General features: G+C 44.7%; 4 protein-coding genes across 8 annotated transcripts; 2 read left to right on the top strand and 2 right to left on the bottom strand.

Annotated features, from left to right (window-relative positions):
* The first annotated feature begins 20,718 nt into the window (after positions 1 to 20,718).
* On the top strand, positions 20,719 to 22,331 carry LOC120676058 (protodermal factor 1-like). The gene is made up of 3 exons (XM_039957276.1): positions 20,719 to 20,930; positions 21,049 to 21,553; positions 21,671 to 22,331. Exons 1-3 carry the CDS (start codon positions 20,819 to 20,821, stop codon positions 21,999 to 22,001), a joined length of 948 nt encoding a protein of 315 aa, XP_039813210.1. The 5' UTR covers positions 20,719 to 20,818; the 3' UTR covers positions 22,002 to 22,331.
* Positions 22,332 to 24,520: 2,189 nt separating this feature from the next.
* LOC120676797 (MADS-box transcription factor 3) lies at positions 24,521 to 33,203 on the bottom strand. 4 transcript variants are annotated; one of them, XM_039958123.1, is made up of 10 exons: positions 33,011 to 33,203; positions 32,353 to 32,600; positions 27,519 to 27,600; positions 26,282 to 26,343; positions 26,063 to 26,165; positions 25,731 to 25,772; positions 25,587 to 25,628; positions 25,291 to 25,463; positions 25,025 to 25,080; positions 24,527 to 24,862 (listed from the first exon to the last, which is right to left on the bottom strand). In XM_039958123.1, exons 1-9 carry the CDS (start codon positions 33,023 to 33,025, stop codon positions 25,062 to 25,064), a joined length of 786 nt encoding a protein of 261 aa, XP_039814057.1. In that variant the 5' UTR covers positions 33,026 to 33,203; the 3' UTR covers positions 24,527 to 24,862; positions 25,025 to 25,061. The 4 variants fall into 4 exon arrangements, with proteins under 4 accessions (XP_039814060.1, XP_039814057.1, XP_039814058.1 ...); XM_039958124.1 differs by having other exon boundaries at positions 26,063 to 26,162; positions 33,011 to 33,202; XM_039958126.1 differs by lacking the exon at positions 25,025 to 25,080 and having other exon boundaries at positions 24,521 to 24,862; positions 26,063 to 26,162; positions 33,011 to 33,201.
* A 6,267-nt stretch (positions 33,204 to 39,470) lies between these two features.
* LOC120674038 lies at positions 39,471 to 50,523 on the bottom strand. Of its 2 annotated transcripts, XR_005674951.1 has the most exons (4): positions 50,356 to 50,504; positions 49,836 to 50,250; positions 41,164 to 43,210; positions 39,471 to 39,890 (listed from the first exon to the last, which is right to left on the bottom strand). XR_005674951.1 is itself a non-coding variant. In XM_039955100.1 (3 exons), exons 1-3 carry the CDS (start codon positions 50,376 to 50,378, stop codon positions 41,219 to 41,221), a joined length of 2,430 nt encoding a protein of 809 aa, XP_039811034.1. In that variant the 5' UTR covers positions 50,379 to 50,523; the 3' UTR covers positions 40,870 to 41,218. The 2 variants fall into 2 exon arrangements, 1 of the variants encoding a protein (XP_039811034.1); XM_039955100.1 differs by lacking the exon at positions 39,471 to 39,890 and having other exon boundaries at positions 40,870 to 43,210; positions 50,356 to 50,523.
* A 13,470-nt stretch (positions 50,524 to 63,993) lies between these two features.
* Positions 63,994 to 65,046, top strand: LOC120672937. The gene has a single exon (XM_039953567.1). The coding sequence runs from the start codon at positions 63,994 to 63,996 to the stop codon at positions 65,044 to 65,046; it is 1,053 nt and encodes a 350-aa protein (XP_039809501.1).
* Positions 65,047 to 71,393: the final 6,347 nt, after the last annotated feature.

Raw genomic sequence — 71,393 nt, 5'->3', positions numbered from 1 at the left:
CGTCCGTGCAATTTTGCATGCCTTCTCGTGCTCCTCCTTCCTCTCCCTCTTCCTGGCGGCAGCCTCCTTCGCCACGTCCTTCTTCTTCTTCACCGCCTCTCCGTGAAGGCAGTTGGCTTTGCGAGCCTCCGGAGTCGAGGGCTTCGAGACATAGCCTTTGTGGCTCAGTCCCTGCAAACGCGACTGAATCAGGAGCAGGAGGCAAGGGAAGGAACAACACAAAATTGACAACAATCGGAAACCAAACTCACCAGAGTGATGTACCCCTTCTCGGGGCGCATCTTGATCTTCCAGAGATCCCCGGAGTTGGAGGGGAAGTGCGCCACCACGCTCCTCACCCTCTGGGCCGCGACATCGTGCGAGAGCAGCTCGTTTTATGTCCTCGAACCCTCGGCCGGGGCCTCGGGGGTAAGCTCAAAGATCGGCAGCCTCCTCTCCACGAGAGGAATCACCCTCTGCCAATGGAAATTCGCGATGACGGCAGCCGCCGTCAATCCTTTCTTTGCCAGGTACTGCAGCGCGTCGGTGAACACTTCGAGCCTGGCCTGCTGCTTTAGGGGCGACACCCCCCAATTCCACTTTTCTGGCCTCTCACGGAGCACCTTGTTGGTGAACGCCTAGAGCCGCTGGTCGTCGTTGCGCAGGTAGAACCACCCTCGGGTCCATCCGGCGTTGTTCGTGGTCATCTTGTAGGGGATGTACAGGTTCGCCTGCTGCGTGCGCACGTGGAGCATGAGACCAACAGCGTGGGCATATCTCTTTGGCTGGCTCTGGATGTTGTCGATGTAGAGCTCGCAGCGGAACAAGTGGATCCACAGATCCCAGTGCGCTTCTGTCCCCAGGTAACCCTCGCAGAGGGCGACGAAGACCGCCACCTGCGAGATGGAGTTGGGGCTGAAGTTGTGCAGCTCCACCCCGTAGTGGTCACAAAGCGCGCAGATGAACCTGCCGACGGGGACGCCGAACCCCCGCTCATGGAGCCGCACGAGGCTCACAACGTAGCCGCTTGGGGGATTCAACTCGATCTCCTCCGGCCGCAGAGGGATCCACACCGGCCGCGACGGGTAGGTGTTCAGCGGCAAGAGCCTTTCGGCGACTAGCCCCTCCAAGACCGCCTCGGTGGCGGAGGATCTCCCCCACGGCAGCGGCTCCTCGATCTACGCCATCGCTTCAAATCGGCGGGGAGCACGGGAAACAAGCTCAAACGATGGCTAAGGTGCACTCTCTCCTCTTCTCCTTCCTCCTCTCGCTCTTGGCTCTGGGCTCTGGATGCAGGGGAGGTGGAGAAGGCAGGGGAGGCAAGAGAAAAATGGCCAGGTGAGCCCAATCGATCCCCCCTTCCTCGCTTGTATCCACCACAACGGGCGGATTCGCCGCCGCGGCCCCAAATCTACCACATTTAATGCGTTAAGTTTTCGCTGCCGCCGACAACCGGGCCCCACAACCGTAGAGGCTCCCACGCGCGCGCTCGGCAATAATTACGGCACGCTAACTGACGGGGCACGGCAGGACTGTAGCGCCGTCCCATCCGCCAGCCACCGCCCACGCCTCTCCGCCTAAATGAGGCAACCGCCTGAAAAGGCTTGCCCGCACCGCACCACGCGTCCTGGGCCATGTCACCCACGATCGGCGGGAGACCCGTGCGCGACCGGCAACTCCGCGCCGATTAGCGAACCGTTACGGAATATTCCCTCCGGGGATTCCTTACCGTCGAAGGAATTCGATTCCGAGGCCTTACTGATCAGGGGTTCGAAGTCTGGCCCGTCGAGGGTTCGACATGCACTCCAGATCACCAGAGTCAGGGACTGCATGGGCGTGCCATACAAGCTACCCTTGAACATGGAGTTCGAGACGTCCCACACAGTGTTCAAGGCCGCCCGAGGGTGCCTAGCAGGGGGATCCCATCGAGGGAGAGCATTGAGCCCTCGAACCCTATCGAATGGGTCCGAGCCCCACCTAGCAAACCTTTGCGAGCACTTTATGTGATGTGTCCACGGACCACAAGCCGACCCTTATCGAATGGGGCACGGACGTCCACTTGAACCACCCGCTAACAGCTCCCCGAAGCAACCATGGCTCGCGGCCCGGGCATGGGTAGCATGGCACGCTTCACCCCTCCTCCCTTCGGAAGGGCGACGAGGGTCGTAACAAAAAGTCGAGGGTCCCCTGAATGCCTTCACATAGGCCAGGGCACGGGGGCTCCTTGCCCGCCGAGGTTTAGGCCGCACCCTCGAATGAATCGGCTACTGTCGATTGCGAAACCCCACGTGTCGAACAGACCTCCCGCACCTACACGCTCTTGCCAGATTGATCAACAGAGTTGCGGGCCGCCATACCAGCATGAAAACACCGAGACCGGCTGAAAGGAACGCCGAGGCCGGCTGAAAAAGAAGTTGTGCGATTGACGCACCCGATCGACCATGCAGAGCGACGTTTATAGCCCTTGGACGAGAGCAAGCGCTCCTCCAAGGCCTCGGGGGCTACACCCACGGGTGCGCTGATGCGCCCCCATGGAGGAAACTTCGCACATTCGAGGATCAAAACCCCAGCCTAGTGCCCGAGCCTTCTCCTCATTCCCGCTAGTGTTGGGTCCGGGGTCAGACCCGTCTCAACCCACAGCCCCCGGCTCCGAGTAAGGCCGCAAGCACCCGACTCTTCTCCTCACTTCTATCTGGCCCCGCAATCCAGCTCGAACCCTGCCGTCGGTGCGATGGCGACACCACCTACGGCAACGCCATGGTGCTCGAGACGACTATGATCTGCATAGACAACTCGGAGTGGCCTTACCACCGTTTCTCTATGGGCGAACTCCGATCTTGAACTAATCTCCTCCAGCAAACTAGACCCCCACGGTCAGCACCTGAGTCACGCCCTCGAGGGATCAAGCCTCTGCTGGCCTGATGCTCACCCCAACAAAGGCTCGGGGGCTACTGTCGGGTACCGTGATTAGGGGCACCATAACCAGGGGACTAAATCGCCCTTAAAACGCAAAACACATGTTAGGCAAATGGGTCCACGAAGGCCAACAGTCTCCTTCCAATCCGAAGGAAAGGAAAGGACTCAAAGAAGCCCAATCCACGGCGCAAGTACACAGTGCGGCCCATCCGAGCCCCCTCAAACCCGCGGGATAATCTCCGCCTCGCTCGAGGGCTCCCCGCCGATACCCTCGACAGCACCCCACGTCTCTGCCTCGCTCGAGGGTAGCGAGCCTACCCCCGAGAAAGCGGATCAACTCTGCCTCACTCGAGGCCACCCCGTGGCGGAAATTACGAACGACCATCTGCTCACCCACCCGCCGTACGGAGGCATTAAATGCTAACAACTCTGCCACAGCGCCCGGGTCAGACGGCGTCAGGCCACCATGCCGCACAGCGGGCTGTGACCGGAGTCCCATCCGCCAACTCTGGTCACTGCTCAGCCATCCCCGGCACTGTGGCGCCACTATGGGAACCTGTGGCGCCCTGTACAAGACGTGCTCGGCACTGCTCCCTCCACTATGCTGCCAACTCTGTGTACCTTCCCCACTGCGGAACCCTCGATCGGCATGGGCGTGATCCTCGAACACGGCCCGGGCCTTGACCGGAGCAAGATTCCCCCCTACCGGACCCTCGAGACGCCGCCACGTCAAGCACGGAGGACCGTACCCTCAACAGGAGATGCCATGACGACCATGAAAGCCCCGAGGATGCCAGCACTGTAACATCCCAAAAATCTAACAAAAATAAATCACGCGCTAATCCTTGTTTTGTCGTTGAGCTCGATCCCTTCTTGTCTCATCTTCCGCCTGACTTCCCGATACCCCGAGGAACTGAGCCGGCACCCAAATCCTCCGCTGTCCCATCCCTGTTTGGCCCTCGGCCTGCGCGTCGCACGCGGCCGACACACGCGTGGCCGACCGCGGCCGCGATCAGCGCCGACGCACTCGCCCCCTCTCTCTCTTTATTTTCTCTCCCCTTCTTTTCTTTTTCTTTTTTTTCCCATTTTCTTTTTATTTCTTTTTCTTCTCTCTCCTTCCCTCTTCTCTTCCCCCTTCCTTTCTTCTCTGCCGCGCGCGCCTGGCCCGCGCCCTCTCCTCCTGCCCCCTGCTCCACCCGGCCGCGCCCTCCACCGGGGCACGCCACCCTTGGGCCCCGCTCTCGGCCGCCGCTGCGCTCAGCCCGACCCCGCCCGCACGCCGCTCCAGCACCGCCCGTCTTCCTCACGCGCGCGCCCTGCTCCGCACGCCCGGCCCCGAGCGCCGCTCGCCACGCGTGCCCGCTCACCCCGCCTGCCCGAGCGCGCGCACGCGTGCACGAACACGCCACGCCACGCCAGCCGCGCAGCCGTACCACGCCGACCGTGCGCCCGCCTGCTCAGCCCGTGCGCGCGCCCACACCACGCACGCGGCCGCGCCGCGACCAGAGCGCCCGCACACGCCACGCCGCTGCTGCCCGCCGTTGACACCCGAACAGCGTCGCCTGCGCGCGGTCGCCGCCTCCTCGACGCGTCCCGTCCCGCCTCGCAGCGCACGCCGCCCTGTGCGCGCACGACGCCGGCGACCCTTCTACAGCGCCGCCGTTGACGCCGCCGCTGCCCTGCTCCCCGCTCCACCGCCTTAACCGCCTATAAAAGGGGCCGCGGAGCGTCCCCGAGTGCCCCATCCCCCACCAAGAGCCGCAGCCGCCGCCCTAGCTACCCCTTGCTCCGCTAGCACCGCTGCCCCGCTTCAGTAGCGCCGCCGCCGCCGGCCCGCGTCGCCCCGCCTCTGAGCGCCGCCCCGGCACAAGGTGAGGCCGGGAATCAACCCCGCAGGGCCCCCACCTCCTTTCCCCTCTACCCCGGGCCGCCGTCGAGGCCCAGGGCGGCCGAATCGGCCGCCGCCGGCGCGCCCCTACCCCTCCCCTGTTCTGCGTCGGGGGGGGAGGAGGAAGAAAGGGCATTTTTGCCCATAACCCCCTCCACTTTTCTTTAATCAGTAAAGAGAACCCCGCCCTTTTAAGCCCTTTTGCAAATAAGCCCTTACCCCTTTGTTATATTTCCAAAACAAACCCCCCACCTTATAAACTTAATTACAAATAAAACCCTAACCCTTTTTAATTAACCCAAGAAACTTCTAAACCAAGCCCTTGCTTACTTAATTTTAATTACAATTAGGTCCCTGAACCCCTGTTTAGGGCCTAAACGCTCCCCTGACCTATCATTTTATGTGCCTAACGACCCCGGATTAACCTAAAATTTTACCCCGCCTCTCCTAGCTCAGTTGTGGCCATACCATTCAGAAACCATCCAAAAATAATACTCTATGCTCTATATTTCATGTGTTCCCGTTTCGAGCTCGACGACAAATCTTTGTTTTCTGTGTTTTGATTGTGTGCCTGTTTGTGTGCGCTGTAGACCACGGAGTGAACGAAGGAGAACCCGTTGACGAGCAGTGCTGTGAGCAGGTGAACGAGGACCCGTTCCGTGACCCCGAGCCCGAAGGTCAAGACTTCCCCGAAGGCTTTGAAGACGGCAAGTTCAATCCCATCCTTTGATGCATGTTTCTGTCCTAGTTTTTATAAACACAACCCAATGGCCTGTTTTATAAATTGCATATGTTTTACTTGCATGAAAACACGGTTGGATAGCCACCCCTTGATTTGTGATGACCATTCCTTGACCACCTAGATTAATGTCTGATTTTGTTTGGACGTTAATCGATATTAGAATGCTTAGGACTTTACTCATAATACTATTTGAAAATGTGTGCGTGTGGGAAGGGGTAAAATGTGGATTTTCGAAAGATGAGTATGGGCGAGATGGACGGCATTTCTGTGTGATTTGCCGATTGGTGTGCTTATGCCTGTGTGGCTGGGCAAAGAAGGGAGGTATCCATCTTGTCGTGTCTAAGGACCGAGTTGGTGTGTCATCTCACCTAACTCCTTTATCGTGCAAACCACTCGACCATTGAATGGGCAACGGCGTAGCATAAATCCCACTAGTTGGTGTGATAGCCATCAGGAGAGCTGAGAGCAACGGGTGACTAAGGAAAAGGGATAAGCCCCGAGTGACTTATGCCCGGTTATACCTAAGTGAACGGTCAATGACCCCTTGGTGCATCCCGTGATGGCTAGTCAGGCTTAGCTATGGTGGGTAATGGCTATGTTGGGATCTACACCGACACGACGGTGTTCGAGTTGTGGTATCCTACTTGTGGGTAAAGTTGCACACCTCTGCAGAGTTAAGAATCTATTCGAATAGTCCGTGCCCACGGTATTGGGCGAGTTACGGTGTGGTCACATAACTAGTGTTTCATTGGGATGGGCTGGTGTGAGTGGTTTTGGAATTGTGTCCGGCAGTTGTGCCGTGTGCTACGACGGACGGGGAGTCCGGTAGCAGTTTTAAAACCTGAATTCTGTGTTACTGCAAAAACTGATTTCTAAAAGGTTTCCTGTAAAATAAACCCCTGCTTAAAATGTTGTTTTTCTGCAAATTAAACCGTAACCTTAACCTTGATTTACCTATGCATATTATTCTGTTATAACCCCCTCCGTGGGTGTGGTTGGACTTGCTGAGTACGTTTGTACTCACCCCACTCTTACTTTTTACAGAAGAAGACCCGGACTTCGTACCAGACGACGCCGAGTAGGGTTATCGTTCTACACCCAACCTTGCCCGTGGAACCGGCCCTGTTGAGATGCCTCCGCTGTCGCAGTACTCTGAGCCCGTAGTAGACCCTATGTGGTTCGCGGTCTGGTGTTATGTTGTAGCCTGGTTAATTATTATTATCATCTGTATCGAGTGTCCGCCAAGGTTTGTAAGGTTTTGAACCATCTGATGTAATAAATGTGGCATCAGCCTCCTGGGACTGATGTTTTGTATCACATTTAAGTCTTCTCTTATGAGGGGACGCTTCAAGCACGATCTCCGCAAGCCCAGGATGTCGCCCAGGATAACCGCCACGCCCGGCGCCTCACCATCTAGTACGACACAGTGTACTTTCTACAGTAGGCACCCACTGTGCGCCCCCGATTCGGGGAGAAAACGACGACTTCTCCCCCCTCTCATACATGTACACCGCCCCTCTTTGTGTCTATAAAATGGGGAGGCGGGCTCAGCTCATTGGATATCATCATTCACACATACGTAACTCGCAGAACACACACACCTGCTCTCTCGAGCTCCGATATTGGCACTTTCCTCAATCACCTAGCAGAGACTTGGGAGCTTCCCTCCCTCTCTCGTCTCGCTTGTACCCCCTACTATAGGCACTCCCGGTGCAAGATAGTACAGTGCATTCGCACATCCTTGCTGGACGTACGGCCCCACGGCCGGAACAAGGATAAACCCGTGCGTTCCTGTGTTATCTCTTGCATCAACCATCCAGGGTGAGGGATCACGCTGCATTTTACTAGTTGGTGCCGGACCGCCGGGTCAGGACACCGACAATACTCCGCTGCTTTAGGAACGGGTGATGCAGCTTTTTTTGGGACATCCTAAATAGTTCAAGATGGAACTAAGTTGGTTGTCTTACGAGGACTTTAATGAAAAAGTCAAAGAAATCTGGATTCAACCGGTTGTGGGGCAAAATTCGGTTCAATGTTGGAATAGAAAAATGGGGGCATTAAGAAAACACCTGCGGAAATGGGCACGCCATCACCATGGGGTGTATAAAGCCCAAAAGGAAAACCTACAAAAAGTTGTGACTAACCTAGACACTCAAGCTGAGATAAGAAATCTATCTCAAGGGGAGAGAGACCAGTTGGAGACTGCTCGTGATGACCTAATAAAACTTCTACGGGAAGAAGAACTTAGGTTTTATCAACGAGCCAAAAGCAACTGATGTTCTTCTGGGAGATAAAAATACTAGATATTTCAGATGATTGCTAATGGCAAACATCGAAAGAAGAGCATCTTCTCTCTGGAACATGAGGGGGGTAGAGGGTCAACAAAACCTCAAATAGGATATCACCAAGTTCTATAAAGACCTATTTGGACCCCCGGAGAACAACCACTTCAGTCTGAATAATAGGATGGATGATATCCCTCAAGTCAGTTAACTAGAAAACGAGTTTCTCACGGTTCCGTTCACTGAAAAGGAGATTCGGGAAGCAATTTTTGACATGAAACACAACAAGGCACCAGGCCCGGATGGCTTCCCTGCTGAATTCTACTAGCATTTTTGGGAAGTCATCAAAGGTGACCTGATGAACATGTTCCATGATCTGCACTCTGGTGACCTGCCTTTATTCAGTCTCAATTTTGGTGTCATAACCTTATTGCCCAAAACCTGAGAAGCAAATAAAATCCAATAATACAGACCCATCTGCCTGTTGAATGTCAGCTTTAAGATCTTCACAAAAGTGGCCACATGTCGTATTAATTCAGTGACAGACCACCTAATCAGCCCTACACAAACAACTTTTATGCGTGGCTGGAACATTTTAGATGGAGCCATGGTTCTACACAAAGCCATACATGAGTTACATCGGAAGAATCTGAGTGGGGTTATCTTCAAAATAGATTTCGAAAAGACTTACGATAAAGTAAAGTGGAACTTGTTATTGCAAACGCTTCGGCTGAAAGGCTTTTCACCCAAATGGATTGAGTGGATTAAGTCGTTCATCTCAGGCGGCAGCATGGCGATTAATGTCAATGATGAGATTGGTCCTTACTTTCAAACCGGGAGATCCACTTTCACTCATCCTATTCAATATAGTAGCAGATATGCTCACACTCCTCATCAACAGAGCCAAAGCCAATGATCAGGTACATGGAGTGGTGCCACACCTAATCGATGGTGGGTTTTCTATCTACAGTACGCTGATGACACAATAATTTTTATAGGCCATAATTTGGAACAAGCTCAAAATATGAAGAACATACTTTGCGCTTTAGAGTAGTTATCTGGTCTTAAAATCAATTTTCACAAAAGTGAAATTTTCTGCTTTGGCGAAGCTAAGAACTATGAAAACTAGGAACAGTTTGGTTGCAACACAGGCAATTTCCCAATCAAATACTTAGGCATTCCAATTCACTATAGGAAGCTGTCTAATAATAATTGGGTTAGGATCCAAGAAAGATTTGAGCAACGTCTCAGTAGTTGAAAAGGGAAAAACCTTTCAACTGGAGGCGGATTAACACTAATCAATTCGGTCCTTAGCAGCCTTCCCATGTACATGATGTCCTTCTTTGAAATCTCAAAAGGGGTTCGTAAAAAACTGGATTACTTTCGGTCTAGATTCTTCTGGCAAAGTGATGAGCACAAAAAAAATATCGTTTGGCAAAGTGGAGTATTCTGTGCCAACCTAAGGATCAGGGAGGATTAAGAATACATAACCTAGAGCTTAAAAATATTGCTCTGCTCAGTAAGTGGCTATACCATCTTCTAACGACATACGGTATATAGCAGCAAATCCTACGTAATAAGTACTTAGGGAATAAATTATTAGTACAAGTCCATTGGAAGAGTGGGGATTCACATTTCTGGGCAAGTCTAATGAAGGTCAAAGCAAACTTCTTAAAATTAGGCATCTTCATCATTAAGGATGGGACTTAGATAAGATTTTGGGAAGATGCATGGTTAGGTAATAGATCCCTTCGCGAACAATACCCACAACTTTATAACATAGTTCGCAAAAAATAGGATACAATGGCTGAGGTATTGAGTTTAGGTACCCCCAATCTATCTTGGCGAAGAGATCTAATTAGCAGCAAATTAGTAATGTGGAATAACCTTGCTACACGCCTAGCTAACATTACACTTAACCACGAATGGGATGATTTCAAATAGAATCTAGACCATGCAGATGTTTTTACAGTAAAATCACATTGCCTCGGACTAATACGACAGCGACTTGGGTGCAATCAACCCATCGATGCAATCGTGCAAGCAGCTATCGTGGTGCGTCAGATGGCCATCCAACGGTGTTGTGTCTTTTTACACATAAACCCTCCCACCACACCATCTAATTGGCAAAACAAATATACCAAAAACCCCTTAGGAAAATTAATCCCGACCAATCTCTCGTAATCCCTGCCTATCCCGCTGATCGCTGAATCATCGCGATATCTGGACGTCCTCGTTTTAGGTGGAGAAGCCGCCGTCCTCCGAACTCGTCGTAGAGGCCGGCGCGCGGCCACCGGCAACTACCATCTCGCCGGCGCACGGCCATCGGCCACTACCATCTCGCCGACGGCCACCAGGCACTGCCATCTTGCCGACGGAAATCGACGCCGCGACACATCGTACTCCATCCTAGGCCACCACCACGACGCTATAGGCCGGCACCCGCCCCCCATTTGCGTCGGAGTGCTGCCGCCGCAAGCCAGCAGGGCTTGGGTCGCCGCCACCGCGCTTGCTAAGGATACAGTCCGCGGCTTTGGCAAGGTCGTCGCCTAGCATCGCCTCCAGGTGCCTCAGGTCTTGGCATGATTATTCTTTCGCTGTGACACTACCGATGCCAAAGGGACTTCGTTATGCCCCTGGCTAACCAGTGCAGCAGTGACAGAGCTATCGTCTTTGATGCAGGTGCTAAGTCAGGTGGAGCTCTCTGGCGCCCCGGACGATCATAGCGCCCAGCAATCCTCCAGATGATAATGGGTACCTGGTTTGGAAAATGCGAGTGCCAAATAAAGCCACTTGCAGCTAGCTCGGAGGATTGGCTGCACGCTTTCATACAATGCAACTGCATCAGCAACGTCTGGCAACGAATTGGGTTGGACATGTCTGCGGTAGTCGTGCTCTCCAAAGCAGCACTCAATGTTTGGCACTGTAAAATTGGGTGAAAAAATCGAGTATGTACATCCACTTTGTGTCGCTAATAAAAATCAATTTGTGAGAATCTTCCCTGCTTTGAGAACGCACGATTGTTTTCTCTGTCATATGTTAGTTAGGTTCTGAGATTGAGCAGCATGCTTGATATATGAAAAAAAGTTGAACATGAGATTGAGTATGTACATTGATTCATTGCCGCAGGTAAAAGTGAGCATGTTTGAGCCGCTGCATCAGCTCCCTTTGTTTGGGCAATTGCGCCTATCATGCCCAACATTTTTGCATGTTGTGCATTTGCGTGGACCTGTATATTTACTCCTTTTATTTTTATCTGCATGTCCCAATATTCTCTTGCACTTCCCCTTCGACCGAATGTCGTTAGGTGGGTGGACTTGTACGTCGTCTGGGATGGTACAACCAATAAAATTTTCTTGTTCTTCTTGTCTGGTTCGAGTATTAGGCTGGAACAACAAGGATAAAGAATCCAATTTTTCTATCAAGGTATCCATGCCTTTTGGAGATGTCTTGGCCATTTGGAAAATATCTTCAAATTTATTGTGTGCATTTGACATCTTCCTTCTCATAGATGCATCCACAGAACTAGTGGCCTTCTCCACTAATAAATTGCCTTCGTTGTCATATGCATTATCCCTGAAAATTAGAAAAAATCAAGTTACTTTTGTATAAAAAATTACAATATTATATGCACCTGCAAGAATTTACCTTTTACAAGTTTTCATCCATCTTTTTGTGATGTAGTACACTGGAAGTTCATTTACTTTTGCACTTCTGAACATCCGTACTATATGATGGCATGGAATTCCTATGGACTCAAAAAGCATGCACGAGCACTTATATGCCTGGTCGGTTGTGAAGCAAATTACCTCTCTGACTCTCATATAGTTGTCGGTCATTGTAACAATTTTTCTGTCCTCTAATTCAGTTGTTGTCTGGATGTCACAGTGCTCTCTTGCAGCTAGCACCTCTTCTTGAAATTTTTTAAAAACCTCATGTGTGAAAACAAAACCACCATGTTTCTCTATTTCCCATGTTGTAAATAGAGTAGGGTTCGTATGCATGGTAGTGTTATCATGAATCAATTCTTCCTGCCGCTGACATTGTAGAGCTGTATCGAATCGTAGCCAAAACTCTACAAAGGCAAGCTTTCGACCAATGAAACGATTGAAAAAGGAATTTGCACTTTCTGATCGTGACGTTGTCCGAAGAATACCTGCAAGCCATATATTCTTAAAATATGCCGGGATCCATGACTCACGGATGCGATACCTTCCCTGCAACCATTCATTGTTCTCCAAATGGTAATCGGATATAATGGCAATCCATCGACTTTCAAACTCTTCTATTGTCTCTGAGCCCCATACACATGAGTTCACCCTTTTCAAGAACTCTTCATCCTCTAATAGATGAGGACCAATTTTCTCTAGTAACTTTTTCATGATGTGCCACATGCACAACCTATGAGCAGTATTAGGAAGAATACTAGCAATAGCAGCTCTCATACTAGCATCCCCATCTGTTATAATAAGTCCGGGAGCCTTCCTTCCCACAGCTCGTAGGAAGGTCTCAAATAACCAAACATAGCTTTCAATCTTTTCATCAGCTAGAAAACCAGCACCAAAGAAAATAGATTGCATATGATGATTGACACCGGTGAAATGTGTAAATTTCATGTCATATTGGTTGGTGCTATAGGTTGAATCAAAAGACACCACATCGCCAAAGTGGGCATAGTTCTTCCTGCTTGTTGTATCTGCCCAAAACACCCGAATCAACCGACCGTCATTATTCACTTATATTCAAAGAAAAAACCTGGGTCCAGCTCCCGCAGTCTACCAAATTGATCAATAAACATCTGAGCATCAGCATCTTTGATTTTGTTCCTAAAATAACTATAGTAGTTCTGTAGATCCTTTTTAGTGCAACCTACGTACTCAAAACCTCCTGCACCCACATGAAGTAATCTGTATACTTGTGACGTTCCTATACTTGCTTTGTGGCAATTGAACAATGTTGTTTTTGTCTTCTCACTCACAAAGCGGTTGGACTTAAGCAAATGAAGTTTGCTAGGAGTCACGAGGTCATGGTTATGGTCCTCATATAAAGCTGATATCTGGTACTTGCCTTCCCTATTGCGCTTAACATAAATATAGGCTTCACATCCACATCTAGTTTCTCTAGTGCGTTTTACCTTCTTCTTGGATGGGTCCACAGGTACATCATCCTTCTTTTGTTTGTATCCTTGCCTTGCACATAAGTAACGTTTCCATTGAACCAATCCATTATCATCAAGTTTTTGTTGACCAATACGAACATCAAACCCAATGGCACGTGCATAACTCTTGTAAAACTCCTCAGCTGATTCCACGTTATCGAAAGACATCCCTACCTGTAAATTCACATAATGCTGAATAAATAAACATATAATGTTGATAAATAAGTGCAAAAAAATAAAAAACGCACACCTTAGGCACACTTGCTTTTTTCGTTGGCGTCATAAATCCGTCCTCCTTATCGACATGTCTAGGATCATCCGGATTATCGTAAGGCAATTTGAATAAAAAAACAATTATAGAACCTTATGTTACCTATCTCAGCATAAATAATTACATATTAATACCTTTTATCCATGGCGACTTCGTCCATCTCAACTTCTGTAGGCGACTCGACGAATCCAGCTTCGTCCATTACTATACAACCACTTATCCTCCTCCTGCAATGAACAAGAGTTAGCATTAATGAGCTAGTATTGATGACACTCATGAAACTAATAAACTACCATGATACGTGATTTGCCATTGCAGAATGCGCTAGACAAATAAAATAGTTGGGATTGCCGGCTTGGAATGGCCACCATGTGCATGTGCCAGTTTGCCACCATGCCGAACAACAATTCTAAGAAGCTAATAAGATCTGGACCTGAACTTGCACGTACCTGGGATGGAGTACGATGTGTCGCGGCGTCGATTTCCGTCAGAAAGATGGCAGTGCCCGGTGGCCGTCGGCGAGATGGTAGTGGCCGGTGGCCGTGCGCCGGCGAGATGGTAGTTGCCGGTGGCCGCGCGCCGGCCTCTACGATGAGTTCGGAGGACGGCGGCTTCTCCACCTGAAACGAGGACGTCCAGATATCGCGATGATTCAGCGATCTGCGGGATAGGCAGGGATTACGAGAGATTGGCCGGGATTAATTTTCCTAGGGTTTTTTTTGGTATATTTGTTTTGCCAATTAGATGGTGTGGTGGGAGGATTTATGTGTAAAAAGACACAACATCGTTGGATGGCCATCTGACGCACCACGATAGCTGCTTGCACGATTGCATAGATGGGCTGATTGCACCCAAGTCGCTGCCGACTAATACATCAGAATATCCCAAATACAAACAAAAAGATATGAAAACTTAAAATCTCACTCAAAATCAAAATCTTTCTATGGTACCTAAAACAGGAAGTCATACTTACAAAAGACAACTTAGCAAGGTGTAATTGGCAAGAGAGCCAACAGTGCAGCTTTTGTCATGAAGATGAGACAATACGACATCTTTTCTTTGGTTGCCGCTTTACACGGTTGGTATGGACCTCGGTCTACACGGCTTGGGGTTTGCCTAAACCAAGTAGTGTATCTAACATGTTTGGAAACTGGTTGAAGATTACAAACCACTTGTCCTTATAGGTGCTGCAGCCCTCTGCTGGTTTGTTTGGCGCTGCAGAAATGTGGTGGTTTTTTTATAACAAAGTACATTCTTGGTTGCGAGTTATCTTCGCGACTACACATTAGCTACGAACATGAGCTATCCTACAACAGCCTTCTTCGCAGGACACCCTTGTGGTGGCGTCGCTTTTTTTTTGGCCCAGGTGGCCAAGGATTTTTTTGCCCGAGTGCATGGGTGGCAGTCTAGTTTTAAGATTGATAGCTATTAGTGTGTTTGGTTTCTATCCAAAACTTTTTGTAGGATTGTGTATCATTAGGGCAGAGGACGGAAATATTTTAAGGCATTCATCACCTCAATGTATCAAACTTGAAATTAATAAAATTCTCTTTTTCTAAAAAATGGCAAGTTAACAAGGCCATCAAGCAAGGGCGACAAGGCCTCCTTCGTCGCCAGCTACCTCCTGTCTCAATTCTGAAATCCCTTTAGGGTGTGTTTAGATCACTTTGCATTTTGTGTTTTTACATTTTTGTCAAGAAATCTTTAATATTTGAAGTATTAAATGTAGACTAATCATAAAACTAATTATATATCTCGTCTGTAAACTACGAGACGAATCTAATGAGCATAATTAATCCATCATTAGAGCATATTTACTGTAGCATTACTGTAGAAATTTAGTGTCTAATCACATCCTAATTAGGCTCATTAGATTTGAATGCGATTTATTTTTCGACTACATTTAATACACCATACAAGCGATTTACAAAAATTTTGTGTTTTGCCTTTACGGCATCTAAACACGGCCTCAATCCCGCAATCTTTAATATGAGCTTTGTCCATTTCTCAAGCAGAGTGAGGTCCTGTTTAGATCCCAAAATGTAAAATGCAATTTTTTTATAAATCACTTGCATAATGTACTAAATATATTCGAAAAATAAATCACATTACACAAATGGATTGTAAATCGCGAGACGAATCTAATGAGCATAATTAGGACGTGATTAGACACTAAATTGCTACAGTAAACATGATGTAATGATGAATTAATTAGACTTATTAGATTCGTCTCGTAGTTTACAAACGAGATCTGTAATTAGTTTTTTGATTAGTCTATATTTAATATTTCAAATATTGAAGATTTTCTTTCAAAAATATAAAATACAAAATGAACTAAACAAAACCTGATGGTGTGATCCAAGGAGATGGTGAGGTGACTGATCGGTGGATATGCATTTGTGTGCATGGATCATGGACGGGGGTATGCAGGATTGCAGCAGTGAATTGGGCTTGGGGGAGGTGATTGCGGATCGGAGCAAGGACTGAGAGGACTGTGCTCTGTCCCTCTGCGCAGTGCGCTGAAGCATGTGAAGGTCACATGGATAGGTTCGTGCTCCTGGCATGCCGCGGGCCACTGTAAATATGCCCCACGAGCCCAATTCAATTCGCTTCGCTTCTCAACGGTAAGGACACTGATGAGGATGACTTGTACTCCAGATCGCTGAGGGCGATCTGCCTCTAATTTGTATTAGAGCAAGTATTGTAGAGCCAGATCAGCAGATTGAACGCATGTACACATCATAAAAAAACTGGCTGGCGGAGAGAGAAACTAAGAGAGAAGGAATCGAGCGTTCTGTAAAACGCCCGGCTGAATGACTCGCTCGAGGGAAAAACGCCCGCTCCCAGCCTAGTACAGGCGGCAAAAGCCGGCTGCTGCACTGTGCTGCAGCTCCACCAGGGTTCACCTTTTCGTTTTTCTACCGAATCCCGCCAACTCCCGAAAACGAAATTTCGGCCGAAATTTCGCCGAATTTCGCTAATTCCGAACGGAAAGAGAATTCAAATTCAAAAAACGAAATTTCGGTGAATTCCGACCGAAATTTCGGTGATTTCGACCGAAATTTCGGTGATTTCGACCGGAAAATGATGTCCGTTGTGATTTTCGTACTGTTTCGGAGGTCAAATGAAAAACTTTTGAATACCAATTTTGTTCAGTTTTTCGAGATCTACAACTTTTGTTTCAGAAACTTTTTCATTTGAGCAATGGTTTGAAAGTTATTTAATTATTTTAAAAACTACCAATTAAAAGTCTTGTCATTTCATGTGACAACTTCCATTTTCTCTCTTAGGTCTCAACTAGACTTTTATTATTCTTGTTATTGCGGATATGCCTATTAAATTTCAGGGACATTAGTTGATCCAATTGAAATTTGTTTTAAATCCAGGACAAACATGATTTGAATTGGTTATCAATTCATGTGACAGTGTTTGAATTTTTTTTTATTCAATTTGTATAGAGAATTCCTAAAATGTAATTTGTATAGAGCGAGGAGGGGTCTGGAGAAATGCCAAGCTGCGTCGGATACTAAAAAACTATAAATTCTACCTCATTAGACTACAAATAATCTTGTTTTTCAACTAAAATGTAATTTTAGCCTAGCAAATGATTTTAGATTTGAGTGTGTTCTAGTCCTATTTGCTCAGAAGAACACCTAGTTTTTTATCATATTTTTTTCGAATTTTTTATAAATATTTTTGAATTTTTAAATTTGAAAACGAAAAATAGCGAAAAATACCGAAATTTCTCTTCCCGGTAACTAGCGAAAACGAAAAAAAACACCGAATTTCGGCGAAATTCGACCGAAAAATTTAACCCTGAGCTCCACCACCAATCTTAGATAAGAGGAGCATTAAATGCTGCATGGACCGAATAGAAAAAGATGATAAACAAATTTTTTACCATGCTAAGCTGACGCGGCATGCTGCCGGCTGTTCCATTAGCCTTGCTCTTAGGGGGTGTTTAGTTGTCCGAAAAGTTTAGATTTGAGCATTGTAGCATGTTTCGTTGTTATTTAATAATTAATGTCTAATTATGGATTAATTAATACCATTAGATTCATCTAGCATGAATTAGTTCGACTATGTAATTAGTTATTATTTTTAATTGCATTTAATGTTCCATGCATGTATTCGAAAACTTGATGTGACGGATAGTATGGAAAAAAATTTGGGAACCAAGGCCCCCTCCACTTCCCAAAAATTTTACTACAGTACCCGTCACATCGAATTTTTAGACACATGCATGAAGCATTAAATGAAATTGAAAAAAATTATTAATTATACAGTCTAACTGATTAACACGAGATGAATCTTTTAAGCCTAATTAGTCTATGATTGGATATTATTTGTCAAATAACAACGAAAATGCTACAGTAGTTTTTCACCTACTTTTCGCGAACTAAACGGGGCCTAAACGCTGCCTTAGGTGAAATGCACTTACCACAGAGATCTATGAACAGGCAAGCAGTACCAGGAGGCCCATCTGCCTCTAGGAGACGCATGCTTTAACATCACTTGCAAAATCTCCCTTCCAACCTTCATGGATGTAGGGTGCAGGCTGCACAAAATTAAGATGTGCTCTTTGAATGTTTTGGATCCAAATGCTAATGCTTCAAACTGCTAAAGTTTAACACTATTTTATCCAAAGGAAAGTGCTAATAGGATGAGCTAAACTATTAACTAAGATTCAAAAACTTCAGCAAAATTCTAACTGCTAATATGTACTAAGTGATCACACTGCACTCTGGTGATAACCAGTTGGAGTACCTACCTAAACAGTTGGAGTACCTACCTGAACTCTCACTCCAACGCAACTACATTTCCTGAGAGAGACCTGTAAGCCAGTAAGAAACTTCAGTTTTGTGGTTTCTGATGGCTATGTTCATATCAGATCAGACTGTTTCGAATAATTTAAGTTCTAACCACTGGATTTCTGTTGATAACCAAAGCAATGGCACATACATACGATCCTTCACAAAGATAAACCAAGCAGCCATTTTCTTCAGTAAAATTGCACATGTAAAAAGTTAAATCTTTTCACCGAAAATGCATGTGTTTCCTCATGGATCCACAGTCCAATGATCTATCAGGAAGGAGTTCAGATCAGAACCCCCAAGTCCAAGGAAGGAGCTTTTGCCTAGTATGAAGTATGAACCAGATCCCTCCATGGCTACACTACGCTGATACTATACTTGTAGCACCCACAATAACTGTACAAAACAGCTGGGCCGACCAGCTCGCGAGCGAGAACCAAGGCCCCGAGACAGCACTGCCCTGGACCCCTTCACCAGGACTGTTGCAGAGGGCAAGAACCCAACAGCCTTTTATTCATTGCGCCATCTATACAATGTGGAGTACAGATCGATGCGAGGCGACCCCGAGTCAAGAGCAGATCATGAGCCACGAGCCCATGACCAGCTTAAAGGCTTCAACAGATTTGCTCAAGATCAATGCATTTGTTATTAAAAAAATAGAACGAATTCTTTGGGCCTGTTTAGTTCTAAATTTTTTTCAAAATTCTCCGTCACATCAAATTTTTGATACATACATAAAGTATTAAATATTATTTTAAAAAATAACTAATTGTACAGTTTAGCCGAAAATGATCTGATGAATCTTTTGAATCTAATTAATACATAATTAGACACTAATAATAAAATAAAAACGAAAATGCTACAGTAGCTAAACTAAAAAATTCACGAGCTAAACACGCACTTGTAGCCACAGCCATTGCCAGCTTGTTGCTGCTCTTGCAGTCTCACTGTCACAGTACATGAACATGCTTTATCAGTAGCATGGAATCTGCACACCGCCATTTCTACAGTGATTCTAAAGAGTTTGAACGCAAGCATTCCGCATGAATTTTACAGGAACTAGTACAATTCCTTTAGAATTTCTTTGCAAATCCTCTATTTCAGAAAGGCCGTGGTTTACATCTCTTCTGAGGGTGTGTTTAAATCACTTTGTATTTTGTATTTTTGTGTTTTTTAAAGAGAATCTTCAATATTTGAAGTATTAAATGTAGATTAATCACAAAATTAATTACCTGTAAACTACGAGACAAATCTAATCAGCCTAATTAATCCATCATTAGAGCATGTTTACTGTAGCATTATTGTAGCAATTTAGTGCATAATCACGCCATAATTAGGCTCGTCTCGCGATTTACAGTATACTATTTGTGTAATGCGATTTATTTTTTGATTATATTTAGTATACTATGCAAATGATTTATAAAAATTTTGTATTTTGCATTTTGGAATCTAAACAAGACCCAAATAGGCAAAAGCATGACTAAGAACTCAACATACAAGATACAACTGCTTCATGATCACGATTTGTTCACAAGAACTTCGCACAAGCTCTTCAGATCACAACTTTGACAGTGATCGGTGCTAAAGGGGCACACAGTGCCATGATCGATCACCAACTGCAACTCGACAGATCACGCATGCAAGTACCTCTGTTTATGATGTATGGCTGGCAACAGGAGTACATCTGCAAGAGCAAGGCGGGGAAGAGGAAGAAGGGAGACAAGGTGATGGGCTTGAACAGCGCAGCAGTCTACTCCGGCCGTGGAGGCAAGCGCACGCCTCGCCTACTGCTCGAATGGGCCGTGTTTGGTTGCGGCGTGTAAAATTTTTAAAAAGACATCTTTTTATATTTGAAGTACTAAACATAGACTAATTATAAAAATAATTAAAGTACTCGTCTGTAAATCGCGAGACGAATCTAATGAGCCTAATTAATCTGTCATTAGAGATTATTTACTGTAGCATTACTGTAGCAATTTAGCATCTAATTACAGCCTAATTAGGTTTATTAGATTCGTCTCGCCATTTACAGATAGCAGTCACAATGCGTTTTTTATTTCGTCTAGATTTAAGTCTCCATGCAAGTGCCAGAAAAAAAAATTGGAATTTGGAATAATGTAACTGAACACCGCCTGAATCGATCCATGGATTGGTCGAGACCTTGATGCGCGCATTGAATTCCCTCGCCAACCACCCGTGCTGCGTCTTAGATCACACCCCATAAATCAAATCTGTAAACGTAAAAAAAATGTCATATTGAATGTTTCGATATATACATGGAGTACTAAATAAAATCTATTTATAAAATTTTTTTTATAGATGAAGTACTAAATGAAGTCTATTTATAAAACTTTTTGTATAGATGGGCTGTAAATCGCGAGACGAATCTAATGAGCCTACTTAATCTATGATTTATAATAGTAATGCTACAGTAATAATCCGCTAATTATGGATTAATTAGCATCATTAGATTCGTCTCGCGATTTACAACCCATTTGTAAAAAAAAATTATAAATAGACTTCATTTACTACTCAAATTAACAAAATTCCAACCCCGAACGACCCGCCACGTCACCACGTCCTCACGGCGCTCGCCTTCAACGCTCCATGGCGCCACTCTGCCAGTCTGGTAAGCTTCTGCTCCCGCTATTTATACCCACGCCGCTCGCCTCATCTCATCTCCACCAAGCACCACTGCTCCACAGTCCACTTCACTCCGCAACAGCAGCCGCAGCAGAGGAAGAGAGGAAGCCGGAGCAGCAGCTGCAATGGAGGCGCGGGCTCTCCTTGCGAGCTTCGTGCTCACCGCGCTGGTCGCGCAGGCCTTCGTCGGCGTGGTCGAGTCCAGGACCAGCCCCATGGAGGAGAAGGCGAGCCAAGGTACGCGTCTTCTTGAGCTGAGTTCTTCTGCTGCGAAGGTAGCTAGCTAGGTATGCATGCAGTCATGCAGAGGTGACAATGACGGCGAGCTTGATGCGTGGACATGCGGTTGCTGCAGGTGACGACGTGAAGAAGCCGGACTGCGTGCCGGGAGTGGACCCGCACATGTTCCCCGGGGTTGGCGGGCACGGCGGTGGCATCACGCCCGTTCCGTCGCACGGCGGTGGCATCACGCCGGTGCCTTCGCACGGCGGCTCCAGCGGCACGTCGCCGTCCCACGGGGGCTCCAGCGGGCCGGCGCTGCCTTCCCCGTCGCACGGCGGCGCCGGGTCGTCGCCGTCCACCGGCGGAGGGTACGGTGGTTCCCCGTCCCACGGCGGCTCCGGGTCGTCGCCGTCCACTGGCGGTGGCGGAGCGTACGGTAGTTCCCCGTCGACCCCAGGCGGCGCCTACGGGAGCGGCGGGTCCGCGTCGCCGTCCCAAGGAGGAGGCGCATACGGGGGCAGCTCACCAACCCCGGCGTACGGCGACTCCCCGTCGCACGGCGGCATCGGGACCTCCTCCCCGACGCCGTTCGTCGCCGTCGACCCCCACAGCCTCGGCTCCCTCCCCGGGTCATGCGAGTAAGGCCCTGACCCCGAACGACCCGCCACGTCACCACCATGCAGCCACGCATGCCCTCTTTCTCGACCACACGCAGTCACTGACACGCGGGGCTCTCGTTCTTGCTGTCTGGTCAGCTACTGGAGGTCCCACCCCATGGAGATCTGGTCGGCGATCGGCGGGCGGTTCCCGAGCTCGATGAGGCACCTGTTCGGCTCGGCGGCGGGCGGTGTGGGCGGCGCCGACGTGAGCATCCAGGACGCGCTGGCCAACACCCGGTCCGACGGCGCGGGCGCGCTGCTGCGCGAGGGCGCCGCGGCGCTGCTCAACTCCATGACCCGCGCGGGGTTCCTCTACACCACGGAGCAGGTCCGCGACGCGTTCGCGGCCGCGGCGGCCGGCGGGTCCGACGGCGCCGCCGCGGCGCAGGCGGCGGCCTTCAAGAAGGCCAACGAGGGCAAGGCGTAGAGGAGGCGACGGGGTCAGATGGTGATCGATTGTGTTCAGCCGTGGTGAAAGTACCAGCTCGTGGAGTGCATGTTTATTTGTTGGGTGCGTGTATGTTGGTTTGACGTGGTGACGTCCGTTGGTTTGTGTCCGGGGTGAGCACCGGCGGCCTGTGTGGTGTGCAAGTGCAATCGCTCGTGTTATTTTGCTGTTTTTTCGTGTGGATCTCTCGTCTCTCGGTGGATGGATGAGCGGAGCTAGCAATGCAAACTACTAGTGTTCTAGTTGGATTCCGAATTCTGATCTTGCTGTATTCCTGATGATGCAGTTTTCGGATCTTTTTTCGTGCCATGAATCTTTTGCATGTATTAGCCTGTTGATACTGTCTCATGATGTTGCATCCAAGATCGTGTTGATGAGATAGGGACATGGCGTCATTGAAGAGCATGGAGTCGGTTCACGAGATTTTCACCATGTCCGTACGCCAGTGCAACAGTGCGTGACGCATCTACCGTAGATCCGTCCTTGGGGCAGTAATGGATTCAGTACTATCTCCTGTAACACCGGCCAGCTTTTTTTATGGAGATTTTGTTTAGATGGATGTAAAATACGGTAGTATTTTTGTTTATATTTGATTATTATTATTATTTGATTATGGGTTAATTAGAATTAAAAAATTCATCTCGTAAATTACAGATAAATTATATAATTAGTTATTTTGTTTAGTTACATTTAATATTTTAATATTTCATGTATGCGTTCAAAAATTCGATGACGGGGAATTTTGAAAAATTTTGGAATTTTAAAAGCAACTAAAAAGAGGCGACTTCTTTTGTAAAACCGCAAAACCCAAACACAGGTGCCTAACCTTGACTCCTTTATTTTTTTCGTTGTTGAAACCCCTCAAATGCCTAACCTTGACCTGCCGGGCAAAGGGGCGCTGTTCGTCGGGTCACTCGCGTGACGCCGAGCGGAGCAGAACCATCAAAGGCGCCTGAGGAAGCTGGGCCGTGAATCCATCTTGGACCGTCGGTCTACAGCTTCTTCCATAATTGGAACAAAATTATTCCATTGAAAAAATATTTTGTTGGGAAAAAATTCCTATAAAAAAATAAAAAAAATTATTCAGTTGGATTCGATCTTACCCTTAGAAATGAAAAAATATTTCACTGGAGCAAATTGTTCCGTTGGAAAAATATTTCATTTGAACTTCAGAAGAAAAAAGAGAAAATTAGTCTTTAAATCGCGAAACCCATCAAGCGGCCTAGGAGCAAATGGGCCGCGTCCAGGGGCACTATGCGATAGGCCCGCACGTACCCGTGCGTGCGACCCTGAGTATTTGCGGGGCGAAGTGGAGGTCCAGGCCGGAATTGGAGGGAAATGCAAAGAATCTAGTATGTGAAACGTGTTTTTCTTTTTTCTTTGAAAAAAACTTGTTTTCTTTGAAAATTTGTGCAACTGAATTTGGGCTCGTCGCAATGTATGAACAATGAGGTAGGCCTGGTCTTCAAAATGAAAAAATTGCAATATTAGGACTGCAAACACTGACCACTCGTGAATTTGCCACTCACAGTGAACCACACGGTGGGACCATCTGTGCCTATAAAATGTGGGGGCCAATGGCAAAACTGCAAAAGCCAGTGTTTGCGGTCCCATTTTTGCAAATTTCTCCTACAAAATTGTTGAAAACGCTATAAACGGCCCGCCTTAGCGCCGCTGGGCTTCGTGGGCTCCACCGATGGCCCACGAGATCTGGGAGGAGATCCGCTGTCGGGCTTTCTCGCTCCCTGCCGCCCAGCCCCCGGGCCCGAGCCGCAACCCTCGCCCCGCCCGACCCACGCCGGCGCCGCCACCGCCGCCGATCGAGTCCAGGCCACTTCGCCGATACCGCCGCCGGCGTTGCCCTCCTCGACTCCGGCGTGGCGGCTTCGTTGCAGGGGCCAAGGAGTGGGTCGGAACTCCGACGACACATTTGACTCGACGGCAGGCGATTCGACAGGTAACAACACAACTGATTGCTCATATACTATCTTCAATAAAAATTACTGCCCGCAGTAGATAGTATACAGATATACTAATAGAATGTCACTGTAGTCTGTAGCAGTAGGCTAGTAGCATAAACTGCTAGCGAGGTTAACAAATGCGAATTCTTGGGCTGGCTTGTTCAACCTCGGAACTTCTGCAACGTCATGGCATACCTAATCATGGAAATCGTGTGTTGAGATTACTGTGAACCAAGAGCAGAAAAACGGTAACCCACCCTGTCTCTCCTTGTCTGTGCTGCAGATCAGCTGTAGTTTACCTTGTTCTTGCTAGCTCTCTTCTTTCTTTCCCCTCCGGTTTTGTTCGTGCCGGTGGCTCTGCATATTCTGATAATCCGTTTTTTTATAAACACTTAACACATGCAATGCATGTTCTCGAAAGAACGGGGCGCCCTCATTATTAAATCCGTATACAACCTACAGAAACACATCGAAGAAACTGATCTAAAGAAAAGAACAGAGGAAAAACAAGTAATACAATAATGTACACATGAGATCAGCAGAAAATTAAAAGCAGCAAATATTTAGTGGATTCAGATTTATTATTACACAACACAAACAGATTACATTGCGCTACACGACATTTTAATTAATTAACTCGCACAGATGCATAGTCTTTTGCGGTTGATCGACGACGAGCTCTGCTGCTGCAGACGCTGAAGGCGTAACCTCGCCGTATGGATACAAATTACATACAGTTATCACACACTCGTATTACTAGTTACGATATGATTATTAACTAGTTCCACAAACGTTTAGGGTCACGTGATCTCGATTGGACACATGATAACAGTTGCTTGCGTGCGTCGACGCCGGCGCCTTCGGATAATTTTTCTTCATCTGCAACACAACATGATGTATTTACTGAATTATTAAGATATATAGATAGGTGCACATATATACTGACGAGGGCTGACTATGCTAAAAACTTTGACGTTCCGTTGCTAATAAAATTATGCTAGCAGCGATGTATGTATCATGGGTGGGAATTGAATTACATACTGGGTGCATTAGTGTGTGCAGTGAGGCAAATGCAAGATTAACTGAAAGGTTGTTGCCTGCAGCAATGTAGGGAAAAAGAGAAGGGGCAGCAAGATTGAGTTAGCATTGGTGGCTGCTGGTTAATGCAGAAACAAAGGTATATATGAATTGAAGAACTCTTCTATAACCTCCAACTGTATGATTAAGCATGTTCTACAAGTATGGTACAATGATGCAGTAACATTACGTGCAAACTAAAATGAGAGCTGCTTAAATTTAATTTGTACCCGAGCTGAAGGGTTGTTGGTTGGAGCTGATGGGAGTAATGCTGAGGCTGCTGCATAATGTTCACTTGAAGGAAGTTTCTCGAGTCGTAGGGGGCCATGTGATCATATTCGCTTGTCGACGGCGCTCCCATCATGTTCATGGGCAGCTGTCCCCTTTCATTGTTCTCGGCGACCTGCAGCATAATGCAGCAGGAATCGCCCAAGTTTCAGTGGTTAATTAGTCAATGATCAGCTTAAAAAGATCAGGACCTAAGAACTTGTGCTCTGATGAAACAAGCAGCTACTGCTGTATTTACCTTGCTCCTCAAGTACATGTTGTCACTCTGTAGATCCATCTCCTGAAAACAAAATGAACGCCACATGTAGTTTGGAGCTAGCAAATTAAAAATAAAATAAAATTAAAGTACTACTGCAAGTAGAGGAACGCTGGATTCACTAACCCTTTTCTGCATGTACTCAACTTCAGCGTATAACAACTCGTTCTGCAAGAAATTCATTGATGATTACATCAGCACAAGTTCGTAAAACCTAATTACATAAAGCTATTTGTTCCCCATATGCATTGAACACCTCAGGCATTTCTATTACAAAATCCGCAGCACCTGTTTTCAGGGAGGCGAGAGATTACTCTTATTGGAATGTTTGTGATTTAGTTTCGGTTCTTAGAAGTCCCTGTATATGCATTATTCATTGTTTGAAACAGGGAGTAGTGTTTTATAATCTGTACGACTGCACCGCAGATATACTATCACAGATACCACTTTGTACGTACCTTTCTGGCTCTAATCTTGGCTATTCCTTTCTCCAGCCTGCCCTCCAGCTGCTTAAGATCCCTGAGGCTCATGGTTTGGATTGCATCTCCCACCAAGGTCCTACTAGATCATCAAAAAAGTTAGATAGCACATACTAGTAAAAAAATAAATTCATGCATATATTGCATATTACTCTGTCGCATTTACAGAGTCTGGTATTATAATTTGAAAGCTGTTACCTGTTTGAGTTTTGCAAGCTACTGATGGTCTGGCGCAACTTGGCAGACTCCTGCTGGTAATGCTGCATCATATAGTTTGAATGCATTCAGTAAACAAAGCTTATGCTAATTGCCATAGATAACTCACCTTATAAAGAATACAATAGTATAAAAATAAAAATCACTGCAGATTGTTTCAGCGTGTTTGAAATGAGAGGAATTATTCATGGTGTACTAGAAGCTGACCAGAAATGAAATCACCAGAACATCTTGGCTCCACAGGTAAGCTCCTAACGGTTTCCGAATTTTGTTTCAATATAAACTATGTATCTAAACTAGTTTGCCACAATTTCTTTGGATTTACTCATATGATTCCTAAGCCCTGAATTGATTTTCGAATCGACTATATAATTATGTGTCACTGCAGTTAGCAAGTATATAGAGAGGGAGCTGAGCAGTGCAGTATGAGGCTCTGAGTTCCATACAGGCAAAAGAAAACTTTCAGGTAAGCCATATGATTCTATGAGATTTATCACTATTTTACTATGTGCTTGCCTACAAGTCCATAAATTCCACTGTTACCTTTATCATCAGATGGCCAACATCAGTGTCAGTTTTCTTTTATTAAGCATCTTCAGTTGCATATTAATACTTCATGTGGAGTCAGGGATGCATGCTAGAGTTGGAAAAGATAAAATTTGATGGTGGTGCTGCATCTAATACCAGGCCAAATTTGGTGTTTTGACCTTTCATTCGATGAGTGGTACAACTCAGTGAATGCAGAATCAACTGTGCTTAAATCAGACAAGTGATCAGAAAAATTGTGACACTAACACGGATTTTTGTAGTAGAGCTTTATCTCTGCTAGCGTGCACAGAATTAGTTTTTTGGGGGCTATGATTCTCTATCCCCGGCCATGCGTTCCTAGCATAAAATTGTGGGGCATCAGTTCAAAAGACAATTCCTTGTATGATCCACTGGACCGAACAGCAGATCCTGAGAGTGTGTAGCACACTGCTTCAGTGTAATACCCATTGTGTGATCTCGGTACTTCTCTGCTCAGAAATTCTTGTCGAAAGATCTTGCTCAGGGTGACAGGGACATCAGTTTTTTTCTCTCGAAGAGCACGGAGGAATGTTGACCAAATGACCATATGCTGGCAGCAGCCATGCATGGGTTCTGAACTGACTCCTCCAGTCGCATATCCAGGGAGTCAATTCAGAAAATTATTTGACTGAAAAGATTGACATGATTTTACCTGGGCATTGACTTCTGCAACCGTGCCAGAGTTGGAGGTGTCACTGTTGGCCTTCTTGTACCTCTCAATGGTGGCCTTCACACTGCAAAGGTGTCAACTGTTGGAGTTAGTACACGCTCTCTTGTTGAAGAAAACTTTATAATCACTAGGTATATCACATGTACGCAAGCACCTAACTGTTTATTAAGAGCAATATAATCAGGAGATTACTAAAAAATCATACACATTTTTTATATAGCTGATCTTATTAGTTGGCAGTATACCTTCACATCACTACTGAAATTAAAGGACCAAGAACAGTAGGCTGGATGCATTCTGCAGGTTCTTTATGACTTCAAGAGTAAAAGGTGAATGAAGCAACCCATACAATGCAAGCAAGAGACCGAACAGCAGCAGAATACAGCATCGTGGAACACATTGGTCCGAAGCCTGTGCCAGCACAACTCACAAGCCCTGGCAAAGCCTGTCTGCTACAGTGGTTTCTCTTTACCGAGAATCTTTTGCCTCTAGACTCCAGAGCTTCTCTATGGTACAGTGCCACACTACATGCTACAGTCTTCAGGCCACTCAAAATATAATCGTAGCCGGTGTAGCATGGCCCACGTGTAATTCGTCGTATATATGATGTCTAGAGTACGTATTCAGGATACATATTGCTAGTACGTTTTCCTTTCATCTTCTAAGACTGTCTCCAGCCGTCTTCTCTAAAACTCACCCTCTAAAAAGAATATTCTCCTCCTCCTAAATAGATTCCGCACTCCATATCAAAATCCTCTCCAACAATGCACTCCATACCACACCCCTATACCCCATCATCTAATATTATATCCCCTATACCCCACCATACAGTTGGCCGGGCAGGACTCGTCGGGCCCACGAGCGCGGGGTAGAGGGCGGGCGTACACCCTCCAGGTTTGGCGATCCTCTCTCCTCCCCCTAAGTTTGCCGGCTCATTTTCAGTGCATCGCTGGAGCGGGTAGCGGTCGATGGCGCCCCTAAAAGGTAGTACCGGGCCGTTTCCAGGCGGCCGCTGGAGACCGTCTAATGAAGTAGAAAGAAAGGCACATCCATATAACCAATATTTAAGTCCCCAAGCCCAAGGGTTTGCCAACAGGAAAAGGACAACAGGAAGCTGGAAGGCCTACGACTGAAAAAGGTAACACTGTGTGAAAACACTGGATACATAAACGAAAAATTATATTAAAGCTAATATTTGGTAAGAATACGCGCTGCTTTGAGAATGACCCATTCACTCCCCCATCTCATGCATCACAGTTTATTTTTCATCACATTCGGAAAACAGTGAGTAGTATATTAGAATCTTCTCTAGATGCATGCATGGTAAATTCAGGAAAGGTTGATATATATTATAGGTTTCCTTTTAGTGTACTTCAGACATCCTTTCAGAGCTTAAAATAATATCCCAAGGTCCAAGGACGTACGAGAGATAGAGATCAAAAAAGGAATTGGATTCTTGAAAGTTGAAATAGGTTTGACAAAAGAAAAAGGAATTGGATGTAAAATATGAAAATTTCTTGAACAAAGCAAGGGCTGAAATTTTGCTGGAATAAAAAAACAACCATTAGCTTTAAGGAGCAGAATGCTTTTCTATAGAGCGAATACAACCTAAATCAAAACACGTAGGAGAAAACAGATTTTCTTTTCAATTGAAGAAGTATATAATGCCCCCCCAAAAAAAATCAAGTTTATTATTAACAGGACTGGACTTCTTAGTGCAGTGGTACTGTATAGACTCACAATCTCCATCAACTAAACAAGGAATAGTTCCTCTGGAGAATTGAACTCCAAAATTTATCAGGCAAGTTCTTATATAAAGTAGACTAGTTAACTCCCCTGCTAAAAATTTCCGAGCAAAATTCACTCCACTGTTATTCGATTCAGAGACTAACACTTCATTGTTATTTTTTACGTATGTTACGCTGGGTGGGAATTCAGACAAGTACAGAATAAAATTTAAGATGAGGTGAGAAAAATGAACATGGGGCCACCAAACTTGAAGAATGGACGACCTAACAAGCTTAAGAATACCAGCAGGGAGAAGAAAAGCACTTTCCTAAAATAGAAACAGAATAGACGGATGCACAGCTCGTATTAGCTATAGCCTATAGGTAGGTACTGGTGTGAACTAGTAGTGATCGGGTACTGGAAATTGTTCTTGCTACTGGAAATTGACTAGCTACTCTCATGTTTCTTCACCACATCAAGTGATCAAGCCCTTTTATCCACACAAAATAACAGGCACAATGCCGCATAAAGATCACAACAAATAAACGATGAAACAAATGGCTATGGATAGAGAGGCAAATCAAGAGTTGAGAAGCATGTCGCATCACGAGGAGTCTCTGTTCTGTCCTGCTACAATGCACGGACCATCAGCTACTGCAATGCAGAAGCTCACATCCCTCTCAAGTCTCACCAAATGACCAAAGAAATAAAACCTTAGCATCCTCGAGTACCCTGTTGGATGGCCAGTGTTGTTCATGCAGCTGGCACAGGATTTCATGATTGGTTGGGAACAGTGAGCATTTTTACCCGATGGGCAACGGAGTGCAGCACACAAACACAACACCACATCACACTCCTCGGCCCTTGGCTTTTTACCCAGGCGGCCAGGCCTTAACCACTCTGACCAAGCCACCACCTTTCTTTACTCCTCGTGCAGTTCCCCAATGCACGACGGTGCAGGCCCAGTGGCAGGCAGAGGCAGGCCTGTGCTCCTGCTGCCCATGCCCCGTGAGCCCATGCCATTGGCCGGCTTCCCAGCAGATATGATTCAGCGGCACAGGCACAGACACAGTCACCAAGCCACACAGCGAGCCATGCATCAACAAAAGCAAAATAGTTTTGCTTGCTTGCATGCTCCTGCTACGGATATGATTCAGAGTTGGTACAGTGAATGCATGGCCACGTGTCACTCAACACAGATTAGTGCTGTGGCATTTGCTCTCAACATTTTTTTTGTTTTGTTTTTGGGAAGCAAGCAATATAGGGGGACACCGATCCCCAAAAGAATAAGGGATGGAAGAAAGAAACCAGGAGTACTACTACAAAAAAATAATTGTTCATGCATATTAGTATAGTCAATTATTTGTTTAGATATATTTAGAATACTCTCTCCGTTCCAAAATTTAACTTTTCTAGATTCATAGGATTTTTTATGCACTCAGACATAGTAATATGTATGTAAATGCATAATAAAATCTATAAATCTAGAAAAACTAAAATGACTAATAATTTGGGACGGAGGGAGTAGTAAGCAAATTGGTTTCCATTTCCCATTTCTCCTTTTTCACATGCGTATTATGGTTGCCTCCACCGGTTACATAAGCAAATACATTATTTCACTAAGAATCATGCATATGCTTAACATCACTTAATTTTCATGCAAACAACTAGTAAAGGCATAAGAGTCAATTATGTCCAGATCTCCTTGTGCTCATGCAATGTTTTCTAGTTGTTTATTAATCCAAAACATAGTTCTTCAATCTTAATTTATTCAAAGAAACTACTGGTCCATTTCTGAACATGCAATTATAGGAGAAGCTTTAGTAAATGGTTAGCTAGCTCTAGTTTACTTTTTTGCTTATCGTACAAATTGAGCAATTGTGTATGCTTGCTTATCGTTCTGTGATGAACTTTAGTTCTTAGTGTAACAGAGAATTGTGTTTTGAAACAGGCATGCATACACACGAAGGGCTAAAAATACTCTTCCTTGTGTAGACCGAATTAATGTAAAAAATTCACACATATACCCAGCCACTTTTACCACAAAATATTTGCGTTTGTCTCCTCTTGAAAAGTACAGTCTTGGTGTCAGGTGCATGAGCAATTCCCGTGAAGGGCAATTTTTTTTCTTGCACCGCACAGTCACATACACATGGTGAATTGGTGACGTGATGTGTGGAGAGAGAGAGAGAGAGAGAGAGAGAGAGAGAGAGAGAGAGAGAGAGAGAGAGAGAGAGCATGGGATGAAGCTTAGCTGGCTGGGAACAGAAGGGGATAGTAGTAGTAGCCATCCTTTATCTCTCTCCCTTGTTACCTCACACATAGACTTTCATGGGCACAAACTGGTACCATATATACCAACTGGTACAACAAGGAGGAGAGGAACCCAAAGGCCACCACAGCACCTTGCAGCAGCTATATCTGCTTCTACACAAGCAAAGATACAAAGGGAAAGAGGGAGAAAGGGAACCCGAGGGTAGAGACATAGATACCCTATATTTTGTGTGCAAATATGCTTGATATTTCATACCATGAGGTGAGTGAGATCTAAAGCTCTTGCATGCTTCTCCCTTCTCTGTCTACAGTTCTGTCACACACATGAGGAAGCCAGGGAGCTAGCAGAGTGAGAAAGGAAAGGGAATAACTACAGCAAGGAAAAGAGCAGGACCACCATGGCCAAAGAGGCTCCGCTCTCTCTCACGAGGTCCAAAGGCTGAGGACACACTACACATACAGCAAGCTCTGTACTAGATCTATCTAAACATCTAGCTCACCTCACCTCGCTTCACAGGAGCAGAGGGGAATGGAAATACACAGAAAGAAACTGTTGCAATTTCCTTTCCCCTCGTTGCTCTCCTCCGGAACACCAAAATAAACAAGACAGCGGTTGATATAACAGAATGAAGTAACAACAAAAGATGCAGCTCCCATTTGACCCTCTCCACTCTTTTGCCTGGAGAAAGCTAGGAGCAAACTTTGCTCCAATTCGGACAGTGCAAGAAACTGAAAACAGAAAATAGAAACAGCATATATGCGTATATATGCACTGAGATGTTGAGGTTCATGATCCGGCCTCTACGTGACGTACCTGTTGTTGGCGTACTCGTAGAGGCGGCCGCGGCTCGAGAAGACGATGAGCGCGACCTCGGCGTCGCAGAGCACGGAGAGCTCGTACGCCTTCTTGAGGAGGCCGTTGCGGCGCTTGCAGAAGGTGACCTGCCGGTTGGTCGTGTTCTCGATGCGCTTGATCTCGATCTTGCCCCTCCCCGGCTTGTCGCCGGAGCCGGTCGGCGCCTGCTGCTCTTTCACCTTGGACGATCCGCAGCTCAGATCAGCCTGAACAGGAACCGGATCAACAAGGAGTAGTGCAAGAAATAATATACACACAAGAAATTAGTGACCTGCTATATATAAGAAATCAAATAAAAAATTCCTAAGAGGGAGCAGGCATGCATATGCAGGTAGCTGTGATCTGTGTGTTTATCAAAATTCAGAAGGAAGTAGCTGCATACATGATCCATTTCCTATCTTGCACTTTGCCTTTTGTGGTGTGCCTTTTTTTTCCCAAAAAAATTAGAGACCATAGGCAGCAGCCGTGTGTGTTCTTATTGTTGCCTCTCTAGCTAGATCCTTACAACATAGCAACCAAGATTCTACCACACCTATACTTCTATGCAGATGATGCAAAGAGAGAAAGGGAGCTATCTGATCTATTAACTTCCAGGAGCAAGACAAGAGGCAATTACCATCATGTTGAGCATGGATTGTATGGAAGTGCCCTCTTTGGGCTCTCTCTTGAGGAAGAGATCCAGAGAGGGAAACAAGAGGATGTGAGAAGAGGAGCAGGGAGAGGAGGAGGAGGGATGAGGTATTAAAGAGGAGAGGTGCTGTGAGGGAAGAGGAAGGGTAAGGTATGTTAGGTGATGCAGTTAGCAGCAGCTCTATGTGGTGGCCAATTGCTATATAGCCCTTGCTGCATTGTTCCCCCCTTCTGTCTCGCAGATCCCTTTTTCGATTTACCAATTCTTTGATCTCTCGTGGTGGCTGCTGTCAGTTCTCCACATATAAGAGCCTGTATAGTAACTGGATCAGTGTAACTTTGGGGAATTACTTTGTTTGCATTGGTACACGTTACCACAAAAAACCGTTATGGGGCGCAGCAAGCTAGGCTATTTCTTACTTTGCTCTTTCCGGGCTGTACTTTCACCAAGCAGAGTGAAAGAGCATGCTAGTACTACTTCTAGGCAGGTTCTACTTGTAACAATGTCAGTACATGTTCACATGTTAGGGACTTAAGTAGAATGAATTTCAATTTCTGCTGAACTATTCCTTTGCCAGAACACCTGACTGTTATCTGTTCAATTCTTTAGCTGACTAATCAATTAATTAGAATGACACGTCAAGACATATTATCAACTAACAGGAGCTGCCGTTTTTCATGAGAAATTAATAGATTTGACCTTCTAATCCAAATTAAACATATAAATTAAATGTTTTACTAAATTTTTTTGCGAGTGATTAACACATGAAGGTTACCTTTTTTAACATGATTAATATATTCCTGTATGGCACATATATATGTATATATAAATCTTCCTTCATGATGGATAAGTACTCTCCAGCGCCAGCAAGCATCCAATTTATTTCATCAGCTCCCATTTCTGTTGCTCTGATAGGATGCATGGGACCCTTGCACCAGCCCAACCCTGGCCCTCCTCACATATAATGTGGTGGATGCATCACCCTCTCTTCCTTGTCCACCGCCCTTCTCCCACTCACCCGGCCATCTCCATCATTGACCTGGGCCAGTGATGCATGGATATGAGCTAGGTACCGGTACCGCCATTGCTTCAACGACCGTCGGATCATTCATCAACCCTTGCTACATGTCGAAATTCCAGGACAATTTGCGCATACATGTTCGTCGCGCCACTTTCGGTCCGGTGGAAGCGCACCCTTAACATGTCATTGTGAAGTTACCACTCAATGCGTGGGCTACCCCCTAATCCATGCATCAACAGTCACTCTGAAGATAGGTTGGTGGCATGTATACATCAGAGTTGGGGACATGATCCCATTTGGGTGATATTTACTACTGCTACTAGCACATACTTGATTCCAGTGGGCTAGCAGCAGGGTGCAAACTTGTAGCCTGGGTTCGGCAGATCGGTGCAAAAGTTTAACAGCTCTAAGGCACTTGCAGAACTTTTTCCTCTCAGAATAGAGCTATAAAGTTTAAAATTGGTTTGAAAGATCTGTTCTTCTGGACTTTTGAAATTATTAACTTCCTATAACATTATTACTAGCTGCATGACTTTTATGGGCTTGCCTTTCCTGTGTATGCAGAAGGACAAAAGACATGAGGAGTTTCAAAAAAAAACTTGACCTGCGGGGGTAAGACCGCCCCCACGGCATTGTTTGAGAAGTAGAATGACCTTCTCACAGCAGGCCAAGAAAACCCCCGAACCCCTGCCCCACCCGTACACGAGGGCCCGTCGCCTTGTGAGTTAGGCCGGGCTCCACAGTGCTTTGGACATGAGGCAGGCGAGGGAGTTTTTTTACCCGCAGGCGGAAATTCGTCCCGACCAGAGATCGAACCCACAACCTGCGGGGTGCCGCCGGACTGCCGTGACCAACTGGTCCGACATCCTTTGGCACATGGGGAGTTTCAGAAGTGGCCATAGTTATTCAGCAAGATGCAGGTTGTTGTTTTGTTTCTGCAAAAATTGTTGCCACAGTCTCTAAGTCACTGGATACTTGTTGCTGCCTATTGCTACTAGCCATGCATGCATGCCAACAAAACTTTGTACCTCAAAAGAAGATGGAAAAAATGGTAGCACATTTGGAAAACCACTCGGAATTAATTGGAAATCACAAGAATTAAACAGAATTCCTCAGAATAGGACAGAGAGAAGAACCAGAAAAACAAGGAGAACAAATAAATTTATGTGGCGTCAAATCAACAAGCTTGCAAGCTGTGATCAAATCAGAAAAGTTTGTCGTTCTATATTGGGCAATTGCCAGAAGGACTGAAAAGTACAGCTGATTGAACCATGGTGATATGAAACCAAAACGTCCAATCAAATACTGCAGATCGAGGGGTGTTTGACCTTTGCACACTTGCTACAGTATATAATTAATAGTAGCAGGTGCATGCCTTGACACAATGAATTCTTGGTGCCATATCCATGTATTCTACCCCAACCAATCAGAGTTCTTGGATTGGTAGGTTTGGGAATCTACTTATTAATTATCTCTAATGAAAATTTAACTTGACTAGTATGAGTGAACAAATCACCGACTAAATAGTCTCAGAAAACGATAGTTCATTTGATAATCTCAGGCTTAATTAGGTGGGCAAACCATGCTGTAAGCATGAGCAAGAGTCTATTAGTATCAACGTCTAAATGTTTGCATTGTGGACTAGTGGCTCCAAAGATATAGAAATCTTCCAATTTCTGGACCACACAAGCTACTGAACATTTTTGGCTTTCCTAACTGCATGTTGGACCAATCAGAACCAATACCTTCCTGTTTGAAGCCTTCTTACAAATTGACCAGCACTGTTTGGTGTGTTAGGTTAAGGATTGCGCGTGTCATCACACTCAAGCAAAAGCGCGTGCCGGATTAAGGTTCTAAATGAACTATACAGTTGAGTTGCTACTTCCCAGGGAAAACTCATCAGACCGTCGTATATCTCATACAAAGTAGAATTTGCGCCTCTGTTCATCATATTACCATATATATCTATACATTATTTTACCGGCTAACCCACTCTTCTGCGGAGGAGCCACACCGATCTAATTAAGGAAGAATACACTGTAAATTTTTTAAAGAAAAAGAGAAAAAGAAAGGAAAAGGAATGGAATTACTATAGACTGGAGCCTTCACTTGATCATGCTGAACATGCAGCATTTCTATACTTTCAGTTCGCTCAGGACACTGACAAAGAAATATAAGCAGCGACACCTGCATTCCTGCAATACTCTGAAATACAGGAATGGCATCAACCAATGGTCAGCACGTCTTCGTAGCTAGCGTACGTACGTGTATTGAGACACGTATTCATGAGCGACGATGTACTCATGTACTCGTGTGCGATGCATCATCATTCAAGTCTGAGAAAAGCCAACAGTTGCAGGGTTTTGATAGAGTCCCACTGCACTGGCTAGCAGCTAGCAGGCCGGACTTGTTTGGGGCTCACCACTGCTGCAACTAGCTTTCCGCCAATTATTAGAGCACTGTGGCAGCCTCCAGTGATCCAGGCACATTCTAGTGTTGTTCGGATGGGAATGCAGGAGCAGTTCCCATCTGGAAAGGCATGGGGTTTACTGCAAGCATCAGGAATCATTGCGGCCCAGGCATTGGTTGGTACTCATGCCTGACTGCAGCACTGAACCTTGTTTTGGCTGGTGATCCAAGACACTATATTCACCAGATCTCATTTCATACAAGTTCCTTCATACATGACAATTGTTCTAAAGTAAGCCAGCTATTTGTTGCATAGATACTAATAACTGCAAAATCACAGTATGTCAGTTTTGCCAAATATCTTTTCATCAGGATCTCAATTGAGCATCAGTTTGTTTCTACTTTCTAGAGTGAAAGTATATGTACTAGCATACAGTACGATATCATGTGCATTCATATGAATGTTCCTGATGAAGGAGCCAGAGATGGACAGAGTACATATATACTGCTGTCATCAACATGCCGAGGACATGCGGTGCAGTTGCTGCGTGCTCAGAAATTCAAGAGGTTCAGAGAACTTAACCATCAGAATTCATCTTCTCGGCATCCACATTAACCAAAGCTTTATGGGTTGGAAAAAGAGAGGTGAATACATGCTATGCATCGATCACAGGCACAGCAAATGAAGGGAGATTTATAACAACCTTGGCTCAAATGGGCAGGCTATGGAGGAGATGCCATGGCAGCCACACTGATTGTTTTCCACAAGTGAGCATGCTCCCACATGAAGGAAAAGATCTCTACCCTGATCTGCTTGCCGGAGGCCTCATCCCTCAAGCAACAGGGATGCATGCTGGTCGAAAGGGACTGCCATCATAGTGCTAACTCTAACTGACATGTGACACTTTCCTAAACACATAACTGCCCTCACATGTAGTATGTAGAAGCCGTGTTGCAGCCTTAGCTTTCAGGATCACTGGATTCACCTCCTGAATAAATGTCTGAATTTTCACCGAAATATGTATACACTTAAGATGCGACACGTTGCTGTATTTTTAACTGTATACCCAGTTTCAACAGGCAAGGCTTTGGTATTCGAGGCAAGATTTGTACCCAGCTAGAAAATGTTCAGGTTGTTGGAAGTTCTCGGGGATGCTATCTCCCTACCTTGCTGATGAAAGGGACGGCACGCAAGAGGACCTGCAGCTTGTCCAGAAAGCTGGATAAACTAATGTCTGGGCTGCATCCAATTAACCATGACGTACGCGTTCAAAAGCATGCGAACTGTCTCATTGGGAAACAATCAATCGTTGTTCCTGCGGTTCTTAAGAGGCGAATGCTTGTGCTGTACTGCTGTTCATCTTTGGCATATCCATGGATTTTTTTTTTCTCTCGACACAGGAATTAATGACGAGAGCCTCAGCCTAAGTTTCTCGTGTTCATCAGAACAGCAGCTTGAGAGAAAAAAAAAAGGAATTTTTGTTCAGAGTTTCAGACTCTGAAGGAAAGGTCCAAGAAGGCACAGTACAGAAACAGACAGTTCTGAAAAGTTTCAGAAAAGGGCCTGCCCGATTAGCCTAATTCAACAAGGGATCAGTTAGGCCTCGTCTGCAAAGACCAGCCAAAAGACGGGTGGACGACGGCGAACCACGCCACGCCGCGCCGCGCCCTTTCGGTTGAGGCCGCACCACCGCGCCGGTGGTCGACGGGTCGGAGGAGGCGGCGAGGCGAGATGGGCAAAGGCGCGAGCGCAATGGCCACGACGTGCGGTGCGTGATCTGATAGGGACCCCGGAGAGATCAGAGGTGTGCGCGAGCGAGACTCATGTGGTCCACGGCCATGTCCGTTTCCTTTCCCTTTCATCAGCTTCAGCCTTCAGGCCGGAGGATGCGCTCCTGGCGATGCCCCGGCCCCGGCCAGGGTGACCCAAAAGCCTCACGACCTCCACTTGCAACCCCCCATTGCCAATTGCCATGCCCTTTAGACCACCACCATCCCTCGCAACAAAAGCGCCAAAGTGCCGGCCCGGCAGGCAGAATACAGTTCCTCCTCCTTTGCATCGTATACTTGATCCACTGGATCCTAGCTATGGCGCAGTTTTTTTTAACAGTTTTGCAGCAGTATGCAGTTCAGGTATCCACCCAGTTTTGCTGTTTGACCTTCGCTCCTGCATCAAGAAGATGAAATCTTGTGACTTCAGATCACCAGCTCACACTTGACAGTAAAATGTACTGTGTTGCCGGGGACCGGCGATCGGGGAAGGAAATCTGGGCGGATCCGGCGGTGACATGGGCGCGTACCGGAAGGAGAGCAGGCGCAGGAAATGGCCATGGCAGCGGCGTGTGAGCTGGTGCCCGTTTTGCGGGCAGGCGTGACTGCGCGAGAGCTGCCCGTGTCCATGCCCTGTCGATGCACCCGAGGACAAGGTGGCTTTCTTCCCCAACGGACTGTCGTCGTCGTCGTGTCTGAGAATTCAGACACGGAATAGCTAGAATCGAGGACTAGCCCTGAACAGGTATCTATGCACAGCTTTACACGCTTGAAGCTGTGTTTGTGTCGTAGCGTCGAAGCTGTGATGATCTTACAAGCCTAACTACGTGATGATGATGCGATCGTGAGCATCAGTGGTTGCAAATAATAATTACAGGTTATTTCTTGAAAAACGTTATTAATCTGTCGATAGATTTCTTAGCAAAATGCTACCAGATTTAGTTTGTGATGTGTCTGGGTGAGAAAAAATGTCTTGACGATAAAATAAAATTTTCCAGGTCTTAAAAAATCAGGGGTGACAGATTTTCAAGCAAAAATTCTCAGAACTGCAATGTTCCGGTCTAATAAAAATGTCCCAGCAGTGAAATAAAATTTTCCAGTTTGACAAATTAATAAAATGTTTTCAGGTGGCTCAAGCTTGTTTATCTGAAAGACCTTTTTTTTTAAAAAAAAAGTTACCCTCCTTGGCTAGAAAGAAAAATTTGTATCCAAAAGGAGACCACTAACATAGAGTAGCGCAACATAAAAGGAAACCACTTGTAGTCTAGTTTAAGTCTTACCTTTAAACCATGCATATGAAATCTGATCTAGATGGTGCAACCAATTGTACAACCAACCAACTTCTGAGTCGCATTAAGGTTCTACTTTCTTACCGGTAACTAGATAAACAACACTCCAGGTATGCCCTACAGGCTCACATGCTTCACACACCTGAGCGCACTGTCATTTTTGAAAATCTTTCTTTTTTAAAAAAGTTTTTTTTAAAAAAAAGGTGTAAACAACTGCAGAACTAAAGGAATTTGTCAAAGTCTTCCAGGCCCCAACCAAAACCATGTACCCTCCGCCTCTCCAGATGCGATCGGATATCTTCCACGCAGCACATTGTATCCTCTCACATCACCATCTTCGTCGATTGCCTATTAGGCATGCCATCAGCTTCAACTCCTTCAAATACAGTGATCCGGAAAAAAGTTAATAAATTTGCATACAACACACTGGTTATGAAAGAATCCAAATGATAAACAACAGGAAAGCAAAGGATCGGATAGCAAGACATTTGGTACACTGGCTCGTTTTGATTTGCATTCTCAACAACGTTTCTTTGCCTTATTCTCAACATTCCACAGTTGTTTAGTTCATTGCCAAATTTCGGTACAAATTATATGTACAGCACTGAACAACGTCAACAAAATCCAATCTCAGGGTTGCTGGGTAGTGGATTTTAGCACCCTGGCCAATCTGTAGTGACAGTGTGAAAGCAAATGCTCTCAACTGTGCGAACAGAAGCAGAGGTATGGCTGAAACGTGCAGCCAACAGCAGAAGGCTAGGCGAATTCCTGCAGCTGCAAGATGCCGATGCTGCAGGAACCGACAGATTCCAACGATTGGTCGTGCCCGTGAGGCCGGGAGATGGCCGGATCCTCTGTCTACCTAACAGTACCAGTTGTGGTCAGTCAGAAATGGATACTGGGCCGAGGAGATTGGGCCTTGCAAATTGCTACAGATGGCAGACGAGCATGTCTGTGTATATGAGAGAAACAAATCGCACTTTGGTAATATATGGGGGTACAGGGTACAGTACAGACATTTAGCATCTGGCCATTCATAACTTTCTCGACCTTTGATTAAATTTATAGGATACACCAAGATCTACCACATCATATTGTTTTAGTTACCATGTATTGAAAGTGCATTTATTTGATATTATAGATGTTAATATAGTTTTTATAAGTTTGATGTAGAGTAAAATTAAAACAATATATATTTTGGAACAGATGGGAGTAGCATCCTTTACACGTTCTTAAAAAACATTGTCGTTTTTAGTGTCCACTTTATCAGGTGTCCCGCTTTGGGGGTCAAAGCTTCTCCAGATGAATGGAGGTTAATAGTAGTTGGAAAACGTCAAAAACATGCGTGGCACTCGTAGTAAAGTTCTACTAATTTTAACATGAATGGAAGTAAATAGAAAGAAGTTACAGATTGAAATACTTTGGCGCCCACTTTCTTTCGACTTTTTTCCTTAGAAAGAAGGAAAGCAAAGCTATCCAATATAAAATAATCTAATTGAGTAAAGAGTACGCTACCTCATAGTAAAGCGAGGCAAAAAAAATATTTACATAGAACTAAATGAATCCAACTGCAGTGAAGCAGCTGCAATACTGTAAAAAAGACGACACAGCAACAAAAAAGAACAGAAATAAACAGCGAATAGCCATACCTTCAAAACCAGTAACCTCTTGCTCAGCAGCTGCTCAAAAACAGATGCTTTTAGACTAGAACCTACGAGAACCTGCTCCTTTATTCTGGTGAGGCGCCGAGACATTTCCATTATAGTTACCAAAGGACACACAAGAGTAAATTGGAGCAGAATTGTCATCCTCTGTATTGTCACTTGGTATCAGGATATGCTTCGCCCCAGGGCTGAGCTTCACCGGGCCTGATCTCAGCACAAAACGGCTGCTAGATGAAGTAGAATTGTCAGGATCAACTCTTGCCATTCCAGTTCCTGCATTTCTGGATGGAAGGGCTGCAGAGGCTCTGCTATCAAGAACTCCTTGAACTATCTGGTGTGGGTGGCTCCATGTAAAACCCACAGAGTTATGGGGGTGAACTGATGAGCTTGCAGAGTACAAACCATAAGACACAGGCAAATTGGCATGGTAATCTGGAGACGGTGTCACATGCTGCATATTTATTGGTGAAAATGGCGCTGAGGGCGAATCTGTCTTAGTGGAATGATCAGAGTAAAAATGCTGAGGAGGTGGCTGGTTCTGAATAAATGCAGCACTGCCATGATTTGAGACAGGCGGACATCCCAACAAAACATTTTGATGAGATTGCAAGTTTGTATAGCCCCTCCACCTGTCTTCACATCTTGATGGATCACAAGAGAACACATTGGCAGTAGGCGAAGGATTGGTGACATTATGTGGGTTTCTGTATCTAAAATGTGCCTGAGCTGTGCTTCCAGAACTCGCTGAAATATGAGCTACTGTGCTTGCAGAATTTGCTGAAACGTTGGAAATACTCTGAGTTTGTAATGATAGGAAAGGCTGACCTTGTCGTGGCAGTTCCAACACCAACTTGGTGGTAAGATGATCTTCAGCAGGATTTGTTTGTTTCTGTGCTGCCTCAGACAAATAGTCAACTCTGGTATTGGATATTGTAAGATCATGACCCATCAAGCGCAAGGTTTGTCCTGAAGAAGGCCTAGACTCATGTTGCATGTTCATTTTTGAATGAATAATTTGTTTCTCACTGTGTGACAGATTACATCCTCGAAATTGGAAGGAAGAAGATTCACCTCCAGTTGAGAGCTGAGAGACACCATGATGCATAGTCATGGAGCACCAATTCTGCAGCTGAACTGAATCCTGAAAAGTTTGGTTTCGCAGTGTACAAGGGGACTTCATTCTGTTGTCCAAGTCAGTAGCATGATGCTGTTGTTCTTGTCCATGTGGATTGAAAGACGAGTCTTTATGGTTTGTTCTTCCATTGTCAATACCTTGTTGATCCATACCTTGTTCTTCCATTGTCAATACCTGAGTTCCAACCTGTGTACGCTGAAGACATGACTCCTCTGAATTTGAAACATAAGGGCTGTTCAAGTCAGCAGGATCTTCCAAACTTTTATTCAGATCAAATAAACCAGTGGACAATCCAGTAATGCTGATCTCAGATTGATTATCACGATTTGTGTTATCTTTTGCGTCCTTAGCCATAGCAAAGACTTTCTCAGGCATGCGAGAACTACTACTTTCTGCAATAATATGTTCCTCTTCACTGGAAAATTCTATGGATGATGATGATGAAGAAGTCATTGCATCAGAGATTAGCTTGCAGATATTTGCCAGTTCAGGTCTTTTGGAACATTGCTTCTTACTGCCAAGTGCATCATTCACTTCCGAGAATTTGACACGCTTAACCGATTTGCGGCAGAGTTCTATGACTCCAGGGCCTTTTGAATTGCCATGTTTTTCCTTAACCATTTTGACGGATGTATGCTTTGTGTACTTCTTCAGAATGCTGTGCAAGGGGAGCTTTTTAATGTCTCGTTTCCCCACCTTAATAGCCTTTGTACTGCCAATATACTTCAGCCTGTTAGCCTTCTTCTTCTGTAAGCTATTATTGAGTCTTCCATGCTTCCTTTTCTTAAGATCTGGGATATTTTCCAGCTCTGTACTGAGATTATGTTTATCCTCATGTTCCTCTGATGCACCAGGAGTATCCAGCCCATCTCCCAAATTTATCTTGTCAAGTGATTTCTGCATAATTGAGCTATATTAAATAATGACAAGAGGTACATATAACTGGAGAGAACACAGAACAATTGAAAAATGTATAGATTTCCTGATGAACCAGAAAAGTTGGTTCATTGTAGAAGGATGAATCAATTCAAGATCACAATTATTATAACTGAATACTACCACATCAAAATGTTCATCCGGTCCGCGTACCTAGGAGGCACAAAATTTAAGTTTTTCTATAGAATTGCATTCATCTAGGTATATTCATCTATTTGATGAGAAAAAAATTGGCAAAACTCTTTTCAGATATTACTTTAATATGAACCCATCTAGGTATCTATACTGGACAGACATTGAAACAGAGTAATATTCTACAAACAAAAGGTTGTAAATGATACTAATTTACTTCTTAAATATTAATGTATTTATGGTTTTGGAACTAAGCATATAAGCACCATACAAAACACATAGTTGCAAGATTCACTAACTTAATATACTGTTAATTATCTGTTGAAATTTCACCAATACAATGAATAATTTTTTGTCATTTGCAACTTAGTGAAAAATATAGCCCTTCATGTTTGACCAACACTACCCTATAAATACGGATATTGGAAGTACGATGGATGTGTAACAAGGGTCTAACACTTGCTATAAGAGGTCTCTAATACAAGTTCAAGAATTTTTCAAAACTCTCAATGCTGTCGAATATTTGGCGATACATTTTTCAAAGAAAAACAAGGGAAGAAGCACTGTACTAATGTACCACCCCGTGTATTTTTCAATACTCAATATGGACACATCAGTTACTAGAACCACAATGACTACACTCATGTACTACTCTGTGTATTTGCCAATACTCTATACACATTAGTTACTGGAACCGGGGCATTGACCAGCACAACAACATCAGTGGTTGGCTACAGTAATGGGCACAATGTCAACAAAGAAGTATGCAGTGTACTAGTGTAGGACATTGGATTGGGTAGTGGAGATATCAGTGCCACTCTGGTTGTACACGTGAAAATCCGCCATCCTAGTATCCTACACATGGCACTTGCTGTGCCCTGTACTGTACATTGCATTAAGTTGACTGGCAACATGGATAGGATGGTTGTAAAATTTTCTTCCTCAATAACTAGTGTACTCGCTTGGGACAAAAGGCTATGTTGTTGTTGTAATAACTAGTGTACCAGCTTGTTCTTGCTTCTTGCTTCACCTTGAGAATCTTCATTTTATAGGTAGAAGACATGGCCAGCAGCTCTAGTGCCAAGTAGTGGAAAGGGATAACTACATGTAGAGTCCAGCAAAAATAGATGCTACAATGCGAACTTTCAGAAGGATACTTACATCATTGTTTCACAACAAATATGGATGTGTTGACTTGATCTCTAGAGGAAACTGATCTCATTGAATAGACCTATACGAAAGTAGACCCATCTAACAATGACGGCTATTATTGAGTTCAAAACACTAGCAGTGCTTGAACTTATCCCATTGTGTTAAGCTTTTTAAATGTGCCACTCGATGTCCAAAACAAATAAGTGATTAGCAAGCTAACAACGTTAATTGCACATTGCATGGTGGTGAAGAAAAAATGATGAGGAAGAAACAAAGCAGGGAACCCAAATATGCATTTTAAGAGGTCAGGGACCTGAATAAGGGACGAGGGACAACTTTGAAACATGCAGGTGTATTACTCACTATTATAACCCATTGACTAGTGAGCAAGCGACATAGTCATCAATTTTACCCAACCGTCATTGCAGTGGGCAATGATGAAGTTAGTGTTTTTTATTAGGAAGTTTTCAAGGTAACAGGTGTTTTGAGTATGTGGTTCTCAAAGTAAGGTGTGCTCAACAAACTTAGAGGGAGTCAGGTAGGCCTTGAGCGATGGTAAGATCTGCAGTGATGTCACAATGTGGTGAGGCACTAGAGGGGCAGCAAAGGATGCTAGTTGTAGGGGAGGCAAAGGGATTGCTTCGAACTACCAGACTACCATAAAATCCCACAACCCTCACAACATCTCCTGATCCAAGCATCGAGCCAATCTAATGTTGCACTCATACTCACAGCTAATGGTGAGGATCCTCACAAGGCGTGGGTGCCCAGCAAAATGGGGGTCAACTAGCGTAGGACAAATCCTTGTATCTCATAAGCTCAGGTAACTCGAGTGTAGCTCGGCTCAGAGCCAATCCACATCTGTAGCTTGTTTAGATAATGAGCCAAGATCTTGGTATGTGCCACACGCATTCATTTAAGCATGTGACCACCACGACCCTTAATCAGGCCACGTGTTCTAACACCAACTGAATAAAAAAGGTGGAAGAAAAGTCATGCCTTCTTTTTTATCCTTATCCTCGAATAGAAAATATGAAAACCATTCAAGGAAGAAGGACCTAGGACAAATGACTAGTTAAATGATGAGGGGCTAGCAATGGGTGGAGATATCACGGTTTGGAGGAGATACAACGGACAAAGATCTCCTTACCGTTGAAGTATATGTGAATTGTCGACCTCTTCCCATCAGCTTAAGCTTTTGGGTTGAATTGGTTGGTGCATGCAACTCAATATGATATCAGGGTCAAAGGTCTCGAGTTTGAATAAACCTGGCAGGCGCAGTTAAAATAAAATAATTGCAGCAGACTCCTAATTTTCACGTTTGAGGCCTGAGGGAGCCTGACATAAGGGGGAGTGTTGAAGTATAAGTTAATTGTCCACCTCTTCCCATTAGCTTAAGCTTTTTGGGTTGAATTGGTTGGTGCATGCAACTCAATACTTACCCATGGAAAAATAGCTCGATTTGGACACCTCTCACACAGCAAGCTACCAGATTGAGCTTAAACCATGAGGTACATAGCTTGCCAATGGATTTGGCATTCTCGAAGGAAAAGAAGCAATGGAGATAATGTGTTAGGTGCTGCTGCACTTTGATGTGGTGGCAGCTTCGCCATTGCCACCTTGAAGGCTGACAACCTTCAACATGGCCACTCCCAAGCTGACATCCTCGTTCCTTGGCCCTCATATCTAACTCTGCCCGCCATATGCATCGGAGCCACACCAACATGTGACCCTCCTCATCCATCTTGGCAGCCTCTCAAGCACATGAGCTAAACGAGGTAGCTCGAGCTGGTACCATGCAAGCCGAGCCGAGCTAAGCTAGACTTTAGCTCATTTAGATAATTAGCCTAGTCAAGCATGTTCGATATCTAGCTCTAGCATCAATGGATACCGCTGGTACAATAACGGTGACAAAATGAGCGGCCGGCAGGCAAGAACTACTATGTTGACAACAAACTCTGGCTGTAGTCAAGTGCTAAATTGACAACAGCTAGCAGTGTAAGGTGGCGGCGCCACATAGCGAGTCATCAGGGTGCACAGTGCGTGGCAAGTAATCACCGCCAAACCAATGCTTCCATGAACTTCGGTGAAAGTGGAAACAAATCAAATAGACTGACACCGAAATGCACGGTTTCTTGATTCTCTTTAGCAACTTGGTTGTCAATTTTGGACACAAAGCCGGGAAAGTGAACTGATCAAACAAAAAAGAGCTACAAGTACCAATCTTTATAATGGCCACGTTGTCCACCACATTCAATGGTTAATGATGGCCACGTCACTAACCATGAGAGTTCATGAACCACCATCATCTAAAAACAAGGGAAAAAGTCTATATCACCCCCTCATCTATGGGGGTGGACTACATAACCCCCAACCTATGAAACGGTCTATATCACCCCCTAAACTTTCCAATACTAGTCAAATTACCCCCTAAAGCAGTTTTGAAAAATCATAGTAAATCACAAAAAAAATCATAAAATAGAAAATCTAATTGTGTTAGACTCCAAATGAGTAGATCTACACAGTGAATATATAATATGGTATGTTTTAGTATATTTTTTTGCTGTAGCTTTAAATTTATGCTTTTCTTCATAGCTGTAAAAAAATATACTAAAGCATACTATATTATATGTCTGCTGTGTAGATCTACTCATTTGGAGTCCAACACAATTGAATTTTTCATTTTATAATTTTTTGTGATTTAATATAATTTTTCGAAACTGCTTTAGGGGGTAATTTGACCGGTTTTTGAAAGTCCAGGGGGTAATATAGACCATTTCATAGGTTGGGGGATTATGTAGTCCATCTCCCATAGTTGAGGGGGTGATATAGACTTTTTCCACAAACAAGCAACAACATCGTTGAACACACCAAACAAAGTCAACCCCCCCCAACCACACACACACAACAAAAAAAAAGAGGAGGCTAATGATGCAATGCACAACATGTACAGAGCCATATAAAGCATGGCACGTGCGTGGAGAGGATAAGGACAAGTTAACATGTTACAAAGACAGTTATTGGAGTAAGGTGAATAGGACAGTGATGACAAATGGGATCAGATCGACTAAGGATGTATTTACGCATGTTTGGGGTGTAAATGGAAGTTTTCACAAATCAAACTTAAGTTCTAAATGGAAGCACAGGCAAGCCAGGAACCATCCCTCCTACGCCTACTACTGAGTTGCAAGGAAGAAGCTCGCCTGTGGTCCTGCAGACTACCACGACAAGACAAGGAAGTCGCCGAGGCCTGGTGTCATGCATTTTGTAAACCATAGGCAAATACTATTGTTTTTTGCACCGTAATAGCTGCTGAACCCTCCTGATTTAATGAGCCTACAAGAGGCCATGGCAATATATTGGTTGGGATCCTCTCCCCCCATTACCCCTCAAAAGAAAATCAAACTTAAATCAGATAAATTGGGTCGCATATACTAATCAATTTAATAAGAAAAACTAAGGAAAATATAACCACCTTGAAAATATGCACACACTTAATGTAATATTTTGTTTAGCAAATTAAGTATAAACCAGATAAGAAAATTATGCAATATCAGGTTGATCAGCTAAGCATCCAGTGTAAAACTAAAAGCCGACAAACAAGCCAAGCCTACAGGCATTTAATCTAGGTGTTGAGCATATTCTAATTTACATTCTTATACCAAACAAACGAATGGTAAAAAAAATAAAAAAAAATCAAGGACTTTCCTTAACGTTATCTTCCTTTTCTATACTTCATTTTATATTCTGATCACCCAACCAACTTTAACTTTAATTACTCCTTAATCTTGTGCAACCATTTTATGATGGTTAATTAAGTTAGTTCTTAATTTCAAGATACCAGGTTAGCGGCACAACCATTAATATGCAGTATTAAACTATGTATATAGTATTGTATGCACAGAGAAATCGTATACTATACTTATTGTATTCAGTGGGTCAACAATTAAGTCCTAGACTCCTAGGTGCAATGCGTTAGTTCGTCTACATATCCTGCATACGCGCTGAAAGCCACATGTATTACAAAACTTCATCATCACCTAAACACTGTTCCCATTATGCACACATGCATGCATGCATGCATTACAGATCTTTTTTGGATCGGAACAAGTGAACATCACCCAAGCAATGATGAAGTCCCATGCATATAGCCGAGAGAGATCAGAATAATAATGCAGAAGATCTCGATCTGGTAAAACGCGATGCATCACGTCCGATCCATTTCCTATGATAAAAGGTTCGATCCCGTGCGTAATGGGTCCAGGCCGGCCCAGCAGAAATGTACCGGCCGACCAGACACCAACTAGTACCCATCACACATGCAGGAGCTAGCTTGCCGTGCATGTTGTGTGAGAAAGATAACACGACACCATTTGTAAGATGGCGCTGTACTATAGTACCAGAGATATATAAGCTGGTCTGTGCATGTCGTCGCCAGCGAGCACTGCTACTGCTAGTTCATCCAGACATGTACAAACGCCACAGCAAACTAGCTAATCTTCGCCTAAGCGCGCATTGACAAATTAAAATCTCTCAACATGCACAGATCCTTATCATCAATGCACCGAATAAACCTCCATCAACAAAATCTCTCAACATGCAGAGATCCTTATCATCAATGTGCCGAAGCTGCGTGACACTCGTGTCGATCGCCCGGAGCCGACAAGTTCAGCATGAAATAACACTGGTCGCGCATGAGACAGTCATGCGCTTAGCAAGGCAATAATCATGCACAGCAGGAAAGAGAACACAATCATCCAACCAACTTTAACGCTTAGCAATACGAGACACGCATTACAGGTTTGACCAGTAAATCATCCGCCGGAGGACTCGCAAGCAAGTCTCGTGCACGAACGTACCAAGCTAGCTAGCGTTAATGCCCCCAAGATTTCGATTCGCTAATCTGCCAGGCGCACAAAATTATCTACACATAAAATATCCTGCGCCGCGTCCCCATATAAAGCAACAACTAATTGGCCCATCAAATGCCAACCAAATCGGCCGCCATCAATACTTATACTTACTGGTAATAACAATCGCAACCTATGAGCCCATAGCGGCATACATGGATGCGATAGAGGTGGCTAGAAATTAATGCTAAGCATCAAACGATTCCGATGCTACCGACAGTGTCCAATCCAAACCGCAGTGATTCAGCGGGTGCAGATCGATCACCAAAAAATAATCGCAGTAAAAAAAGGCAGGAGGAAAAAACTTTGGAACATGACGAGACAATATCATGATGCAGGCACGGACGGGGTGGGTAGGGGCGGGTCGGGTCGGGCTGGGCTGGACCGCATACCTTTCTGGCGAAATTCCCCTCGGCCGCACGCCGCTCGTCCGCCGCCGCCTCCTCCAGGCGCCTCCTCCGCCGCATCTCCTTGGTCCGCCGGAAGATGGCGCGGAGGACCTCCCCATCATCCTCAGCGGCGCCAGGGCCGCCCCCGCCCACGGCGTCCACGGCAGGCGCCGCCGCGAAGAGGTCGGTGATGGACCGCTTCTTCGGCGTCCGCCCGTTCCCCGGCACCTCCTCCTCGTCCTCGTCGACCTCCGCCACCGGCTCCTCCTTCTCCTCCTCCGCCGCCGCCTTGATGGCCGCGAGCTCCTCCTCCCACCACCTGAACACCCGGACCTCCATGGGCGGCAGGTCCTTGGCGGCGAGGTCGAGCGGGCCGAGCTCCGCCGCCGCCGTCCCCCGCAGTCGCTCCGCACACCGTCTTCACAGCACACACACAAACGCGGATCAGCAAAAAAAAAAAAAAAAGCGGCGGAAACGAAACCTCAGCGCCATTCGATGCGGCCACCAGCGGCTCCGCGCCTACCTGATAGAGAACCCGGCCGCCATGGCCGTGCGGGCAGCGGGTGCGCCCGGGAATCCGCGCCGGGGTCGGAGGCGAAGGTCGGGGCGGGGCCTGGGGGGTTTCGGGGGAGGAGGAGAGAGAAGAGGGTTGGAAGGGAAGGGAGAGAAACAGTATTTAAAGGGACGCGGGCGGAATAAATAATTTTTGGGGGAAATTTTCGATTTCTTCGCGGCGAATTAACTACACCATCCCGCTCCTTTTGCCAGCAAATTTTGGCGCTGCCTATTTATTTTACTACTTTAATGGCTAGTTGGTCTTGGTGTCGTGCTGGGCCCCACCGCTCCATTTACTACGCTGGACAGCGATGTGTGAGTGGACAGCGGCCAATGAGATTTTTAATAGGCGCTAGTGGCGGGTGACGTGGCGCGATTGCGAGCGTTGGCTGGTACTAGTACGGTGGTAGAACCAGAAGCAATCGGATGAGATTGTGGGTTGTGAAAATGGCGGACACACACGGCAAAAAGTCTATCGTAGCCTGCATCCTACAGATTGATTCGTCCAAGATTTGCCCGATCTATCAAAATAGATGAGGAATCAGTTTTATAACAAGTGAGAAAAGGACAAATAAGGATGGTATCAAATACTAGCCTAATATATCGCACAAATTATGGGGGATAACAAAAACGCGACCATAAATATGCCCATAAGAAAGGTTGTTTTCTAAAAATTTTTGTATGGTGACGGGAATAGAAGAATAACAAGTAGATCGAGTTGGTTGCAGATCCAATAATTCATTATTTGATTTGATGATACGAAATTGCCACCTTGGTCATTTGCGGGCTGCATTGAAACCATGCCACTCTAAGCACTAGAATATGCACACGAAACATATTTTATCAGAAGTATATAATTTTATGTCCATCTTATTAAATTCATAGTTTGCTTTAAATTTCCCTTACTAATAAAATAATCTAGATGTGGATGCACAATTGGAAAAAAAGTTGTATTGTACATCTATGGTATTAATTATGCATGAATTAGATTGTTGTTGGTAGTATGAAATGAGATGAGGGGTGGGGTTGATGGTATGTTAATTTCGTTCCACAAAATTAAATATAGGATGAAAAATAGAAACAATCATGAACAAATTTTACATGAAAAATTAAGAGCGTTGATTTCATGATATGAAGGTTATGGGGGGGGAGAGTGAGAGGTTGGGAAAAATGTTGAAATACTCAACTAAGGAGAAACCATTGGCACGCGCGCACAACATAGTGCATGCAAGGCGACAAGGGTGGATATTTGTTTAACTGAAGATCGATGACAACTGTGAATTTGAATGACAGGTAAGAGCAAACTAAATAAGATGACAGCTAAGAGTCAAATATTGTATGATTGTTGACGCCCTGTTCGGTTCGCTGGGCTGGTGCGCGGCTGGGCTGGTTGCTAGCTGTCTGACTGGCTATTTCAACAGCCCCAACCCCGCCCAGCCCAGCCAAACATATCCATCCGAACAGGCTGTGAGATTCTATAACAGCTAAGAGAAAACTAAATAACATGACAGGCAAAAAATAATTTAAAATGACAGGTAAGAGAAAACTAAATAAGATTCCCGGCAAAAAATGATTTAAAATGATATCAAACAGTTCAATATAATCTTACAAAGAAGACAAGAAAAACGTGAGCATAGCTCGATGCCAACTGTGAATTTGAATGACAGGTAAGAGCAAACTAAATAAGATGACAGCTAAGAGTCAAATATTGTATGACTGTTGAGATTCTATAGCAGCTAAGAGAAAACTAAATAACATGACATGCGAAAAATGATTTAAAATGACAGGGAAGAGAAAACTAAATAAGATGCCAAGCGAAAAGTGATTCAAAATGATATCAAACAGTCCAATATAATCTTACAAAGAAGACAAGAAAAACGTGAGCATATCCTGCACACGAGGACAATGGTTGAACAAAGGGAATAAGAAAGCTTATTTTCTACATTTTTGAATGGTGATAGAAAAGAACAGTGTAAAAAAAAGTTGATAGAAGATCTGGAATTTGATTTCATGATAGGAAACTGCTATCTAGATCACTAGCGGCCAAATTAGAAGCCACGTCATTATATGTAATATAATAATTATGCACAATAAATATATTCTACAAGATATATGTCATTTTATGTGTATCTTTATAAATTTATAGATTTCATTTTGATCGGTGAGGTCCGGGATTGTTTCATCTCATGGTTAGTTGGAAACAACAATCATTTAATCGATTAATAACATGTTGTGCCGGATGTCGATGTCGCGGCATTGTATCTATACTAGAATAAAGGTGCACACAAACTTTGTTCAACTACTAAAGAATAATATGATATCAAGATTATATTTATTAAAGTCTAAGTTTTCTATACTCTTTTAATTTATAGAACGAATCTGGCAACCAGCTATGACAACGAAAATGTAAGTGCTCCGGCGTCACAATTTGGTGGTATAAGTCAAGGCCACAGGAGGCCCGGGTACCTGTAACAATAAGCATGGTTTTCTATTGTGGAGTTTGACGGTACGCGGGTTGTGGGGCCAGGGCGTGTGTGGGCCCCGGTACTGTTGTCGGCGAACCTAGCGGGTGGCGACAAGGATCCCACTTGTGTTCTCTCTCCTCTCTTTTTTCTCTCTCTCCCCTCTCTCACACACATCTCTGATCTCCCCCCCTCCCTTTCAGCCTTCCTCTTCACCCTTGCTGCATGTGAGCGTGCCTCTTTTTCTTTATCGTTTTCCTTTTCCATCCTTTGGCTCCTCCTCCCCTTTGCTTGCGTGGTTTTCCTGGTTGGAGATTCTCGTCTCGTGCATCAGATCGGGGCTGCATGCCAAGATCGGCCTTGTACGTGCTGTCTGCTGGCGGGGCCAACTTGCATTTGCACCATCGTCCGTTCCTTGCTAGCTTTCTCCAATAATCTCTCTCTCTCTCTCTCTCTCTCTCTCTCTCTTGGTGGATTAATTTTTCCGATTAACACCAGAAGGCTGGCCCATCCATCATTATCAAATTGGAAAAGAACAACAGCCCAAGTGGTCGATCTGAGCGTGTGTTTTCCGATGGAATTTTTGGAAGTTTCATCAGCGAGAAAGTATGTGAGCGCACGATGCCCGGCCGGCCCCCACCTCGGGCGTTTGTTATTTCATGCGGTGGTTTAGTTGGTGTGCAGTTGGTGGAATGAGGCCGGCGAAACCGTCTTGTGCATGCTGCCGTCGATTATCGAAATGCTTACTACACGCGCGTTGAAGAGATCGTGAACACGGCACACTCTTGTGACCAACAACGTCCACGCACACATCTGCTGTCAGCTGTTTTGAACTTAGAATATATATATCATATATATTAAAAACATCCGTAGAATTATTCAAGAGAGAATTGTTTAATTTCCATGCCTAGATGCCTTCGGCGACTAGATCGAGAGAATGACGGTTCAAAAGACCGGATGCATGCCACCACAACGGACAAACGCACTGGTTTGTTTTTACTGCTCAGTATACGTACGTACGTGTTAGTGACTGACGGATGTGTGGCATTATGCATCACATCCGTGGATCGGTACGGTCGTTGTCTTGTGAACCATTCGTACGTGTATCTACAGCTTATGTATACCCACGTTGTGCTTTTGTATACATCATACACACAGCACGAGGACATGGGATTCAATTCAACGAGAACTATATATATTATATTTATCTGAATTTATTGCACCGTTGGTAATGTAATTAACATATTGTTCACGCATTAATGGACTCATAGTTCTGTTGGGATGGAAGGAACTAGAGCATCAAATCGGAGTTGCGCATTCTGATGGTCGAGTGGTTCGACGTTTACTACTTTTTCCAATGGTCCTCTATACACTGTGTCTTTGAAAAGATGCGCTCTAAAAGGATTACGTATCCTTTTAATTAAGCCGGTTAGGAACAATTTGGTAGAAGCTAACCTGAACTCAAACTTCTGACCTACTCCCTCCGTCCCAAAATAAGTGTAGTTTTAGGAGTTGGACATGAGAATTATGGAGGGGTAAAAAGTAGAGAGTGCACATGAAACAAGGAGGGGCAGAGGAGGAGAGAGATAGAGTTCTATTAAAAAGCGAGAACTATACTTATTTTGGGACAAATTTTGAATCCTAAAACTACACTTATTTTGGGACAGAGGGAGTAAACCACAAGAATAGGAGGGCTAGCTCGTTTGGCCAGGAGCGAGCTATGTCTGTGCTAATAATTGATTATATGGATTTTATGCCATATATTTCATCTATAAAGTCTCTCGGGTGCCACCGGATGAGAGGCTATCGGCCTGTTCAAATGAGCTGAAAAACGCTGGTTGGGCTGGAGTCGCTGGGTTGGTGGCTGGTATTCACTGTTCGTGGTGGTTGGCTGGTGTCAAGGCTGCCAGCTGTTCGGCTGCAACTGGTCTGCCGAATGGCTGGGCTGCCCAGCCCAACCAGCGCTTTTCAGCTCATCCGAACGGGCTGTATATATAGCGGCTCGGATTCAAGCCTTGACAACCTTTTCAATATGAATATATAAGAAGATGTCTAACATACCATATTTCCTTTTCTTACCTCGCCAAGGATGTGTTTGGCTTGAAAGCCCATATGGCCACCAAGCCCATAGAATGTAGGCCCATATTTGGTCAATTGAATATTAAGTGTAGAGCGAGCTAAATTACTGTTCACAAGCCTGTCTAAAGAAAACTAAATTATTTTTCTATATTAATGAATTGATTCCAGCCAGTCATGCATTTATGCGTTTGTGCGATCCTACGACTACCTACATCTACTGCACACACATACCTTAATTCATTCCCTTTCCATCTCTCTCCCTCCTCTCTCACACAATCTTATCTCTCCTCTGCCAACACCTCCCCTTCCCTCCTCTTCCCCACCTCCCCTCAGGGGCGAAGCTGCATGGAAGTGCCGGGGTCCGCGGACCCCGGCGATTTTTTGCAAAATCAGTGTTAAATCACTGTTTCATACTGTTCTACAATGAAGCAGACCCCGGCGTTCAATGAAGCAGACCCCGGCGGCATTCTCGGCTGGCTTCGCCCCTGCCTCCCCTTCCATTCCATCCTCATCTCCCGCCGTTGATTCCCTTCCCCCCTCCCCGCCGTCAACCCTCCTTTGCTATCCTCCGAACCACGGCCTCCCCTCCTCCCCCACCCACAGCCGCCATCCCTACGCAAGCGGAGTAGCATGGCTCGTGTGGCTCAACATGGAGCAAGTGTCGTGGAGTGGCGTGGGGCGGGCAAAGCAGCTCAGCATGAGGCCGTTGGCTCTCACACATTGCCTCGCCACCTCCCATGATGCCCCTCCCCACCCCCATCACGTCTCCCCTCCCGCGCCTCCCCTCCCTTGGCATGCACTCCCCTCCCCGTACCCCTTCCCCTGCGGTGTGTGGGGCTGTAGCGCGGCATGTGGCGTGAGGGGATGCTATTGCGGCATGCAATACGAGGGGCCGCGGCGGTGGTGCGAAGCAGTGACAACAGCGGAGCAATTTCGTTAAATATCATACAATTCATTTTTCATTGTTTTATGATGTTTTAAAATTTCAAGGAATCAAGTAGGAGGTGGCAAAATTGTTTCAGAGTTTATTATATGATATGCTTTCAACTTTTAACAAAAGTGCTTGCCAAGTAGGAATATGCATTTGTACAATGACACCAAGCATTTGTTTGCCTCCATGTATTTTAGGTACAATAAGTAGGTAATATTCTATGATACTCCATGTATAGAGGCAATAATTAAGTAGGTAATAATACTCCATGTATTCTATAGAGGCAATCAATAGGACCGGGTACAGAGGTTTGTATTCCAGGAATATTCTACAGAGGCAATAAGTAGGACCGGGTACACTATCTACAATAATACTACTGATTAATAAAATACTAAATCAACAACATGCCTACTTAAAATGGAACGTTTAGGTTGAGATTATCATGTTTATTACAATATATACAAACCTCATTGGACAGAAGAAATACTAGAAGCTATACCACACTCGAGCATTTTTTATCTCTCCAACACTAGATTTTTTTTCGCTCTTCCTCATCTTACTTTCTAAAAGTCCGGCGAGCTCCGGCGAACTTTTTAGGGTTCGGGGTTTGGGGCACCGTCAGAGTCGGCCGGCAGGGGACCTCCAGTTGGGTTGTGCAGGGGTGGGGGCGAGCGTCGACGGTGACTCGTAGCGGGAGCCGCCGGAGATGGGAAGGGCGGCGGCAGCGAGGCAGAGGGTGGCGGTGCGCGGGGGAGTGATGGGTGGAGGAGATGTGCGCGGCCGACGGCCTGCGGCTGGCGACGCGTGGAGAGTGCCGGGCGCGCGACTGGGGGCGTGGGGCTGGGTGGGGTGGGGGATGGAGAAAAACGCGAGGGGGGGACGGCCCCCACCATATTTCATTAGGAGAAAGTGATAACAGCTTCTCCGGCCGCGGAAAAATCCCCGAACTCTGGCCCATGCCCACAAGGGCCATCCCTTGCGGTGAGTATAGAGGGGGATTTTTTATCCGCAGGCGGAAATTCGCCCCAGCCGGAATTCAAATTCACGACCTGCGGGGTGTCAACCGACTGCTTGATCCGAAGATCCAAGGTCACAAATTCGGTGTAGGAAGAAAAGAAAAATACCCAGGTGTAACCTAGACAGCTCCAAGAAATTACTTCCTTGGGCGTAAACAGATGGCATAAAACTTATCAGAACGAGAGTTAGCTAGTTAGGAGTACTTCAAAAAAGAGAGAGAGAGCGCGTTAGTTAGTACTAGTATTAAAAAGGAAAAAAAAGGACTTATCGATGGATGGTGTACTGGTGGTGCAGACCGAGGGAACGAGCAGCTATCGCCAGCGGGGACCATTGATTAGGCTGACACCTGACCTGCTAGCTGAATCATGGATGGGTATGTGCATGGCGCGGCGCCAATACCATCGCCGTTGCCATTTCCATTGTCACCTGTCCCCAGATGGCCTGGGCAGCTGGTGGCAATGGCATCACTGCGCCGACGCACGAGCCTGCAGCTGCAGCAGGGAAAGCGACCTGGCTACCCGAGCGAGGCCGAGGGCTGCCTCTGCACGCGGCCATGGAATTATGCGCGCTCGCGATCCTCCACGCACTGCTGCAGCCTGCTGATTATCGACCGCTGGGAGATCGATGGGCTCCTACGTACACAGCCAACAGCACTATCGATCGTCAGTTAACACCAGAGATCAATTGCTAAGTGCTGCAGTTACTGTATGTATGTGTAGCCTTTTTCTAGAGCATACTACTGTGTGACTCAACTGTATACTGTATATGGTACAGACAGCGCGTACAAGAAGCGCAATGCATGTCAGATCGAATACTATAAATTAAGGCTGCTTTTTTAAAGGAAAAATTAATAAGGCTGCTGACTACACAACTTAATACGCAGTACATGAGTACTGTAGTAGTATTCCTGTACGTATAGAAAGCAGGCTTATAGTCACCATATGCGTCTGTGCTTTTCAAAAAAACCGTATGCGTCTGTCCATGCATGACCAGTTGACCACACAGATGAATTTAATTGAGCAGTACAGTACAGTAGGCCACTTAGAAGCTAAGTACTGTATATACGGCGCCAAAATGAAGACTCTGCAGCATATACTAAATCTTAACTAGTTACTTTTTTGTTGAATTGTGCTTTTTTTTTAAATACGGCAGGAGCTAGCACTGCTCATTCATATAAGAAGAAAGAGAAGCAAGCCAGTTCTTACAACGGTGATATTACACAAAAGAGACTACACTCACTCAGACGACATTGAATTGTGCTATACATCCAATCAAATCAGAATAACATAATAAAGTGCATTTTCAAGACCATATCTAAACTCTTTTTTTTGTGCTTTTGATCTGTACCCTCTCTGTGACCAAAAGAGTGTAGTTTTAGCATTCAAATTTTGTCCCACAAAGAGTAGTTTTAGCTTATGATGAGATCCATATAATTAAAGTAATACCAAGTACCAAGAAAGCATTGCATAGGAAAACGCATAGAGCCAATCAACTATTTAGTAGATATTACTTTTCTAGTTCCAATGCATATGCATTCATTGATGATCCAGAAAACCAAATAAATAACACAGTTTTCAATCATAATTGGTAGAAGTAATTAGAGGCAACAAAGTCATTTCTTTCGATGAGTAATGTGTCTGAAATTTTCTAAAACTGCACTCTTTGCGGGACGGAGGGAGTGTATATTTTTGACCTATCCAACAAGTATACGTTAAGTTTTTCATGCCGAGAGAGAGAGTACTCGATCTGTAGAATTACCTCCAGTTTTTCGTTTACTTTATGTTTTTTGGTTTTCAAATCTTCAACATGCGAATGGATGAATGAATCTTTTTATAATTACTCCTACACGATAAGATATAATAGCTAGATTGTATTTTTATTTTGAAAATGTTTCCCATGGTGGAGATCGCGTCTGATCTGCTGCAACTTTTAGTTAACAAGTCTATTTAATTAGATTATTCAAACGTATAGATTGTAAAAGTTTGAAAAGTTACTTTCTTTGCATGCATAGAATGTTACTCGAGTACCGGGACGCATGCATATATAGAATGTTCGAATACACGGTGACGTGTGAGAGTCCGATCAAACATCTGGATATTGTCGATTACACGAGCTGAGGCCTGATAGAGCTAGGCTTTGCAATATTGTGCGCGGAATTCATTCTTTAGTTAACCGATTGAAATAATGATCTTTCTTTTCAGCTGCAAATAGTTTTAATAATCAATCTTCACAGCCTGCCGCTACTTCATACTTGATAATCACATGCAGCAAGCCACTGTCACATACAGTAAGAGAATGTATATATGAAATGATCACACTACTACCCGGCCTTCAGTCTTAAGGTACATGAGTTAATTAATAGGTCTATCTAAGTATATTTCCATATGCGGACAGTTCATTAGAAAGTCAATTGGATTATTAACCATTGGATCTGGGATCTAAAATACAGATCTCCCAATCTGTTCATTAGTATAATTTATCTTAGCAGTTATTTGTACAAAAACTATATTTTTTAACATTATTCGCTCCTCCTCTTTTTTGTAAGGCACGCATGCATATGCAACTCAAGATTCAACCACTTTATTCTTTGACCAACATTTAGTCTAAGAACATATTGGTTGTACCATGTAATGGTCAACGTATGAAAAAATTATAATAGTCCATAGAAAAAGGAAGAGTGAAGTATTTGATAATAATATTGGATCCACTAGTTAACCACAAATAATTAAGAGTATCCACAAATAATTTGTAAAAAGTTTTGCGTCAAAATGGAAGTGGCAATTGTGAATTTGACAGTCAAAGTTGAATTTATTTGCCAACATCTCCACAGTTGGTAGCAAAGCTGGCTGCTGGTCTAGCTACTATACTACCACTAGGCAGGGCTGCAGGGGCGGTTACCTTTCGGAACTAGGGGCACCAGGGCCGCAGAGAATCATATGCATGTATGGCCCTGTTTAGTTACACCACATAAACACAAAAAAGCTGTAAACGCAAAATTTTATAAAGGAATCTTATTAATTTGAAGTACTAAATGAAGTCTATTTACAAAACTTTTTGCATGGATGGGCTGTAAATCGCGAGACGAATTTAATGAGCCTACTTAATCCATGATCTGCAACAGTATGCTACAGTAAATAACCGCTAATTATTGATTAATCATGGATTAATTAGTATCATTAGATTCGTCTCGTGATTTACAACTCATCCATATAAAAAGTTTTGTAAATAGACTTCATTTACTACTTCAAATTGGGAAGATTCCGACGCAATTTTTTTTTGGCTTTACAGGCCTCACGAACTAAACACGGCCTATGACACGTAGGGTAAGAGTGACGTACCACCAGAGATGTTGCGGTCAACAAGAGCATTTGGGCCCTGTTTGGTTCTCTCCGCGCTAATCGCGTTACCAAAAAATTTTGCATGCATAAAGTACTAAATGGAGTTTATTTGTAAAATCTTTTTATAGATAGATGTAACTTATCGCGATGAATCTAATGGCGGTAATTAATCGATGATTTGCTACAGTAATACTACAGTAACTAACATCTAATCGTGCGGTCAAAGGTCTCATTAGATTCGTCTCGCAAAGTAGCGCAGAAGTTGTGGAGTTAGTTTTGTAAACTGACTTTATTTAGTACCTCTAATTATTAGTCAAAGTTTGTGCTACGAACCAAACAGGGCCTTGATCACAGGCTCCAGGCATCAATCACATCAATCATATGCTGAACTGTTGTTCTCTTTGAGATGAACTGTTGTACAAACAAACTAATCCGGTCCTGATCTTCTCTTTAGCATACTTAGACCTTGTTAGTTGCAAAATTTAAAATTCTAAAACTATCACATTGAAAGGAAATTTTGCATGCTTGAAGTTTTAAATCTAGATGAAATAAAAATGAATTGCATAATTTATTTGTAAATTACAAGAAGAATCTAATAAGCCTAATTATGTGATCAAACACTAATAAATTGATACAGTAACTGCTACAATACACATATACTAATACTAATGATAATTAATTAGTTTTAATAAATTTGTCCTGTAATAATTAGTTTTATGATTAGTTTATATTTAATATTTCAAATGTGCAAAGATTTTATTTTAAAAACTTTACACGTGCAACTAAACGAAGCCTTAGCTTTTGTATGATCCACAGTTGACAGTAGTGCAGTGTGTCCAGCAGGAAAAAATGCAAGTGCCGATAGACTCTAGCTCATGTATTTTCACGTAAATCATGTATATATGCCCATTTAAGCCTGCAGATGTCAATTCAAGATTAACCAGTGTATAAACAGAGAACAGAAGATGGACCATATGATTGTCAATATAATTATTGCATGCTTTAAATTTACTGCAACGATTGCTCTTTAGTAGTACGTACTAATGTGATATATAGCCGAGCTCAAAATATTGGTACATGTAATCTTGGGTGTTTTGGCAACTTACTATGTTTAGGATCAAATGTAGTATATATATACTACTAGTGCGTCCATTTTCAAAATGCCATCACGAGTTAAGTAAAAGCATGCGTTTATATGGTATGGTGTGAGGGTACGGTGTGTGTATTAAGTGAGCAACATATGTGATTGAAATACCTTTGTCCGTACACCACCGTGTGGGGGGTGCACTATTTCCATCCTTGTATCAACACTCGATCGAGGCGTGTTTTTTATTTATACCCTTAGCATGTTTCAATGACGTGTAGGACCAGATCCCACGCATCATTGACTATCTTGGCGGTACTGATGAAAGGTGGCCCTATGGATGAAAAATTCCCATCTTTGTTATATAGTACTAAGGAAAAGGTAAAATAAAGATTGTATTAGCTGCTAGAGTTGCACATATATACTTAAAGGTGCTCTAAGAAGCATTTGCATCTTTAATTTGTTTCTTCAAAACAACACTCAAAGATGGTGACATTATTTGAAAAGTTGTGGGACGCCACAAGAACGGCGTCCTGCTTCCCTCATTATTGGGCACCGCATTTTCGAAATCTCGGACAGGGTGAAGCAGTAGTACTCTGAATAACCAGTTGTTGTTGTCGACAAGAGCAGTTTTATTTTGCACCAGACATGCATGCTTAAATGTGGACACTGTACATTCGTCAGAAAAATACTTGCAGATATGATACCGCATGCGTATAAATCTATCGTACCTCTGTGGCTCTGTCTCTGTATGTTTCGTTCAATCTGTCAGCAGCAAGCACATCAACTGCTTTAATTAACCCTATAAAAAAACTATGTTCCGACTGTAAGTGATCCGATTATCTGAATGAGGTTTTGATTAGAGCTAACATTTGACTTCTGAACCTTACTCCCTCTAATTGGCATTCAAACATCCGAAGTGATCTGGCGTAAAATTAGTCCTTGGATCTGAACACCCCCTAAATTAGCTTGCAAACCCTTGTTCTGAATTATATGTTGAAATAACAAGGAAGTAGATAATGCACTCACAAGTATAACAAATTTAACTGGTTCTGAGTTTCTTTTCATTCTGCCTGCTTTTGGTCTTGCAACGTAACATGTGATTGGTATTGTAAGGGATCTATCCTCCCCTTCCCCCTGTTCTCTCTCCTGCATGTTCGACTCTTAGTGAAAAAATAACGATAGATAATGACTGTAGATTATTTCGTTATAATATATTTATAACGCTTAGAAAAAGTGTAAACTTTAGAAAGTAACTTCCAATTATAAAAAAATAAAAGAAAGTAACTTCCAATATAAATCTACTAGTATATCTAAAATTAATTAATAGACAAAAAGAAATCTTCAACCAGAGTTTGAAATGATGGACTCCACGACTAAAACATCACTTGCGTGCGATTGGCGAGAGCAATATGGACGGCTTATAATCCACCTATTGTGCGCGTCTTTATACCTGCAGCGCCAATCAACGAACTGCATACATCACTTGAAAGAGATGGTATTATTCCGTGCATGTACTACTAATACTCTCTCTGTCCTAAAAAAATCATTCTAGGAATTTACTACTACATCCTAGCATCTTCGAAAAAAAAGAATTACCGGACAGTAATCACTGCTCCTTGCGAGTACTCCCCCAAATATATGGAAATTTTTAAAGCCCTTTAGTACTAACACTACTCTTCTATCTATAGAGTAGGAGTAGTATATGATTTCTTTCGGGAAGTTCTGTTCCACTGAATATATGGAACGCAGGATTCATAAGAGAAATCAGGTGTGTTATGTATCAGGGCATGTGCAGCAGTAATATAGAAGCAACCAAACAGATGGATCGTGGATGCCATCTCGCCCACCCACCGGGGCACCCCATGGACCATGGCCCATGCCCATGCCCATGTCCATGTCCCTGGCCCTCCGGCCTCTGCCCCTGGGCACCCCATACCAAAAGGCGTTTACCACTTGCAGGGGATGGAGAATCCCATGGCTCCCTCAAATTTCGCATCACATCGATCAATCACCTACCTGCTGGTGCTGGCTGCTGCAAAAGCTCACACAGCCCACAGGCCACAGGCCACAGGTGTAGGACAGCCCACAGCCCACAGGTGTAGGAGGCTACGGCTAGCAGCTCATGCTGCTCCACAAACACTGTAGCGGTGTAGCTGTAGCGCCCCCCTTCTGTCCTGTGAACTAGAACTACACACTATTCGCCTTTTGGTATTGTTGGTTGGATTATTATTGGATTGGGTTTTTTTCCTACAGAACACTCTGAAAATATTGTTTTGTGCGCTGCACACTCAACTTGTTGAAATAGTATGTAGCCCATCGTGAGTTGTAAATTTTATGTGCTGCACATTAATCCCAATAAACAGCTCATTTGCAACACTGCAGGTGAGAGAACATGCCCTAAAAAGACTAAAATGCCCTTGGATGACCTTATCCCCTTATCCATTCGCTTCACACGCGGCGGTGCGCCCTGCCCGCGCGCGCACCTGGGACGCCGGCCTGCATGCGACGCCCTGCCCGCGCGCGCCGGCAATTGATATGTATTGGGAAATTAGAAGGCTTCCTCTGGTAGTTTCAGTAATTAACCAGCCAAGTCATGACAACAGTTTGTGTACTGAAGTTGATGCTGTTGATATGAAATCAAGTCATCTGTTGATATGCAGTTCTGAAATGAAGTTAGTTCTAGTTAACAGTGATGAACCTGCTGAGTCTGCTAAACCTGCTTCATGATCCTTGGGGTGAAAATGATGAAATAGAGTATGTTGGAGTAGATGATGAGCCTGCTGAACCTGCTTCTAATATTGGTTTTGATTACATTCCTGACACTGATGAAGAAGATAATGATGACTGTGATGTTGATGATGAGAAAGATTGTGATGTGGTTGAGCATATAACTGACTTAGAAAACCCCAGGATTGCTGTTGGTGTGACATTTGAAGATAGAGACACTTTCATGAGAGCTATTAGGCAGTATGCTATTTTGAATGAGGTTGAAATTGTAGCTCGTTATAATGAAGCAAAGAGGTATATAGGATGTTGTAAAGCCAAGAAGTGCCCATGGAGAATACATGCATCACAACTGCAGGATGAAAGGACATGGCAGATTAAAAAGATGTCTAATAAGCACTACTGCAAGAGCACAAGTAAAGTAGAGAAAAATTGTATGGCTAATCAATTCTGGGTTAGGGATAGAGTGATCCAGTGGTTGAGGCATCCCACAATTGGAGCTTCTACTTTGAAGAACAAGTTGGAGGAGAAGTACTTGATCAAGTTGTCCTACTGGATTGTATACAATGGCAGGGGTTTAGCACTTGATGAGATCTTTGGCAAATGGGAGGACAATTTTCACTATGCTTTTGCTTTCAAGGCAGAGATAGAGAGAAAGGCTCCTGGCAGCATAGTAGAGATAGAACCTGAAAAGGTTGGGTCCAAGATGAGATTTAGCAGAATGTTTGTTGCCTTGAGGCCATGTATTGATGGATTCAAAAATGGGTGCAGACCATATTTGGCAATTGACTCCACTGCTCTTACTGGAAGGTGGAAGGGGCAGCTAGCTTCAGCTGTAGGTGTTGATGGACATAACTGGATGTTCCCCGTGGCATATGGAGTATTTGGGTCAGAGACACAAGATAATTGGGGGTGGTTCATGAACAAGCTTGCAATGGCAATTGGATCCCCACCTGCAGAGGTGGAGCTCCCCATGCGGCAGGGTGGGGCAGCTGCCCCACCTACCGTCAGAGAAGATTAACAAGACCCCTTCTTCCGGCGAGCCGGCAAGCCACAGAGGAGCACTAGAGCGGTGCCGCAGCAGCCGGCGGCGGCGACCGTCACCTGTAGCTGCAGAGAGACAGTGAGGTGAGGAAAAGGCCCAATAAGCCCATTAGGCGTTGAACCGGCCCAAGTGCCCCATCCCAAACCCTGCTCACGCCTCACGCTCACGGGATCCCTGCTCACTGGCCGCCGGCCCCATCCCCAATCCGCGCCGTCACCGCTGCCAAACTGGCCGCCGCCCACCACCTCCATGCTCCAGCAGTCCGGCCCAGGCGCCCAGCGGCCCTCCTACCCGGCCCCCGCTACTCCGCTAGGCGCTCGCCTATTGCGTAGCTGCGGTGCTGCCTGCAGGTGCAGGCTGCATCCGCCGCGCCAGAACTGCACCCCGCCTCCTCGGCCGGCGGCCGCGGCATGCGGCTAGACACCCAGTCCAGACCGCCAGGCGCTGCTCTCAGCTGCTGCCTGCTCAGCTGACTGGCTCTGATGGTGGACGAGGATGGTCCCAGCGACACCAGTGAGCTGATGATAGGCGCTGGCCATGGTCATGGGCGTAGCCGGGGAGGCGGGGTTTACTGAATTCTTCTTCAAATTTACAGGTCAGCAGGCCCGGTACTAAACGGCTTGTACTAACCGGTACTAAACTGCTGGCTACGCCAGCAGCTAGGCCGAGCAGTTTAGTACCGGTTGGTTAAACGATTTTTTCTTTTCTTTTTGATGCTTTATATTTGTTCTCTTTTCCTTTCAATTTCAATTAATTAGTATTAGTAGTCGTATTCGCAGCGGTTTGTGTATTCGTACTCGTACTCGTATCTAGAATTTGTATTTGTATATGGAGCAAAAAAAATAAAAAAATTATATACATACATGGATAAAAGAAATGTTAGAAATTATATACATACATGGATAAAAGACAATAATATTTACAAGTATGAATTCTCATAAGTTTTTTTCGACAAATTCTTCAATAATTCTAATCATCTGCATCGTCATCGGCACCGGCATCCTTCTTACGGCGTTTGTTGAGTTTATCAGCTCGAGCCACACTTATCATTAGATCGGAATGGAATTCACCTTTTGGATTTATCACCTCATCCAACAGGAATCCACAGAGTGCTTCTTGAATTGCTCTGATTCTTTCCGGTTCGATGAGGTTCTCTTTCATACTCCAAATCTGTCAACAATAAATAAACACCAATAGTTTAATTTAGTACCTGCATGGAATTAGATACAAGAAATTGTTACTAATGTTATACGTACTTCGAAGTTTTCTTGTGTCACCCTCTTGGTATCTCTGCAAAAAAAGTGCATGTGCTCACATACGTAGTATCCGCAGAGGTTGGTTCCTTGGTTCTGTCTCAAACACTATATACATATATACATATTATGAAATATTCATGCTATTTGAATAAATGAAAGTAGATGTGCGATATTCGTACCGGCTTGTTATGGTTGAATTTAAGCTCAGTCGGTGTTGACGCGACTCCTAATTGTGTTTTGAGGAACCGAGACCATGCCCTTTGCATGATGTCTACGAGATTTTGATATAATTCTGTTGGCTTATTCAAGGAGTCCCACACAGTAACTCGGGACCGATCAATTTCGATCACAAGTAGGATCCAGTGGAGACTGTTGATACATACATATGGATACAAGAAATGTTAGATATATACACTTATTGGCTAGTTGAAGTGACTCAAAAAGTGAAAGGACTCACTTGAAGTTGTACGGCAAAAGAATGAATGTGCGATCGTGCTGCCCTTCTAAGAACATGACTAAATTATTCTCGGCCCGATTAGGATATTGGCGTACACACTCCTCATGTATAACATTCGGATCTATGAAGCCAACGTTGTAAATCCCGCTCTTCCGGCATTCTTGCATTTTCATCCTGCACGATTACAAATAAAAGGAGGGAATGAGAAATCTAAACGACTTAGTAGAGCTAGAGTATACAATTGACAGAAAACACTTACATAGACCATACACTGACGAGGGACTTGTCTAGGGCGTCTTGATGGAATAGAAACAAAAAATGGTCAAAATCAATCCAAATGTCATCCATTCCCCGATAGAAATGGGTATGTTTAATTCGAGAAGCTAGCATTATATACCCCTCTGCACATGCTTTCAAGTACCACTGATGTAACTCACGCATTCTTGTTGGTAGGGTGTCAATCAACTCTGGCCACATCAGAGGTTCCCCCAGTACAAATGGCTTTCTTCCTGCCCCTTGGTGAACCGGGATTTTTTCCTGACCTAGGAGCTGAGCTTTTGTGAGGTTCGTTTCCTTGACAAACTCAGCAGTAGTTTCATCCTCTTTTGAAAGCACTACTAGAGGGGGTACGCTTTGTTTGGGTTGTTCACCGAGCTGGGGGACTTGGTTGTACCTCCGATTACTCTTCTTCTCCCATGATTTTGTAATCGAGCGGTCGTAGTCCGACATCAATGGAGGCTTTGGTTGGCACATCATGGATAGATAGAATTTCTTCCCTGCAGGATCCACTGGTTCCTTTGGCAGAGGCTTCTTTGGCTTCGACTGCTTGCGCACGTCTTCTTGCGCCCAAGCATCCAATTCCTCTGGAGTCATTTCGTAACCTGACTTCTCTGGCGCGGGCTTCTCTTTCTTCTTTCGTTCTTGGGTCTTCTTATATCTTGGAGGTGGCGGTGGCGGCACCCAAGCAGATTTCTTCTTCTTTGCGGGGCGAGGAGATGGCGGAGGCGGACTAACTCTAGTCTCCCCGGAAGTGGCCGGTGACGGAGATGGACTAACACTGGGGTCCTGGGCTGCGGGCGGTGATGGTGGATCCACACTGGGCCTCGGAGACCCTTGAGCAGCTGGCGGTGACCTCGGAGACGGGCATCGATCCCTTCTTGCAATTTTTATTTACTGATTTTTCAAACAGATCCAAGTGTGGAGGGCCTGTCCTAGTTCCTCTTCTCCATCGCCTCCAGAGATCTCGAGGTCGAGGTCTTCCCATCCTTTCTCGACCCGGTCAACCATGACTCTAGCATATCCTTCTGGAATCATCATGCCATGGATTGTCCTACCTTGAATAGGGACTTCAGCAACCCCGTGAGCGACTACTTTCAGTTTTTTCCTTAGTGGAAATAGAAGCTCACAGGGGGTCCTCACGGTGATGTCGTCCACGGGGTAATGTTCCGCAACCGTTTCCTCTCGATCTGCGGCTGGGTGTTCCGTTGAAGCGCAACGACGCTGCGAGCCGACGGGGCTAGTCTCCAGCTAAGCCGTTGATCTGGCTTCTGGTGGCTGCTGTTGGCTAGCTGTAAGTGCACCTTCGATCGAAGCAACCCGTTCTTCTAGGGCACACACCTTCTCTGCTACTTCAACCTTTCTTCTCTGTCGACTTCGATACGTCCCTACTTCGCCACTGAAGCCATGCTTCCATGGAACTACGCCCATGCCTCTCACACGTCCTGTGTGTTCCGGTGTGCCAAGAGCGTACGTCAACTCGTCTTTCTCTCTGTCTGACTTGAAGCTGCCTTCGGACACGGCCTTTAGTGCCACATCGAGCCTATCGGCCGCTTCCCTTATGGCATCGCTAGTGACGAATGGCCCATCTTCCATATTCAATGAGCCTCCATGAGCGTAGAAGTAATGTTTTGCTCGCAACGGCTAGTTGAAAGTCGCTGGTATGATTCCTCTGGCAACGAGATCATCTTCCATCTTCTGCCATTTCGGAATCGCCGATGCATATCCTCCTTGTCCAAGATGATGGAAGTGCTTCTTTTTGCTCGCATTCTCCTTGGCTTGGGCTGTCTTCTTCTCGCTATCCTCAGACGACTTGTACTACACGAATGCCTCCCAATAAGGACGTTGATTCTTGAAGTTTTTCTCGAAGTACGGCATGAGTCCCTTTTTAACATAATCTTTGTTCAAATTTTTCTTGAACGTCTGAAAAGCAATAGCCATCTTCTTCATGACCCAATCCTTAAACAGCTGTTCTTTGTCCTCCGGAAAGGTGAAGTGCCATTTGACATCTGCCCATAACATTTCTTTCTTGGTCTCGGGAACGACGTCAACATCGATATATGTGGCTTTACTTTTCTTCCATAGCTTGAAGCTAATGGGAATGTGGTCCCTGACATAACATCCACATTGATTCACCACCGTCGTCTTCACAACCTTCGGAGACTTTGGTTCACCGTTAGGATTCAATGAAGTGATAATAGTGTGCCCCTCCATGATTTTCTTCGATCCTCGTTTCCGTTTTGGTTTCCTAGTCGATCTGGATGCCTAAAAAATATGTATTTAGTACGCATTGTACTTACATACAGAATTAATGCGTATGTTTATATATATAAGCACAAATTGTATATACCTCTGCGCTATCATCTTGCACAGTCGTTTGTTCTATCTGGTTATCATCGCCATCGCCAGTATCGTTAAGGTATTGGCTGCCATCGTCCTCGGCAGCATCCTCTTCGTAGTGGTGTGTGCCCGTACCAATTATGTCCGCAAGAAAGGCCTCGTCGTCATCACAGTGAAAGGGTTCCATTTCGTTTCCTATGTGAATCAACATATGTTTGATATGCAATTTTGTACTAATTGACAATGTATAAAAAATTTACAAGTGCACCTTCAATAAAGCCGTACAACGCATACAAAATCAAAATTTCTAAAATTTACATCATATACATCTTATATAAAATGTGTCCTGGAATTTTATAAAATGTGCCCTGAATTTTCTAAGATTTTCTACTAATACACAATTCAATCTAAGCAATATAACTTCAATAAAGCTGTAAAGACATGAAGATTTTTGTACAATATACCTAAGAAATAATTTTCCATACATTTTCCATAATTTCTCGTAATTTCTCTACATTTTCCATACATTTTTCATAATTTTCCATACATTTTCCGTAATTTTCCATACATTTTCCAAAATGTTCACAAAGTTCATAAATATCTATAGACATTCCATCGATTTGAACAAATTTCTAACAATTTCATCAATTTTCTGCAAAATTGTAACAATTAAATAGCTTTGCTGACGTCAGCACGTACTCGTGCTGACGTCAGCCCCAGTTCTCACAAATGGCGACAGCGGCAGTAGCGGCGGCGGCGTTGGAGGCGGCGGCGCCCGAGATTCCGGATCCCCCGGACGACGGCGCGGATCGAGCGGCGGACGACGCGGAGGATCGTCGGAGGGCGCGCGGCGGACGGCGCGGAGGAGGGCGGCGCATTCGAGGCAGCGTACGTCGGCGCGCGCGGATCGTGCGGAGGTGGCGCTGCGGATGGCCCGAGGCAGCGCAGGAGCCGGAGGCGGAGGGGGCCGGGAGCCGCACGGCTGTAAGCATCTTGGCCTTGAGTATGCTGTGCTTTGAGACATATCTATGGATTCCGTTTGAGCCGTTGTGCTCTTTGGTTCTTTTTCGAGTTTGCTTGAGTTTCTCCTGTTTACCTTTCTCGCTCTCTCGTTATATTTATGTTTGTGTTGTCATCAATCACCAAAAAGGGGGAGATTGTAAGCATCTAGGCCCTCTAGGTATGTTTCGGTGATTAATGACAACCATTATTGTGACTAATGAGTTTGTGCAGCTTAATGAAACATTATCGCTCATTTGGTCATATGTTAAAGAGGCCCCTCAATTTCATTATTCAAAAAGGCGATATCGGTATTCAACTCAAATATTTAACAAGACTAAGGATCTTTCTAGTCCTAAGTGTCGTAAGGTTGAGAAGGACACTTAGGTTAGTATAGGTTTTATAGTTTTGTAGAGGTCGCACTATTAAGAGGGGTTAAGGCTAAAGTAACTTGAGCATGGACATGGTCAATCAAAAATGGATGCACACTATGGTCACTCAGGTTCCTAGAAGTTCAAATAAGTGGTTTTCAACTTATATCTCAAGAATATTTGGATTTCATTCAAGACTCAAATCAGAAAAGGCAAAATCAGAAAAAGTCTATACACCGGTTTAACCGACGACTCCATTTTTCTATACGTCGGTTAAACACAGTTAGCAGAGTCTGGGCAAGTTCATACACCGGTTAAACCGACGATATTTGAAATTAACGTCGGTGCAGTTGTCCAGAACGTTGGTTTTTCAGGGTGTTTCAAGTTATATACACCGGTTAAACCGACGCTATTTGAAATTAACATCGGTGCAATTGTCCAGTGAGTTGGTTTTTTCAGAGATTTCAGAAGTTATGCTCACCGGTTAAACCGACGATGGATTTGAGTTAACGTCGGTGCAGTTGTCCAGAGAATTAGTTTTTCAGTTGATCAGTGGATAACTACACTCACCGGTTAAACCGATGATATGTCGGTTAATCTGCCCATGTTGTAACGGCTAGTTTT

The sequence above is a fragment of the Panicum virgatum genome, chromosome 5N, assembly GCF_016808335.1.
Source record: "Panicum virgatum strain AP13 chromosome 5N, P.virgatum_v5, whole genome shotgun sequence".
In the NCBI taxonomy this organism is placed as follows: domain Eukaryota; kingdom Viridiplantae; phylum Streptophyta; class Magnoliopsida; order Poales; family Poaceae; genus Panicum; species Panicum virgatum.
Note: the sequence above shows the minus strand (reverse complement) of the source record. Positions and strands in the feature narration are given on the sequence as shown.

What these genes read in the sequence shown, in the direction of transcription:
- LOC120676797 (XM_039958123.1), bottom strand. An exon ending in CCAAGATTAGAGCCAGAAAG is followed by an intron (nt 25,773 to 26,062) that starts GTACGTACAAAG and finishes AATTTCTTGCAG; the next exon opens with AACGAGTTGTTATACGCTGA. An exon ending in ACATGTACTTGAGGAGCAAG is followed by an intron (nt 25,464 to 25,586) that starts GTAAATACAGCA and finishes ATTATGCTGCAG; the next exon opens with GTCGCCGAGAACAATGAAAG.
- LOC120672937 (XM_039953567.1), top strand. Translation starts at nt 63,994, where the DNA reads ATGAACCTGCTGAGTCTGCTAAACCTGCTTCATGATCCTTGGGGTGAA.
- LOC120674038 (XM_039955100.1), bottom strand. Translation starts at nt 50,378, where the DNA reads ATGGCGGCCGGGTTCTCTATCAG. An exon ending in GCGGCCGGGTTCTCTATCAG is followed by an intron (nt 50,251 to 50,355) that starts GTAGGCGCGGAG and finishes TGTGCTGTGAAG; the next exon opens with ACGGTGTGCGGAGCGACTGC. An exon ending in AGGGGAATTTCGCCAGAAAG is followed by an intron (nt 43,211 to 49,835) that starts GTATGCGGTCCA and finishes TCAATTATGCAG; the next exon opens with AAATCACTTGACAAGATAAA.
- LOC120676058 (XM_039957276.1), top strand. Translation starts at nt 20,819, where the DNA reads ATGGAGGCGCGGGCTCTCCTTGCGAGCTTCGTGCTCACCGCGCTGGTC. An exon ending in GGAGGAGAAGGCGAGCCAAG is followed by an intron (nt 20,931 to 21,048) that starts GTACGCGTCTTC and finishes CGGTTGCTGCAG; the next exon opens with GTGACGACGTGAAGAAGCCG. An exon ending in TCCCTCCCCGGGTCATGCGA is followed by an intron (nt 21,554 to 21,670) that starts GTAAGGCCCTGA and finishes CTGTCTGGTCAG; the next exon opens with CTACTGGAGGTCCCACCCCA.